Source organism: Blennius ocellaris (assembly GCF_963422515.1).
Source record: "Blennius ocellaris genome assembly, chromosome: 1".
NCBI lineage: Eukaryota > Metazoa > Chordata > Actinopteri > Blenniiformes > Blenniidae > Blennius > Blennius ocellaris.
In genome coordinates, this window is record NC_137650.1 from 25392527 (window position 1) to 25464615 (window position 72089).

General features: G+C 41.6%; 3 protein-coding genes across 3 annotated transcripts; 1 reads left to right on the forward strand and 2 right to left on the reverse strand.

Annotated features, from left to right (window-relative positions):
• Positions 1–7419: 7419 nt before the first annotated feature.
• apba2b (amyloid beta (A4) precursor protein-binding, family A, member 2b) lies at positions 7420–31519 on the forward strand (the record flags this gene model as incomplete). Its single annotated transcript, XM_080501329.1, has 13 exons — positions 7420–7882; positions 8473–9614; positions 13440–13520; positions 15414–15450; positions 15982–16127; positions 19857–19892; positions 22433–22519; positions 25206–25391; positions 26582–26761; positions 28596–28808; positions 28942–29061; positions 29868–30008; positions 31385–31519. 13 exons carry the CDS (start codon positions 7420–7422, stop codon positions 31454–31456), a joined length of 2904 nt encoding a protein of 967 aa, XP_080357455.1. The 3' UTR covers positions 31457–31519.
• Positions 31520–34577: 3058 nt separating this feature from the next.
• Positions 34578–38505, reverse strand: sord (sorbitol dehydrogenase). The gene is made up of 9 exons (XM_080496263.1): positions 38346–38505; positions 38241–38274; positions 37240–37404; positions 36758–36917; positions 36489–36607; positions 36191–36256; positions 35926–36104; positions 35121–35242; positions 34578–35014 (listed from the first exon to the last, which is right to left on the reverse strand). Exons 1-9 carry the CDS (start codon positions 38397–38399, stop codon positions 34849–34851), a joined length of 1065 nt encoding a protein of 354 aa, XP_080352389.1. The 5' UTR covers positions 38400–38505; the 3' UTR covers positions 34578–34848.
• Positions 38506–39238: 733 nt separating this feature from the next.
• terb2 (telomere repeat binding bouquet formation protein 2) lies at positions 39239–40712 on the reverse strand (the record flags this gene model as incomplete). The annotated part of the gene is made up of 5 exons (XM_080497809.1): positions 39239–39354; positions 39776–39854; positions 39921–39982; positions 40353–40492; positions 40591–40712. The coding sequence occupies 5 exons, from the start codon at positions 40710–40712 to the stop codon at positions 39239–39241; spliced, it is 519 nt and encodes a 172-aa protein (XP_080353935.1).
• Positions 40713–72089: the final 31377 nt, after the last annotated feature.

A 72089-nucleotide genomic window follows, 5' to 3' on the forward strand; every position in this document is an offset into this window, starting at 1 on the left:
CAAACGCAAAAATCCCCATCTGGTGGATAATTAATTAATTCATTTGTTGCATTTGTGAGAATTTTCTGAACGCAGTTGACATCAAACTTGCTGTTGTATCTTATGTTTGCTAAACTGCTCTCAAAAACTGCTTTATCAGCACAGCGGAATTGTTGGAGTCGTGTGTACATGTGTGTGTTCATTCTTCACAAGGAGAGATTTGATGATTGGCTGAACCAGTCGTCCTCCGGAGACTAAACTGGAAAACAAAGGGTTGCTATGGAAACAGCCAAGGGTGAAGGAGAAGGGTGTGTCTGTGGTGTTGCGCTTGAAGTGGCAAATTGGACCACTGGCAGGCAGAGTGGCGGGGGAGCGAGCGATGCACTTGGTGGTCCTGTGCCATTCCTGCTGCTCACCAAGTCGCCGCTTTCCTCTACTTCCTGTCTCCCACATATCGTTCTTGTTGTCATCGTGAAGCGTGTGGGAGACTGAGAGGAGAACAAATGCTGCATCTTAATGTGACAGCTGAGGAGAAAGTCTTTGTATCGCTGTGTCTCTCCCTGGTGCTTCTTTATTTACTCGCACCATAATGTGGCATGGTGAAGGGATGACTCAGTTTATCAATATATGTTTAATGATTCAGTTGCCTTTTAAGGGATCTTCAAAGTCACACACTCACGTTTACAAGATCACGCGATCGGAACTGACCCTAATGAAGATAACTGATGAACAACAATAATGACTATTTATTTTCCATGCACTACAGAAATCTTACTTGCTTTGTGTCTCAGAAAATCAGATTCTGCCGTGTTCTCTCTCTCTTTCTCTTGCCTGTGTGTCTCGTAATGTTGCACAGCTGGTTTACTTACGATTAAAAGCTAGACATATTGATTGTACTTGTGCCATGTCCAACAAAAGAGAATGCAAGATGGCTGCTCAGTGGACACACCCCAGTTTGATTCACAGCCTGGAAACGCAACGCAATTGTTTCCCTTTGTAGATGAATCCAGTGACTACTACAAATCTACTACAAATAACTTGACAAAAAATATATAACAAAATGTTTTTTATATTTATATTTGTATGTTGTTACAGTATCAGAATTATGTGTAGTCCTTATTCTGATGATATTTGTTATGTTATCAGAATATAACAGGTTGGCAATCTGTTGAATCGATGGAATTTCTGCGTCATCAATTACAACCAATTGCTTCAATTTAATTTTCATATCCGCATTAAAATTTAATAAACTGTCTTCAGACTAATTACATGATCATTTATTAAGTCAATCAAATGCTCGTCATCAATATTTTACAGAACAGCCTAATTATTCTAAAAACATTTGAGGGCAGGCTCTGGACCTTTCTGTATTCCGTTTGCACAGTTTTCATCAATTTCCTCCCACAGTTTTGCAGACATAAATGTGAGTTTCATCTTGGGAGTTCTGCAAGATTGGTGTTGTCTAATACATATATTCTGCCGTACTTGTATAATGAGAAATCAAGGATATTAACGCTGTTTCTCAATTATGTGACTTGAAAAGAAACTTGCTAAATAGAATCCCAACTCCATCAGATTGTTTTTCTCCCCATTAAATTAGGTCAAAAAGTGAATGTTGAACTTATGCTGACAACTTGAAAAGAGTGATTAAAAAAAAAAAAAAGATTAAAAACATCAGAGAGAGCAGACGCACTGAATGTAAGAATCACCATGGTGCAATTATGATGCAGTGGAACTGCAGATCTTTGTAAAGCATGCAGAAACAAAATGGCAGTTATTGCAGAAAGATCTAAAGAATCAACAGAAACGAAATTAAAGTCTAATCCAAACAGAGAGAGATATTGCTCAGATAGTAAAAGAAAAGAAAAGTCTAGATCATGCGACTTGTGTTTGCTTGTTTACCACTGTGGTGAGTTCTGAAAGACACGTAGGCCTCTTGTGCCTAAAGGATGCGCTAGTATCGACAATCCTATATACTTCAAAACAAAAGCAACCTCAAAGCTCTTCCTTTTCAGTTACTGTTTGTCGCAATTTTTTTTTTTCACTCCACACAGACCACAAACAATACATATTTGCTGTAAAATAATACTTGTAGTGTCTAAAGAGCTTAGCCTGCATCAACTTTTGATTTCCAGTCTGTGTCTGAAATACAAACGCAGTTGTTTTGAAACCAAACTTGTTTGGATCAAGTACTTTGTAGATTATACAGGATTATCTGACTTCAGATGAATACAGAACAACTAACTACAGGGTCACGAGATAATCACATATATGTGCAAAATGCTAAATGTATATAATGTAATATATAGTTCTTGATTTTATTACCCAGATTTATTAGGAACATAGTTCTTATAAATGATCATTTGTAGTCATGTTTTGAACCTGATTGTTGGATTATTCTCAGATCACTGATCTTTAACTTTATCTAATCATTCATATCCTAATAGCATCCGTGGAAATATTTATATTCTGTTTTGCCTCTTCACTGTTGAAGCCTGGCAGTCTAATTCACAGCTGTGATCAGAGGTCAATAACTTAGAATTCAAGGCAGAGTGGCATTAGTATTCCCGAGGCCCATGCTCTTACCGAGCCATCTGCTGCTTTCGGACCGCTTGCTTCTTCTGCCCTCTGTCTGCTCCTCGGCTCTGCCTTTTTGCAAACACACACTCACACATGCGTGCACAGATACACAGTCACACACACACACACACACCCTTGCACTCATTTTTAAGACATGGGTCTACCAAAGAAGGGGAGTGTCGAAGGGTAATTTAAAGCTTTATCTTACAGTAGCTGAAGTGTTTTGTGGTAGACATGAATGGGTCCGTCCACAGAGAAGGCCTTGCATAAGTGGTCCCCAGCTGCAGCTCAAAACAGACAAATGGGATACTGCTAGAGGGCTGGCTGGTATGTTGCTGCTAGCACTGCCAGTGCCTGTGTGCGATGCTGTGTGAGTGTGCACGCATCTCTTTTGCCACTGACAAACAAAAGATGTCCGTCGGGAGTCTGGCCTCGGTGTATTCTGACTATATTTCAGAAGTCTGCTTAACCATGCTTAACCAGGTTTTGCGAACTTTGTGGCACAAATCCATTGTGGGCCAAACCTGTGTATTGATGTGGTTCCATGGTTTTGGTTACACAGTCAGGGTTAGGGACGATTATCCACTTAGGTGAGATAGTTCCACAGGTACTACTAGTTGTGTGTGTGTGTGTGTGTGTGTTTGTGTTTGGGTGTGTGTGTGTGTGTGTGTGTGTGTGTGTGTGTGTGTGTGTGTGTGTGTGTGTGTGTGTGTGTGTCACGGAGCCAGCTGGATGTTGACTTCAGCCAATGAATCATTTTTTTCCCCGCACTGCATCTTTTGTATTTTCCCATGGGGCTAGAGGATCATGGAGGATATTCCTGTATACATAACACAGAACACCTTGTCCAAAAGAGACTCACTATGATTCCCACATGGTCACCTGGTAGTGGGAAGCCTCATTAACAATAAGAACACGACTTTGTTTATGCATTTAAGCAGTGGAAGCGGGCACATTTCAGTGAGCCAAGCTTTAAGATGTTGACCGCATCAGCACAGGCCATGATGAAAGCGTTTGTTTAGCTTGTAGAGACGATTTACTCCAGCTTGAGATGGGACAAACATGTAAAAGAAACCATTCCAAATGAATTGTTGAAAACCTAAAAATATATCTCACCCATGAAAGCAATGTGAGCTACAGGCTTACGTTACTCATTTCAGCTGCCAGGCTGGAATGTTCCTGCTGTTCAATGTCACGCAATCATCGAGCTAAGAGAAGCAAACATCTGTATACTTCATCATCTGAATCTTGCTTCACATACATTATTACTCCAGTGAGACAAAACAAAACATGCCCATCATTTTAAAGTTAATAACAAATCATGCAGTTTTACTACCAATTAAGATTCTATCAGAAAAATGAAAAGAAATTAATGAATAAATTAAAATAATTGAAACGATTCAAAGTTCATTCTTCCCATTTGCTAATTTAGCCACTGCCTCGAGCAGCCTAAAGCAGCCTGTGGCTATAGTTGACTCGCAGCTGCCTGTCTAATCCATCAGGGCCGAACTTTTTCTCAACTTTAACAGCATTTAAATAATATTATGCTGAACTTGACAGTCTGCTTATTGATGAATTAAAAGCTACAAGCAGCTGTCTGAACCTTCCTGTAGCCTGAAACTCGGCACCTGCCGTGAAACAAATGTGATCATGATCTACTCGCCAAATTGGTTATTGATTTCAGCAGGAGGTATCACTTAATAGGAGTAAAGACTCTGTAATGTAGTGCATCTTTAAACCCATTCAAAGACATTTATTATTTCTATTTGTCCAGAGACAAACACCAAGCACAAATATGAATCCAAATATCATCAAAAGATATTTTTTGTCTTTTGGAGAGAATTGTGTTCACACAATTGAGGTGAACGTATTGGTATGAGAAACGATACAAAATATTGAAAGATGAACTGAAAATTACAAATTAGGTTGAGAAATATTTATGAAAATCTTCTCCAAGTGGAAGAAAATAATAATTCCCTCTGAAGTACACTTAATTATATTCAATATTTTAGGCAGTCCTCCTTTGTGTCTTTGCGTACCGTTCATGTGCCAAATAGACACAAACTAAACAACCTCACGTGTCAGACAAAAAAAGAAAACCCTTGCTAAGTTCCTTCCAGTTGCATTTCCACCGATGTAGAGACGACATGACGTTAAATAGAAACATGACAACACTTGGGCCACGCCACGCTGCAGAGAGGCGACCTGTGATTGCAGGAAGCCAACAAAGAGGAGGTCAAAGGCTATGAGTCCCCAGAGGATGCAGTTACCCATAGCTACCAATCCCAAGCCCGAGCCCCCCGGGGAGCTGCACGAGGCGGGGCGGCGCTCTGACAGGGTGATGCTCGGCTGTAATGTGCGGGTGGAGTCACAGAGGTGCAGGCTGTGTAGCAGCTGCTGGGGGATGGGAGGAGCAAGGAGAAACATGAGGGAAGGAGGGAGGAAGGGGCCGTTGTTAAAGCAGATCGCAGTGCTATTGTATTTCACATCCCAGCTCAGGACTCTAGGTAAGACATGCAGTTGATACATGCTTTCTAGATATCGACAAGGTGAGGCTATTGTGAAGTCACAGGCAAATATTCTGAATGAAAAACTTGTACGAGCTGTCTGAAAGGATGATAGTTCATTAGAGCCATGTGTTGCTGTATTTCATCAGGTGTGTCCACACGTCTGAAATGATTCACAATACTCTGCTTAGTAATGTACATTACTCTTTTTCGTGTTTAAAGCCCTTTGCATGTGTTTTTTTTTTTGTATACATTTGGTCTCAGGCCGCTAATTTGAGCACAATATGCATGATGTATGTCCGTGGGCACTCCTATTGATATCCCTGCTTTAGAGGAAGTATTTGTGCACAGCTAATTAAGCAATATAATCACTGGTGATGGAAAATGTAATTATGTAGAAGGAAAACGGGGTGAAAGCTACAGCAACACCCCTCTGAGGGCAGTTGTTCATAGCAACTGGATGGCACAATGAGGAGTGTGGACGATGACAAAATGGATAGCAGGGCGAAGAGGCCTTGCTTGATGGAGAACTATAGAACATGTATTGAACTTTTTGACATTGTTGTACCGCAGCACAGCGAAGAGAGACCCAGGCTAATTAAACACGGTTTGTATTGATAGTGACTTGATTTTACATCAGTCATGATTTACAGGTCTGGTACCTTTTTAGAATCGTCTCTTTGATTTTTAGATATCTTGTGCAATGTAACTAATACTGATATAAAGTACCTGCTCTGTGATGTAATGTTATTACATGTTATGTGATTAAGTACATTCTCGACCCTTTGGCAGCACCATCTGGAACCCTTTATGGCCATATTTGATAGCTCCAATGTGTGTTACTGCATATTCCAAACTAACAATAGCAAATTGATGTGTCAATATGTATGCTTTACACTACTTATAACACAAACTGTTGTATTCCTCCTTCCCATCAGTGGACCTAATTGGTGTTTTTAACAAGAAAATATTGAAAGCAGCCCAGATAAATTACCTTTTAAAGGCAATGCTATTTTGGCCATTATTGTAGGATTGCTGGCCTCCTTGGACTTCACGATGTGAAAACATAATTGTAAAAACTTTTTTTTTTTAACCTCGGGACAAATCAGGAGACATTTTTGTGCTAAAAGGGGTAAAATATGTACAGTTTTGCCCAGTTTTGCTTTTGTGTTGCTTCAACAGAAACTCTATCAGTCAGTCAATCCCCAGTCAGTTTATTTAGCACCTTTCAGACAATGATCAGTTCACAAATATTTGACAATACCATTAAATAAAAAATAATTACAAACAGATATATGCACATAGTTTATAGACCGATAGCGTGTGTATAAATGCATACACATACATACAAACACACACATCCAGGGTACCAAAATTGGAAGAGAAATAGAATACAATTTAAATGTGACGAAGAAAATAACTGCATTTTTGAGTGTTTTTTTAAACAACACAAGACTTTGCATGAAAGTAGCTTCTATCATTTGAACATCTTGAAGGCTGAAAAAACAAGTCACCATGTATTTGAGAGGAACGTTTTCCGGAACGCTGTCAGCTGTTTTCATTTAGTGGAAAAGTCCGTTTTTGACTGCAGAAAGACTGTAGTAACAGCACAAGATAGCTTGTTGATCTCAGAAGATTAAAAAAAAAAACCTCTTTCATCAACAACGGCCGATGTGGCATCAAATGCAGAAGTTATGCATCGATTGTGAAAGCAGGACATTTGCTGTTTGTTTCTCTGCCTGTAATGGCCAGGTCCAAGCACTTTAGGGATGCATAGGAGTACCGATTGATCATGTGCAGAGGTTTCAATGCACATGTGCAACGTCTGGATGGAAATGAATTTGGTTTCACGGTTGGTCCTTTTGTCAGGAAGTGTGTCACTTGGTTTACGAAGTGCAGTTTGCTTTGAAAAGGCTCTGTTCTTTGTGTTCACTGCAAAGCTCTAAAGCTGAGCTGGAGTGACGTATTAATCCTACTGTTGTGAATTTCGAGCTGAAAAACGTGCAAAGCAAACAAACAAATCCTGATCTGAATGTGGATCAAATAAACCAGAAGCAGTCTTGTTTGGTTGTGTTTGCTCGTCAAGCCCTGCGATTACATCTAGAAAGAGAGTGTGTTTCTGTCGGCTTGGAAAACTAACACTGAATGCTGCCATCTTTTTATTCAGCCTAACACTTCAGTTGTACTTGTCCTATAATGTCGAAAGCTTACCAGATTTGGCCTTTAACATTTAGCTTCATTGTGTAAGGTTCATCATGTGAGGCTCACGCTGCTTACCGGTCGTTTTGATATAATTCTAAAGCTGTACCCCTCTGTGTTTCTCTGTCTCATAGGATAAAGCCAATAACAATGCATGGCTTGTAAGCCTCCAATCATGGCTCAAAGGAAGAGGCCAGGGACTAGTGGAGGAAACAGTATGGCTGCTCCAGGCCCCGCCTCCTGTCCTACAGAGTCATGTGATCTGAAAGCCCTCCCTGCACGGCAACGCCCACTGCGCTACCCCAAAGCTTCCCATGATTCAAAGCCCCTCCCCCATTCATGCAAGGCACAATATTCTTCTCCCAAGTCTCAAGACGTGGCGCACAATCACCTTGAACCGGATGCAGATGCAAAAGTGGAGGTGACGCGGTACAGCAAGCAAGAAGATGCGGAACTTGAAGATCAGCGGCCCGCGACCCCATCCACGCCAAAACACACCCGTGATCCAGACGGCCAAAACCAGGGGGACTTCCACGGTGGAGCCGACAGCTTGGATGATGACTCCAGCTCTGATTATATCAACAATACCTCCGATGATGAGGAAGACTATGATGACGGTGAGTGTAATGATGGTTTTCATATTGTGAACCATGCAAGAAAGTTTTTTTTTTTACCTTAAATTGTGTTCAGAAGTAGAATACAAAGAAAACATTAGAATAAATATTGTCAGGTTTGGCCAGAAGACACGGCTTTTAGGTGAAAAGGTGTTCAGCTGTGAGATAAAAGATCTGCACTTAATGCTTAAGAAATACATATGTTGTTTTTCTTCTTAAACTACTTGAAAACTGAAGTGGCTCTCAACAGTTCAAGCAGTGGCCTCCAGCTCAGTTGAGTTTGAAACTCTTAATTCATGACAAAAGTTGTCAACTAACAGAAAACATGCTGACATTGACATCCTCAGAGCAACACCACCGTTGCTTTGCAGTGAGCATGTCACACATATTCCTTTCCTATTTTACTTTGCAGTTTGACTGGAAATCTACAAGAAATTTAGTGTCGATAAGCCAACAGTGATAACCTGTCAGTAGCTTAGAACTGGCATCGCATAGCTCTTCCAATGACATCTATAGCTCAGTCTCGAGATAGATATGGTGTTAATCAACTCAATATACAGTCTAACAAACACATCTGCCTTAAACCTATCCAGGCTTGGCAGAAGAGGACGAAGGTGTGACTTACTACATTCGCTACTGCCCAGAGGATGACAGTTATCTGGAAGGAATGGATTGTAGCAGCCAGGGCGAGTGCACCCACAGCCACAACCACAGCCATAATCACAGCCACAACCACGAGCACGAGCACGAGCACAGCCAGGATGAGTGCACCGCCACCGTGCAGGGGGGCGGGCCCCACACCGATGAATGCCAGGAGGCTGTGGAGGGCTGGCCAGAGGAAGTGGAGGGTGAGGGGGAGGTGAGAGAGGAAGAATGGGTGGAGGATGAGGAACGGGAGGGGGCAGCGAGGGAAGAATGGAGAGAGGAGGAGGAGGAAGAGGTGAGAGAAGAGTGGGTGGAGGGAGAGGAGGAGGAGGAGGAGGAGGAGGAGGGAGCCCAGGAGGAGTGGAGAGAGGAGAGCCAGGTCAGGCAGGAGCAGTGGACAGGGCGAGAGAGGCACAGAGCGGAGGAGTGGGGCGATGGAGAGGGGGAGGTTCGCTGCGAAGTGGTGGAACAAGACCCCGATGAACAGATATACAATGGTCGACCAGAACCCATCCTGGACCACCATCACCACCACCACCACCAACACCATCACCACACACCTCCTCTGCATGACTCCTTGCATACCCGACGGGCTGAAAGGAGGGAACACGAGGAAGCGGAGAGCGAGGAGTACTGCCCAAATGAGGAAGAAGATGAGGAAGGTGATGACGTGGAGAGACATGGAAGGGTCTATACTGGAGACTACTATGCCCCTGAAGACAATGGGAACTCGGTACGGGCCTCCCCGTACCGTAGCCGTAAAGTGCTGGTGGTTGAGGGGGAGACGGGGGAGGAGGCCGAGGAGGATATTGACCAAATCGTGGCCGAGATCAAGATGAGCATGAGCATGGGCAGTCTCAGCAGCAGCACTGACCAGAGCCCCGAGGAGCTCGCGCAGGATCCACCACCGAGTGACTACGCTCACTCCAAGCATGACGCAGCTCCGTACCCGCCAGCTCACCACCGTCACGACAGCAGGCCCAAGTCTCTGAACCTTCCCTCCATGCATCACAACAACTCCGACCTGCAGAGGGGCATCAAGGTGCACCCACGCTCCCCCGAAGACAGGCAGAGATGGCAACAGGAGCAGGTGGGGTGTTTTTGGTGTTGATCTGCCACTTGCATGCTAAAAGCATTCCACCAGTTTTGAATAGGAACCACCCAAGGGATTTACAAACCATACACAATTTATCCACTGCATGCAGTGATTATTCTGTTTTGTTGAGGTTTTTTTTGTTTTTTTTTTATCTTTCTATGTGATGCACAAGATGAAATCCCCCATATTATCAATAATCTAAATGTACAAGCTCTCGGACATTTATCAGTCAACCATTCACAAATTTTAATTTATAAAAACTCAGGGATGCACTTTTATACCCACAACATGTTACGTTGCTCATGTTGCTTTTGCAGCTCAGTTACTGTGTCTTGCCAATGAGTCTAAGAACTGGAGCTGTGAGATGTTTCACCACATTTATTTTAGCACAACACAGATTTTCTCGGCCCTCTCCCAACATTTTTGAAATTCTTTTCCAATCAATATGTTAAAAACAAACTGCATTTTTCAACTGCTACATATTTCAGATTAATCACTTGACATGTTGTCTTTGTACTATTTCAAATCAGTCGGAGGTTTAAATGTAATTCATCTTTTCATGTAATTTCACATGCTTTTCTGGAGTGAAGGTTGTGCATTCATTTTCTTAGTTGCATAGCCATTTCCATAAACAGTCCTCCGATATTAAAAGTTGGCAGCATATGAGCCAATCTAAATAAAGGTGTTATAATTAGTTATTCATAATGTGTCCTTTCAATTTGTTAGAAGAGTTTTTTCAGGTAAATTTTGAATGCGAAATTATAATTACTGTTTGTTCACATTTCTTTATTGGCTTTTTAGAGTTGTTCTTCAATGTTCACAGACATCAAGAACAAGTAATAAGACTTTTTTTTGGTCTTCTGAATGTGAAGTTTTGCTGGTATGAATGGAACAAAAACACATTACTGAAAACTGATTTTTAATAGTTGTTTCATTTATTTCATCTCCAAATATTTTTTTTCTCCATTTTACCACTACACTTAAAGTGGATGTGGATGGTTCTTAATGACAAATGTAGAATTGATGTGAATTACTTGCATCATTCATTCCGCTCCAAAAAAGACACACCAAAACAAGAATCTGAGAGTAATAACAGTAAACACGGTTATGTGGTTGGCGTCTTTACAGAAGGGACACTATATATTCAGTCTGGCTTAAGTCTGGCTCCTGACACCTGATGGGATTGAAAGAGTTTTGCAGTGTGAAGCTGGAGATGAGTTACAGGTGACATGTTTCTCATTGCCACCCCAAGATTAGCTGGAGCCTTGCTCCTCCCCCTGTGTTACCTTGAGATGTCATCTTCCTCTCTCTAACTGTCCTGGATGAATGCACACAGACACACACACACACACACACACACACACACACACACACACACACACACACACACACACACACACACACACACACACACACACACACGCACACGCACACGCACACGCACACGCACATGCACACCGTGTCCAGGCAACCCGATAGACTGAAACACATGCAGAGATCCCCCATCTTCTAACAGTCAGATGGTAAGAGGAGAACAGGGAGAGTCTCCTGTGGGCAGCATGCTGATCCACACCTGCTCCACAGTGTGCACATGTGCTTGTGTATTCACTGTGTGTTTCTCATCCGTAGCACAGAACTGGGTCAGAGACAGAAGCTGGATTAAATTGGGAAAATGTACCACACACCGCAGATTCACATGACTCCCAGATTGGTTGAAATTACTTGGTCGATTTGTCCTCTGCTATCAAATGAAAAATGTTTTGTTTGGTTTTTTTTCTTCTTCTGCACGCCACTGCAGTATGACCTTTGACTAAACCAGGGCAGCATTAATTCAATAAGTTTTACTGCAGTGCGATGCCAAAAAGATGTGATAAGAGAAGAGCCACAAAACCCGTGTTGAGTGTGGTCAACTTCATACAAATCCATATACCACTCTGTGTTGTACTGCTTTCAAAATTAGAAATGTTTTAACCATCGGAGAGGCATTGTTAAAGTATATGTGAGACAATCATCAAGAACCATTGCGTTGAAAAAAAACGAAAAAAAAAAACGATCCAAGCCTCTCTTTTATCATACATTTAGTTTTGATTAATTATTTACCTGTTATTATTCAAAGTAGTTAAAGTCATACTCACTAATACAAAATAGGAGTCCAACAGGGCCCCCTCATTGTTATTTCTTGATAACTTTATAATAATTCATCCAGTTTCTTTTTTTTTTCAAGGCATTCGTTTCAAATTCTCCATAAAGTCTTGCTTCTCTAGTCTAATGCCTTTTTTTTACTTGCTTTAAATCTGATTGATTAAAAACCACTAAGCACATAATTAATTTTGGTTGGATTGTGTTAGGAGTTGCTTGAAAAGTCAAACTTGCTCTTAATGTATTATCGATCTGTAAAATCTGAATAGTGTTTTAATATAGCTTTACTCCGAACTGTTTAAACAGCACTCGTTCAAATATTTGATAGTTGTACATTTCCATTACACAGCTGACTAAAAAGTTACCTCGAACCAAATTTCCAGAAAGTCAACATTTAATAAATCATGATTTTATGCTCAGGCTCATTCGATTAGTCGTTGAATATAGTTGCAAAATCTGGCATTCAGTTGCAAAACTCCAGTTTAATCTGTCGTGCACAGAAACCGTCACCCCTCTCTGTGGTGGTCCCGTGAGTGTTGATTGCAACGATGGATTAAAATTGATCCGCTGCTGATTTATTGATGCTAAAGTTTCACACTGAGTTTAAATGGATCCACTTGGGATTCTAGAGATGCGTGTAGTTTTGTCAAACATCACACTTTATCATTCCATCCTCCCAAACAACAACATGAACCTCATTAATTTAATGGCTGTTTGCACAACTGAGCTGGGCAGCATGATGCATACTGATCAGGACTTTATGTCTAGTTTGGTGAAGGAAGCTACAGGGAGGCACCAAACGAACAAGCTGGTCCTCCTCCCGACTTTCACAGTTTGGCACAAAGTAAATTAGGTAGAACTCGGGTTTAATGGCTGGCGCACTTAATTTCAGCCTCTAATACAACTAATTGAGAATAAGCTTTTTTGGACTGTCACATTAGTTTCCTGTGGAATTAAATAAAAGTGCTTCTCCATTTTGCTCACTCGCAAAACCTTCTGTTCTCTGATTTCACCTAAAAATCTGAATGACACTGACCCTTAAAGACAATCAATTGCATCGCTACTTACATCTCAGAAGAGTCCAATCGAGAGGAGAAACAAAGTCCAGATGACAAAATAATTGCTTGAAACTATTGGTGAAATAATTTTTTTTTTAAAAAGGTGTATGTGGAAAATTCTGAATCATGAATGAATCACGGTTGATTCAGCAACAGCTGCACATGCCAAATGCGAAGCAATCTGGCGTATTCCTCCATCTGGGTCAGTACACGTCTGGCTTCATTGTATATCTAATTATACGGTATATGCAAAGGAAACTGTCAATATGTAAAGTGCAGGAAGTGCAGTGTTGAGTGGAAAGATGTACGCATTTACTAGCTTTTGTCCGTTTACTTCAAATACATTTGATGACGTCTCGCAGCACTCTCAAGAAGCATTTCTTTTTTTCAGTCCAGACTGTCTTGACACTACTGGAACATCTCACACACCTGACAACATCATGTAGCAGGCCTACCTATAATTTCAAACCCCTCCTACATGTGAGTCAGCTTCATTTGTAGCCTAACCAGCAGAACAAACAGAAAAGAAAATGTCTTCCAAGTGTTTGCCTTGGATTGCACGTCATTATTCCATTTCTAATTCTTATTTGCTTGCACCTGTTTCTCTGTGTTGACCTGCCAGGTGAGCAATGGTGTGGAGCAACCCAGAAAGCAGCAGCGCTCCGACCTCAACGTCCCCCTGGAGAACAACAATGTACCAGAGGTAAGATGTCGCTGGATATTCTGTTGCAGTGTTTCTTTCACTGTCCTTGATCTGCTGTAGGTCATTTGCACTTCAGGCAGATTTTTATTGTGTTTATGTGTGCCCGTGTGTGTGTGTGCGTGTACACGCGTGTAGCAATCTGAATAAATGAGTAATTGTGTAATTACAACCTCGGCTCGTGTCCTGGGCTTACGGCGCGATAGCGTCCTGGTAATTGAGCCGCATGTCTGCTTCGTGGTTTTATGAGAGCCGTTTTTCACTGAGATGTCTGTGGCAAATGCCTTCTTTACAAGCTCCGCCCACACCTCCTTCTCCTTGAGCCGTGTAAACTTTCTCAATATGTAGAGGACTCCACAGACCTCAGTGGGAAGAGTGTTTGAATTTGCTGAATCACCTCGCAATCCTCTCCAGAACCAACGCTTGTCTATAGCTTACTTTTCTCTCTCGTCTAACTCCCACAGAGCTGCCAGTGTGAGAAGTCGATAAGATAACAGTTTACTCTCTTCTCTTGAGCAAGGTGGACATATGGAGCTTCTACAGCAATGGAAGTTTCACAGCATAAATACATGTAAATGGTTGAATGATAGATTAAAAAAAAGCATTGAACAAATTGAATATTTATGATAGCTATTTTAAACATCAAAAGGATTTTTTTTTTTCCCCCGTTTGTGATCAAGAGTATAGTTTATGATTATTCATGTATGGTGCTTTGATTCTTGTGCTCATGCATGACAATTTTATAAATGTTGCCTATTTTATGTCATTGATGTTTTAAATGTGGCAAGGGGATTCAGTTTAATTCCCAGCTAGCATCCATGTAGGATCACAATCTACCTGCTGAGGAAAACAATGTGGTGCAAAGTGACAGGAAAGTTATGAAAACACAACGCATTGTCATTGCAGTAATGTTTCATGACACGTCCTGTCAAACATGACACTTGTGCTTTTGATGCACTACATGCCCAACATGTGTCTAAATTTTAGAAATCCAGAAGTAAAAGTATTGTGGATATTTTTTGCGAGTGATTTACTGAGAATAACACCATGAGCGACACCCTGCACAAACAAAGGTTTCACGTGCTACGTTGAACCTGTTTCCCCCCCCCCCCCCGAGAATGATCCGTGAGAAACCATCACTTCCATAAAGTTTTGCTTGCGTTCATGAAGCCTGGATTGATTGGATGTCCAGTGGATCGTAGTCAAAGTAGTTGTTTGTGGAGGAAGTTATTAACCACATAGCAGCGTTGCAACAGTTGCATCTCGGAAACGCAATATGAGAAATGACCGATCACAGTCAGAGTTTGAGGTACAACACAGAAAATATCTTATATATCTTAAATAAAGTCTGTTCTGGTGAGCCAGTTGAGAAAACAGCCTCGCACCACAATAACAGCAACATCTCTGCTGAAGGCTGATTTGTTTTGTACCACCTTAATTAACAGCACAGACATTTTCAGAAACAATAAATCACATTAATCTATTAGTGTAAACTCCTTGTGTTATAAACCAAACTGTCCATATTCATGTAGGTAAACACGCTATAAAGTGTGTTATTTCGCATGCCTGTGAGACAGTCCCCGGTGGGTCCTTTTAGTAGCTTACCTTTCACATTTAAGTGCAATATGACAGTTGCACGTGTTTTTATATACACAAATCTTTCTACATGAAGCCCGGATTGTTTGAAATGTTTAAATTTCCTGCTGCTGTAATGTCGATCATGTCCTGCTTGAATCTGGTATTTTCACTGTAAAGCGGTAGATTACAGTCAAGTTCTCAAACAGCACAAACAAAGATGATGAAACCTCAATTTACTTTAATTTATAGATAAATATTTGGTTTGTTGCGAGCCTATTTCCAAACAATTATCTCGATGCTGTTTCTGTCTTCCAGCCAACAAAGAAGGTTGCCTCATTCCCCAGCTTTGTCGATGGTAAGTTAATCTGTCTGCACACCTGTTTGGTGATGAAATCAAAATATTGTAATTACATGGAACACTTCCAAGTATCACTTTGCCTTCAGTCTGTTCCTCACACGCCTGATATAACTCTTCCTGTGCTATTTCCCTGCCCCATGGCAACCGCTCGGTCTAATAACGTGCGAGGGCCTCAGTTGCCCGTTAGCTCCTTCACATCATGACGGCGTATTGTGCTCCGAAGTGGGTGTCTGAGAGTCCGCATCTCCATATCAGAGGCACAGATTAATCTCAGCTCCCACCAGCTTTGCACTTCCATCAGCTCACAGTCTGCAGCCATCCCATTGCTCAGACATGTCGAGGCTATTATCACCATCGCTTTATCTCCAGAGCCACAGTGTTTGGCTCGATTTCTTTGCACAGCACATTGACTCCGATGAACACAGCCACACACTCAACCCCTCCAGCCCGTAGCCACTCTTTCTTTCCTTGGGTCTCCCCGCTAATCTCTCTCTCTCTCTCTCTCTCCTCTGCCTCTCTATGGCCCAGTACCAGGACCCTGCGAGCCAGAAGACCTGATTGATGGAATTATCTTTGCTGCTAACTACCTGGGCTCCACTCAGCTGCTGTCTGAGAGGAACCCCTCCAAGAACATACGCATGATGCAGGCTCAAGAAGCAGTCAGCAGGGTCAAGGTATTGACATGCGCGCACACACACACACACACACACACACACACACACACACACACACACACACACACACACACACACACACACACAAGTCTTCACATCCCGAACCGCATTGTCCTACCAAAGAATAAAGAGCCAGTTTAATTCATTCAGATAAATTGCACTAGAAAGCATTTCTTGTTCCTGAGTGTTTTCCTTTTGATTCCATAATTCCTGCAGTCTTTTGGTCTTTATAGTTTTCTTGAACAAGAACAAAAATAGAACAAAACAAAGAAGAGCAAGCTCTTGCAATTTGTGTCGTTGCTTTGCTTAGTGAGTACTGGTCATTTGATCATGTTTATTGTACAGTATCTCGAAATACCTTTTTCCACATTATAGTACATATCTAGAAGGAAAGATTAATTTCTATAAACTCAAGCAAATACATGCTCTGCTTTTTCAGTATATCCTTTGAATATTTTATCTGTTGTACAGAATAGTTATCACAGGAGTTATTTTTAATTCATGTCCAGTTCGCTCCTAATAAAATTTGCATGGGCATTAGTGTTGTTTGTGTCTACAACAAAGCATTGTAGTAATATATTAGGCATGAGTGGTCTTTTAGGGCAGCTAAAGAAATTGCCCAGATTGGACTGCAGGGCATGAGCTTGACACAGCCGGCCGGATAATGGGGCTGCTGGCGTATGAACCTTATATTCCCCTTGTTGACACTCACTCCCTGCTGTTTGCTAATATTGTTGTGATGATAATGTTCCAGCACAGCTTCAGAAAAAATGCTGTGGATAGTACAAGGGCTATATTAGGGCTCTCATCATGGTGTTTTGTTTTTGGGTTTTTTTAGCAAGTTGATTGCCTCATTTATCACTGCTTTTGTATTTATGTTTGGCTCAAAAAAGTTTCCCTTCTAGAAAATGTAAACATTGTGTGTCAGGGGCTTGATTCCGTCTACCCGATGATGAGCATAATCAAAGAAGGCTCTGTTGTGATGTGATGACCAGACGTTTTGGTGCGTAGTTGTTAACTAGCATCATTCTCTTTTATCTTAAAATCATCTTAAAACAACCTGAAAGCACTGAATGAAGCCACGTATACGTAACAGTCTACTTGGTGTTGATATTACTGAGGTGCAATAGGTATTGATGCATCCCAAATTCAAGGGTTGGTAGACTATGTGACTCTTCAAAATGGCTCTTCAACAGTTGGAAATGGTAGCTGACGAGCATTGCTGATGTAATTGTTAGGACCCTTGTGAAAATATTGCACATATAAACTGGAATGTGGCACTTTAATGCTAAATGGACTTCCTTTATATGTGTGCATTTTATTGCCTCCACTGCCTCAAAGCACTTTACATGGTCAGTGATATTCACGCGTTGACACACACCCACACACCAATAGTAACAGCTGCCATGCCAAACGGACGCACGTTGCTGGGAGCAACTTGGGTTTCAGTGGGTTTCGACATGCGGTCGGGGTGGGATGTAAAGTTGAACCGCAAATCTTCGGCCTGTTTCACAAAAGCGAGCCATACACAGCCACCCACAGGTTTGCGTTCGTGTCGGCGATTGCAACTCTCTAAGGACTTAAACCTTGAATCCTTTTCCACAACCTGCACAAAATGTTGAGTTTTCGCTCCTCATTAAAAGCATTGCCTGCATTGTATATTGGGTTGAAAGGCTGCCGAAGGTTTTAGTAAACTACAACTAGAGCTGCATGACACACCGCAATATCAACATGCACAATGTCCATATAGCAAAAGCTTGCACCGTGATGAACCTTGTTTCTGTCCATTGAATATTTAGGCATATCAACATATTTGGCCAAACAGATGAACCGTAATGGTCATAGATGCCCACCCACTAAGTATTATTTGAACAAATCTCAAAGCTCAAGGATGATTACATCATCTACATAAATGTTAAATGCTTGTATTTATCGAAATTACATCATTAACGGAATACTCACTCACTCACTGCACAGTTGCTTCGCCTGCAAACAAAGCTGTTCAGGATGAAACCATGACAACAGTTCGCTGTCATCTTTTAATGGTCTCCCCTCACTGGTCCAGGTTCACTGAGCAAAAAGTCATCCATTATCTCCTTGATTTGTCCCTCGTGTGCAGATTATTAGCCGTACAGCAGTCGGCATTTAAACTTTGACATTCAACATGGCACAGTTGGCTTCACATAAGCCCGATTACACATGCGGCGTAGTGCAGTCGTACTTGTAAGTCTGGATCAGCCCAAGGAGACACACATGTAGTACAGGAAGAAGCCCTGTACTGCTGAACTGAGCAGAAAGTGGTGCGCGAGGTAAATTGTAGCCGAGCTGTGCAGGTTGTTTATGCAGATCTTTTTGGCATGATGTTCCCCCTGTTTGATGTAATATTTATAAAGCCCCCCCCCCCCCACCTCTCGTCACTGTTCCCTGACGTCTATCCCCTCCCTGCTCAGCTTCTCTTCAGCAGGGCAGTAGATGTTGCTGAACGCCTCAGATGTCTGTCTTGCATGTTAGAGAGGTGATTATGGAGGAGGAAACTTTACAAAATGAAAACTTCTGGCTGTTATTAATGCCGTCTTAGCGTGTACGTCTTCACACACGGCAAGATCAGGCAAACATCCAGTTTTAAAATGTAATGTCGGCACAATTTCCTCCTCTCAAATCTTGATGAAGACAAAGCCAGCAACTCAGCTTGAACACTGTCCACAAGGGTTGGTTCTGAACAGAATTTTTTTATTTTTATTTTTTTAAAGAAAAGAAAAGAATTAAAAAGGGCTCTCGTAAAGATTCAATTCTCAAGATGACTTCACAATCTGCACCAATGAACTAATAATTACAAACATCAGCTCAGTGAAACTGGCCTCCATGTTGACATGAGCTGGATTTGCATTCAAACATGGTGACTTGACCTTGTTTTTTTTTGTTTTTTTTCTTCTTCTTCTTCTTCTTCTTTTCTTTGATGCAGCCCAGAGAACGAACCCCAAGCACACAGTTTAAATCCTTGCCCAGGGCTTAATCTGCTCCCCTTCCACTCTGTGTGTTGTTGATTGTTTTTCATGACTTCCCCCCTAATAACATTGAGAGTGACATGAGCATGGGAGTTGGCGAGAGCAGCCACCTTGCACTCAGACCTAATACAGACTTCATAGTGGTTGGTAGCAATAACACTTTAAGAAAATGATCTGTACCATCTGTTTTTATGTTGGTGATCACGTTGGCTGCAAAGCCGACTGTTGAAATGTAAAACTGATAAGAAAGAGTAAACATCCACATTAAAAAAGAAAACACAAAAAAGCCAACATTTTCGACCTTCCCAGCAGAGCCTGTGTACACAATACAAAAACAATGTCAATACATGTCTGCACGCTTTTTGGTTTGCTGTGTTTAAAAGATAAAAAGCAATTATTACCCTCTGTAATTGCTGTTTTGGTTTGTATCTGATAACCAACACGGCTGTGCGAAATGCTATCTCCACAAACACACACGAATGCAGATACAATTATACACAGACAGCCCCCACCCGCCCCCGTCACGCTCCGTGTTTGTGAGAGCAGCGACAGCACATCAGCCGTTTGGTTTGAGGCTTTACTGTCTTACCTTCTTTTATTTACCTTCTTTATTCCCTCCTCCTCTTCCTCCTGTTTTTCGTGCTCCTGTATCTGCTGACCTTGTCCTGTCCCAACGCCTGCCTGCCTGCCTGCCTTCCTGCCTGCCTGCCTGCCTGCCTGCCAGAGGGTACAGAAGGCTGCCAAAATCAAGAAAAAGGCGGTGTGTAATAAAACAAAGCAAAAGAAAGAACCTTCAGCTCCCCCCCCCCTCTACTTTCACCTTTTCGTTTTCATTTGGTTTTTGCCTGTCTGTGTCTCCTCTCCCATTTGTGTCTCACACTTTTCGCAGCTCACACACTGAATTCTTCCTAAATAAGAAAATATCCCCTTGAAATCCCCTTTATTTGATTTTTTTTTTTTACCTTGAAGCCTAAAAGAGTTTGAATGTTGCAAATTGTACAAATTTTATTTAAGCTCTTTTGACACATTCATACACCTGAAAAATCATGATGTTTTAGAGAATCAATGTTGTATACTGGTTGTTAAGGTGTTGTAATACACCATGCTGGGAAACGTGTTAAAACAACTGTAATGACCCTCTATTCTCTTGACTCTGAATGCAGCCAGAGGGCAACAGAAGACATGACAGCAATACACCCATTAATTAGCTCCAGACTGTATCACAGCTTCAGATCCTATATATAGCTCCTTATAGTTAATATTTTTGACAAAAAAGTACAATTACATCATCATATCATGTTTAAGATGAAGTATTGATGAAAATACTATTTTGACTAATTCCCTTTATTTACAACATAACTGATGTGTACATTCTTCACTCTTGTTTATTTGATTTGAGTGAACCTTTATAATAGAATTTCCAAATCCAATCACATTTCATCTGTGAAACTGAAGAACCACCAGGTTCACAGTTTAGAAATGTGATGTAGGATTTTCAGCAATTAATTTAACGCATTAATTCAACATGCCGGCACAGTTTCCTTAAATGAACGCAACAAGATGACAGGAAATGATGAAAAAAAAAATACAAACGACATCCTATATGCTGAACAAATTGGCTCGAAATAGATAGGTTTGTTTATGATCAGAGAACGGCAACGAAAAGAAATGCAAAATCTGTGCCAGTTGAAATTTCCATTTTGTATTAATACATCTCTTTACACTGCTGTTGCCCCCCAAGTGAGCCAATTTGTGCTTATTCAAGAGATGTTATTCCTATATTTCCCCATTACTACCATGAATTTCCACTTGCTGAAAGGTCAGATAATTGTCTGTATGTTTCTTTGCACTGTGGTGACACAGTGGAAAAGATAAACAAAGAAACTAAACACAAAAAGTAAGACATTTTTGTTGGGTTAGATATTTTTTCCAATTCTTCTGAGCACTAACTTTTACAGCCAGTCTATTTCCCCGTTGAAATAGTGCCTTGTTTGGAAGGAAGCTGTATTCATGGGATGAGCAGCAGAGTTGAGTGTGTGGGTTGAACCCAGGAAATAAAAAACAATTGCCAAATTCTCTCTGCTGGTGCCAAACAGATTTTTTTTTTTTTTTTTTTTTTTTTTTACTACTGACTCTTGTCCTGAGCTCCTGGTACCAATGGGTCAGGGATGGACAACTTTGATCACTGTAAGAGTTTCATCCTCACGACCAAGGGGCCAAATCTTGATTGAGTACATCTCCCACAACAAATATTGAAATTATGCCAACTAATGTAATCAAAAGGACTTGTGTTTGAAATTTTGAAATCCATTTACCTTTAAATGTACTCTAATGCAGTAATTAGTAGACATTTCAATTGTTACAGAATACAAATCTGCTTTTAACAGCCATCATCTTACAAATACCTGAGAAACCAATAATATATAAATATTTATTAAATGGTGTTGCAGGCTGTGCTGTATGGGGGGATGTTTTTTCCCCCCTATTTTTTCTGTATTAACAAACACTGTTGACCATTATGCATTAAATTCATGAGACATATTGGGCATAAAATTGGTCCGATAAGACTGAATGTGAATGCTTCATCTCACAAATTATTTGGTAAAGGCGTCACAAACTCTGGAATGAAGCGAGGGAGAAACACCTAAAACATGAATTAATCCCTTTTTTGGTTCAAATCTTTCCTCATTTTTATGTGTTTTAATTTACTCCGAGGGAATCAAAATTAATTGATGATTCAGTTCAGCAGTCATTATGCGAAATATTCAAAAACAACAGTATGTGTTTTATTTCCGCATCCACATTGCCTTATTTTAAATGCATTAGGCGGATTCAATTAAACTAAAACAAACATAATTTTATTAGTCTGCATCACTCGGTGATTAGAGGGAAATGTGCGCCGGGCTTGTTCTGTGCTGAAGCCGCATCGCTCTCGCTGGTGTAACGGCCAGCTGGTCAAGATTTAGCGTTAAGCTGTTTGCTTGTGTCGGTGCCAGCTCGCTGTCCTGGCGCCCGGACAGTCGATGTAAACCAACATCCCCACCAGACACTTTCTTTTTCTGCCTTTCTCACCTCACCTTCAGGCCCAACAACCCCTCCATCTAACTCTCCGCACACTAAACTACACCTGCATGCACACGTTCATTCTGAATATCGGACATTTTCCAATGTTTGACGGAGACGCCATTCAGCACGGCTGTGTTCCCAGTGAGCAGTTGACTTTGCAACATGGAATTTTCAACAGTCAATGTCAGGAGATGTATTAACCAGTTTCTCTTGGCTCTATGGTTGTTGTTTTAGAGTGCAGATGGAGACGCTCAAACCCTCACTGAAGTTGATCTATTCATCTCCACCCAGAGGATCAAAGTCCTCAATGCAGACTCGCAGGTATGTACTTCATGTTTCTGTCCAAAGTGCTGTTTCTTCACCTGCGAGAATAGAAGACGTTCGCTCCGAAACGACTCTTCTCCACATCAGGGGGGTGTTGTTGTGTCATAGCTGTCATAACCGCAGCTTAGCTGTCAACACCAGCTGCATCTTCTGAAATCCCAGCTGTGATTGTTTTCTATTTAATCTCGTGACGTCACTGTCGGAATTCTCCGCGACTGTGCGCAGGAATAAAATCTGCGAAGCTTTAAAACTGCCTCTCAAACATCTGTGCAACGTTGTCGTGTCCCTTTTGTTTTCAGTATAATTTTCCTACTAATGACGACATCTGTCCGCACATAAACTGTTCGAAAGCCTGTTGAAGGGACAAGTGCAATTACCTTTACACAGAGCAGATTGTATGCAGTTACAAGTAAAAGTACCCTACTCAAATACTTTAAAAATGCTATCAGTGTCATGGTTGAACCACATTTATTTCCATTGTTAATAACGTATGACAAAATATGTATGTCCAAAGCACGTTTCTGAACGAATTAATACAATATACAAATATTGCACCGTGGTGACTTTTTTCATATTGAAGTAGGAATTCTCTCTGTTGAATAATTACATCAGAAACAAATTCTTTAGATGAATTGTGAGAGAATTCAGCAGGAACTTGTCGTCTTGAAAGTGGCGAATAAGGCTACAATTGAATTGCATTAAATACATGTTGAGATTCCATACAGTACATCAACTGACTTCAAAATACCCCAACCTACCACACAATCACAGCAATGCGAGTATTCGTTTTACATTACTTCCACGCCGAGTCAAATTAATTTAAGTCCAAATTCAGATTGAGACAGACTTTATGAAGATACTTCTTGTTTTCGCCTTTTGACCTTGAAGAAATCCTCTCTGGGAAGCAACGAGAGTTTGCGACGGAAGCAGAAACACTTCAGAGAGCTTTACAGTTTCCAAGATCACGAATTTTTGTGCTGGCGGCACCATTTCAATGTATATGTGACGGATGATTCATGTGCAGTATTTCAGTCCTCGCTGCTGTCTGGCCATCTGAGCAGAGTTGTCAGAATGTGTGCGTGTGGGCAAGCGCCTGGCAGAAAATAACGTTCTGCAATGCAGCGTCTATCTTCCTGCCTTTCCATCTGGCTGAGAAAGATTCCGAAATAAAACGCCTTCATTTTAGCAATTAAATAGCTCACTACTGCTTTGGCGGGGGTTAACAACTCTGGAGGTGGGCTGGAACAACAACGCTGATTAGGCTCACGTAATAAAACCGGCTCACGGCTTAATGAAGTGAGGGCAACTCGGCTAAATCGAAATTTCACGTTATCGTAAAACATGTGAAGAGACACAATTTCCTTCCTGGGAAAAAAAACGTACAGATTTGTATTTGAAGTGTGAATCCTATCACAATTGTTGCCACATAAAATCTTCATTGTAACATGAGATCATTATTAGGCTGAGTGCACAAGCATGATTGCACAGTTCAAATCCCTTTGTCTCATCAGCACAAACACTGATATCCCTTCTAATTGTTTTTTTTTTTTTTTTGCACACGTATTTTCAAAGACACGTGGCCTCATGACTGTGGTTCCTTGTGGTGGTGTCATTGGGCTATAATCAGATTCAACAGCAGTTTTGAAATTCAAAAGGGAAGGTTTGTTTTCTGTCAACAATGCCTTCAGCTCACTCCCTGCCCTGAATCAATGATGCAGCAGAAAGAGAAGAAAATGTGCTGCACTCTCCTTTTGTTTTCAAATATCAGCAATATAACGACGCTAACTGTTGTAAGACCAAGAATTGGCACGAGAGACACTCTGTTTTTTGTGTTTTATCTCAAACTACATGAGGAAAATGTGGACTTTCTAATAATTGGTGCCTCATGTGGCAGACAGAGGACTGGAGCCTATCTGACTGGGTAAATGTCACGTTTATGTAGAATATGGTTCAGTACACCATCATTGCCTTGATTGTTCATTTTAATTGATTCTTTATTCTCTCTCTGTGTTAAATAATCTAAAACTTGACATTTGAGCCCCTCCAATTGCTTGATCTGTTCATATTCTTTCTCTGGTTCTATCCAAATGCTAAAAATACCCCCAGCACATTTTGTTTTCCATGCTGAAGTAGTCGCACAATGTAGCAGAAAAAGTACATTAATGATGCATCATTTAAAAGTAGGGCTCTTAATGTATCATATCATCATAGCAGTCCAATAGGTATCGACTGTGATGAAGGTAATCACTTGCATTGGAAATCATTGAGCTGCTTTATATGAAATTGGAAGATACAGAAATGATATCCATATTTCAAATGTATTGATTGTTGAGAAAATTTATTTTTCGCTTAGCTGTCATTTGTTTGTTTTCCTTATTTGCTTCATATTTGTGTTCAGTTCAGTTTTATGGCTCCTTTATATTATTTTTTTCTATTATTTGTTTTATTTCTGGGTTATTGTTTTTTCCAGATATTTCAATCTATTCTCCTTTCCCTCTTGTTGTCATATTAATTATTTTACTGTCCTCTGTTTTGTCTCATCACCACACTGTCATTCCTCTGTGAAGGCGTCCGAATCAAACAAGCTTGTTGGAAGTTTCATTGATTGATTTAGAGTTATTGAAAATGGAAAAACAGCGCAGTACCACTCAGGGCCCGTGTTTCTGCCCCGTTTCATTCGTAGGAGACCATGATGGACAACGCACTCCGCACTATATCCTACATCGCCGACATTGGGAACATCGTGGTCCTGATGGCGAGACGCCGAATGCCACGCACAGCCTCACAGGACTGCATCGAAACCACGCCCGGTGCTCCGGAGGCAAAGAAGCAGTACAAGATGATATGCCACGTCTTTGAGTCTGAGGACGTAAGCGATCGCACGATTTCAAAACTTACAAACCTGCAGTGTCTGTTTATCTGAGAAGCTTTAAAAGTTAGGGGGTCACCTCGATGACGGGTTTGAATGTCAGCTTGCCATTTTTTCTATCTCCATGTTAAGAGCTCTCATTAGAATGATGTCAGTGCAATTTGTCTCTTCAACTTAAATTTGTTTCTCTTGAATTTTGTTTTGACATTTGACGTGGCAAGCATCACATTACTCCAGACACTGACATAGAAATTCTCAAATTGTTGCTGTGCACCATGTTGTAACCGAGAGCAATCCACTGACATGCAGTAACATAAATTGGCAGGGCACATCAGATTTTGGATTTTATTCCTCCACATGGAGTTGCTGCTTGCCTCGTTGAAGCAAATTCAGGAAGACTTGGCATGGGGAACAATGTTGCACTAAGGAGCCAGCAACTCCATTTCCGTGCCAGTTTGTATAAAAGGCTGGACTCCAATCTGTCCCCTCTTCATCTAATTTTGTTGCCAGGTTTTAAAGGCCGGCCAGAGTTATAATAGAAGCATTCAGCAGCTCATCCAACAACTTATAAACTGTTTCCGTTATTGTGATGAAACTGGCTTTATGCGCTCCTTTTTCACTTTTGTTATTGACGCGCAAAATTCCTTTTCTAACCCCAACCCAGAGAGGAAGAATAAATAAACATGCATGTGTTGATTTTATTGTATCCCTACAAACATGATTTTCTTCCTTAATTTTTTTCCCCTTTAGGATATTAACTGTTTCACCACCCTGGATCTGTGTAGGCATGAGTACTTAAGTACTAAAATACTAAAAATAATGGCTGACACTTGATCGCCTGATAATGTACATCTTCTCTTCATGGTATTCAAGACAATTGACTTCGCCTATATCACATTATTCTGTGCATTATATCTTTATTAACCTTCACTCTTCCTGACTGAAAGCAGGAAATTGTCTGCATACCCCATGTTTCCTGGTCTACTTATTCCCTCCCTATCACCCTGGGAATTAAAGAGCTTCTGGCAGTGCAAATTGATTTACATAACTCTTCAGCCTCGTCTTTCTCCACTCATTGCCTCTGCAAAACTCTTTTTTTTTTTTTTTCTTTCATCGTATGGTTGTTTCTGAACATGTGAGCTCACAAACACACTCGACATCATGACTCCTGCTTTGTTTTGTGTCTACAGGCACAGCTCATCGCTCAGTCCATCGGCCAGGCGTTCAGCGTGGCTTACCAGGAGTTCCTCAGAGCCAACGGCATTAACCCCGAGGACCTGAGTCAGAAAGAGTACAGTGACATCATCAACACCCAGGAAATGTACAATGATGACCTTATTCACTTCTCCAACTCGGAAAACTGTAAAGAGGTACGTCTGTATCCAAAGTGCAAAAGGTAAAGATGTGCATCCCTGCAGATGTTTATTTGTCGGTGCAGGAACCAAATGCGAGGAAAATTGCACTCATGCTGCAGGGCCATTGGAGAAACACACAACTACATTCGCTGTTAACTAATTAGACAGATTAAGAGGCAGATGGTACAGTAAAATGTACTCAGAGCATGTCAACCCCTGCTTTTTATGTTGTAGCATTTCCTCTTTTACTAATACTCTGCCCTCACAACATTACTGCAGGTTCTCTGAGAATTACAGACCGTGAAACACTTTCTGCTCTATGAGCAGCTGCCATATTAGAGGCACATCAGTAATTTGTGGTGATGGGAAACCTGGGCTTTCTTAGAGCACTAAAGCTTCCTAACCTTCCTAGCAGGGCTGAAAATAGATGCAATTCTTCAGGCTGTGTGCGTGTTTGCGTGTGTTTGTAGCATCTGCTGACCAAAAGAATTAGGACATGAAAACATACTCTGCATTTGCACACTCAGTGTGCTAATGTACTCGCGTCTGTGATGTGGAATATTTATTTATTTACTACAAATAGTTCAAAGACATTGACCGTCACCAGGATTTGGGTGTGACGAAGAACAGTTTCCTACGACTTGCAGTACTGGCTGTCTTTATGTCGGTAACACTGTCCCATGTTTTATTCAATTCGCACAGGTGGAACCCATCCAAGTACACACATCTTTCAAATGGGTTTGCCAATACAAAGCTTCAGGAGAAACGACACTGACACTCACTGAAGCTCCTTGCATGAGACACAACTCAAGTTATTGGCATGCATTACACCCCTTTACAACAAGTAAAGGAGTATAATATAAAGTGAATATAAATCAGCTGTTCCCACCCAACACTGAACAATAATACAACTTGGACAGATCATAAGTCTCACAAAACACGCCTGCAGCCAAATCTCAGTCAAATCCATTAACGTGTAGGTCTTTGAGTCGGTTAAAAGCCGTGCAGTCACAGGGAGAACCTCCTTTCTGTCACACTCGGGCACAATTGGCTCTGAAATTATTTTAGTACTTTGCTTGAATGTTTTTTTTTTTTAAAGGTAATATAATTGCGGATTACTATAGACCTTTTTAAAGACTTCAAAAAGATCCTTGCAATCATTTCTTGAGCTGTGACATGATGCAAAGTACGGATGATGTTTCTGGTCATTTCTTTAAATTAAACCTGCTCCAGATGTTAGAGGTGTGCATTCATTTCTAACATCTGCAGTAGTTTATATTACATTTACTATAAACAAAACCCACCAGTCCAGCACATGTTTTAATACTTGTAATCGATGTAACCGTGTTTTTGCTGATTGAAACATGCATCCTGTGATATTATTCTACTTCTGTATAAAGAAAGTGGTTGAATCTTGACTGCTGACAAACTGTCTTGTCTCACTGTTGTGATTTTTCCCATTTCTACCCTCTGAGCCCCCAGGCTGCTGTTATACCTTAGATTCGGTGTCTGATGTATGAAAGGGAGCCAGGAAAAGGATTTTTATTTTTTTTCTGACAAGTGTCATAAATGAGAACTTTTCTTCATGGGTTCTCTCACTACACTTTTGAGGCGAGAAAACTGGAGCAAACAGACAAACTATTTTGACACTATTGTGTTTTCAGGGTTGAGATGTTTATGTTTTTGTGCTGTTATACTCTCAACCAGTTGTCACTAGGCTCCACTCATGGTTTTATAGCTAAAAAAAAAATAAGTGTTTTGGTTTTCTTTTTCTTTTTCTTTTTCTTTTTAATGAAGCATGAAAATGAGCTACACTCTCTGCCCTCTCCGTCTCCCGATCACTCCACAGCTGCAGCTGGAGAAGAGTAAGGGGGAGATCCTGGGTGTGGTGATCGTGGAGTCCGGCTGGGGCTCCATCCTGCCCACAGTCATCTTAGCCAACATGATGAACGGTGGGCCCGCAGCTCGCTCTGGCAAGCTCAGCATCGGGGACCAGATCATGTCCATCAACAACACGAGCCTCGTGGGGCTGCCGCTCGCCACCTGCCAGGGAATCATTAAGGTACAGACGCTCTGAAGATGTATGGAGGCTGCTGAAATAGAGAAACAGATCATGTTTTACCGATTTCAACTATATTATATCAAATATATGTTGAATGTTTATGTGGTTTTGTTTGTCTGTGTGCGTATTAAAGGGCTTAAAGAACCAGGTGCAGGTGAAAATGAACATTGTTAGCTGTCCACCAGTTACCACTGTCCTCATCAAGAGACCCGATCTGAAGTACCAGCTGGGCTTCAGTGTCCAGAATGGCATCGTAAGTCCGCTTATTTCTGATCTGTAGGTTGGATACTTTGACATTTTGACAAAACTGTGTCGCTACATATGACTGAGGCTAAACCACATTTCACTCTGCTCATGCTTTTTGTCACATAAAATGATCAGTGTTGTTTTAATGGCAGATTTCCTGATGTATTTCACATGAGGAAATATTATTGTTAACAGCTGTGAGCATCAATACACATGTTCTATAGCGCTTTATCGAATTCAGGGTCGCAGTGTGTTGAAGACAATCCCAGCTGTGGGTGACGGCAGGTTGTCAGTCCATCACATGCAAACACAGAGAAACAGACACTCAATTTAAGAATCACCAATTAAATTAACAGGGAGAACATGCAAAGTCCATACAGAACTAAAGATCTCTTTGCTGTGAGGCCTCTGCAGCCTTCTTTAATAAATAAATAAATTAATAAAAAGCATAATTCATGTTGTAAAAGTAAAATTTTAAATATCTGCTCAATGGAATATTGTTATTTTAGGCAAACTGTTATACATTATTTTAGAGTCATTTGCATTGTATTTTACACAATGTAGATGTCTCACAGTCATGTCACAGCTGGGAAATAGTCTGCTCATTATTCTAACTTCCTTGATATTAGATAGTCCAAGGAAACTCTCAATCACTGTCGTGATGAATTGCATAAAGAATTATCCACCTCATATAATGCTTGCAGAAGCCATCTGGTTCTCTTCGGTAAGGCATTAATGTGCGATCAGTCATCATTGTCTTATCAGTGGCATAATTTCTTCTTCTTCTTCTTCTTCTGCTCCTCCTCCCTGCAGATTTGCAGTCTGATGCGAGGAGGCATCGCAGAGCGGGGCGGCGTCCGCGTGGGTCACCGGATCATAGAGATCAACGGGCAGAGCGTGGTCGCCACGGCACATGAGAAGATCGTCCAGGCCCTGTCCAACTCTGTTGGCGAGGTAAAACCCACAAACACATTCCGAGATGTGGGAGGTAAAATCACCACATGGTTATACTGTCTTGATTAGTGGATTGTGCTATGTCAATAAAAGGCAAGCATGATTCTACATAGAAAATAACTTAACTGGATTACAAAGTAGAACTAAAACATGAAAATATTTTTGTTTAATGGCAGTTTCAGGCTTATTTTGCTCTTCCACCACTCTTGTTATAATTAACATCTTAATAAATTAAGTTTCAAATTATTCACAGTAATTGCATTCTTCTTGTTTCCAATGCTTCACTGTTTAAAACGGTAGTGTGAAGGTTAAGTGTGCCAGAACTAAAGTACAGTAAAAATAATGTATTTTTAATGAAAAAGTGAGTATATCTATGCCCGTGCTTCTTCAAATAAAAGGCGAGATGGTTGGTGAAGTGAGAGGCAAATAAAACACACTGCTCTAAACCTGGAACAACAATTACAAAGTGTCATTCGTCTTCGATTCACGCAACTTCTGACAATAGAAGATCATTTGTGGTTGAAATTTGCATAGCGCCAAGGCTGCGCTGACTTTAAGCATTCAGTTCACATCGTGCTCGCAGTAACGCAGCAAGATCATTTCTATCTGCGATGGCAAAATGAAATGAAAGAAACACTGTTCAAGTCATTTGCTTTTGGCACAAATCCTCTAAAATTGGTTATTTTTAAACATCTCCTTACTTCATATGATATATTTTATTCAGTGTCAAATAATTTTACAATTATTGCTGCATTGATATCCGGTCCTGGTCCTGGAGATCATTTGTTCTGCAGGTTTTAAGCTGCGTTCACCCTGCAGGCAACTTCGACCCAATTCTGATTTTCTGCTCGCGAGTGACCCACATCTGTTTTGTGACATCTCCTTCTTTCCCTCGTCTTTCTGTCGAGATTTTGTCGGCTCCGATTGCACAACCACTTAAAAAAGCGATATATGCGCGCTGACGTGTGTAGCGTCGACATTTACTTCTGTAAACGGCGTGCTCAGCGTGACGCCTCACCTCGTTCGGCACACGCGGGCCGCTTCGGGGTGAAATACCGTTCACACTACAGTCTGATGGAGGTCGCATTTGAAATGTAATCTGAATTGCAGCGTGAGGCCTGAAGTCGCTCCCTGCTTCAACACTCTTAACTCATCAAGTGTCCATAGAAAGGGCGAGTGCAGGCACCTCGTTGCAATCGGGTTTGTTGCAGCAGGGAGAAACTTAAAACAAGGCCGATTATCTCCAGGAGGACTCTGGTTTAGAGGAATATGCTAGGTAATTTCTGCCGAAATACATCAAATCCCAAATTATACATAAACGCCACAGAGGAAAAGCCAAAGACGTGATGGAACCCTCTGCTGTGTTTCACTTTCAGATTCACATGAAGACGATGCCAGCAGCCATGTTCAGGCTCCTCACTGGGCAGGAGACACCCATGTACATATAGAGGCGGCCGGGGACCGCTCACCAGGACAGGCTGTCAGCTGTGATTGGTTACCGCACAGTGCAGACTCAGCTGACTAGCTTGGGAGTGGGGGGGGGGGTCCTCCTCTCTCCTCTCCCAGTTCATTCATTCACTCACTTGTCTTTTTTTTTCTGATGACTTCAACTGTTCGTCATCTCTTCGCTGTCTTAACATGCAAACAGCCATTTTTAACGACACAAGATGCTTAATCCATCGGACCAGCTGAGGAGGCTGTGTGTGTGTGTGTGTGTGTGTGTGTGTGTGTGTGTGTGTGTGTGTGTGTGTGTGTGTGTGTGTGTGTGTGTGTGTGTGTGTGTGTGTGTGTGTGTGTGTGTGTGTGTGTGTGTGTGTGTGTGTGTGTGTGTGTGTGTGTGTGTGTGTGCGCGTGCGCTATTTATTTGTCCTGTCTGTGCTCTTATGTCAGGTGTGGATGGATTTGTTGTCTGAATGCGTCACAGTTTATTTTTTTATATTCATGTAATGCAATATGATACTTCTACTATACTTGTATAGTTTCATTTCCCTTTCTGTTAATTTATTTCTCATGTAAATACATATTTTGCTAATATTGTGACTGGAGGCAGTGGGAAGGGGCACAGCTGCTTTGTAAATAACTCTTGCTTGTTGAATTTAAAGTAGACCGCCATGATGGCAAAGACACAAGACAATGCCGGATGTCTCAGCAGTTGCCATTGAAAAGGGGAAACTTCTTTGAAATGTTGAGTTTAACTACGATAAGTTGATTTAATGTACATGTGAATCAAACCCAGGCTTGCACCAAGGGTTTATGGGAGAAACGCCATATCCTTTTGATTTAACAACATTTCAAGGCAATACACGACTTCACCGTCCGAACGGCAAGAAAAGTCTTTTCTAATTCTCATGTACAAACAATCACACATATAAATAACAAGCAACTCTTAACATGCATTAATTATGCTTTTGATATCAAGTCATGTACATGTTCAACATGTACGGAAACGGTTGTTTTCTTTTTGTGTGCTGCTCTCCTGTATGTTCATCTTAAGTGTTTTGACTGAAACTCATGAGTACAATGAGTGGATTGTGAATGTAACTGTGTTGTGCGAGCTGTCTCATTGCCATAAGCGGTATTAGAATGTCTGTACATAAAGAGAATCTTGTCTAGTATTGTGCTCACGTTAGAGAGAAGAAAAAAAGAAAAACGAAGCAAACAAAAACACACACACACACAGGTTTAGTCACTGCAAAACATCTTCCCAACTGTAACGTTGGCCTTCGGTCCTGAGTGGGAAAAGAGAGAACTGTGAATGACACACTGTGACAGCAAAAAAGCCTTACCGCCGAGTATCGCTTTTACAACGCATTGTAGTGGATTTTAATTGTATGAACATTATCTGTGTGCATGCCTCGTGAAGTAGTATCATGTCATTGTGTCAAGATAATAAAATCTGAGCAAAACATGGCTGGAAATGTTTTTAGGCAACTTTATCAAATTGTGACTTGGGTTTTGAAAGTTTTTTTTTTGTTGTTTTTTTTTAAAGAGGGCTCCTTGGCAGTAATTCGATAGCAGCTTGTTCATATGGAAGTTGATTGCTGCCAAGAAAAGATAAATGAAAAAGAAATACACACACACAATTTGACATTTTGATGATTTTTGGCCACAATAGATAAAAGAAAGTCATATCAACCACATTTAAATTTACATCCTCATCGTCATTCTTCAGTCCTCACTAAATGCATTTTAAAAACTGATCCATAGCTAATGAACGAACTAACTTTAACAGGTTTCCTCTGACAAATCTCCTCAACATCAGTATTTCATGCACTGTTCTGTGAGTTCCTTCTTCCCATGCCTGGTTCGACTCGTCTCCAGTGGTAAACCGCCGGAACCTGCTGCACTAAGAATAGAGTTCATGATCTCATCTGAGGGATTCAGTCCTTTTGGTGCTGATGCTCGAAATAAGACTTTGCATCAGCAGTGCTAAAGCTTCAGGGATCGATCAACACCGCCGATAGATGTGCAAGCAATTGTGTTCGTCCGCAGTGTGTCCTGCTGCGAAGAAATCACTAAAGCACACGCACAAATTCGCATACTGCAGCCGATCGATGGGAGTCATTCGACACGATCAAGAAATCAAGGTGAGAGAGATCCAGGTTTAAGTTGTAGTATTGTTTTTCTCTCATTGAGATACTGAGAACAGAGAATCTCTATAAGGCTGTGCATCGTTACCACGGGGGGGGGGGGGGGGCAGTAGAAAGGCCCAGACATCCCCCGTCTCCCACAACCCGCCCCAGCTTATCCCGGGGGCACCTTGAGCTCCTTTCAGACCAAGTCAGAAATATAATTAAATATGATTTTATAGTTACACGCAAAGAGAAATCTCGTGTTACTGCAGCAGTAATCTGAACTGCACCACACCGATCAACAGAACAGTTTTACATTAAAATGAGAGCTGGAGAGGCACAGCTGGTGGCTGAATGGAGGCTGATGGAGGAAAAAGTAAGGTGGGCGGCGGCTACCATATGGCTTCTTATAGAATGTGTCAAGCTACCTGAAAATGTCTTAAAGATTTATTTCTGCCAACCGTGGAAACAAGAAAGCTCCGGGCAGAAGAGCTTTTTAGTCATTTTTGTTTTTCCCACTTTTACTGGCAGACGTTACGGTTTCCCAGAAATGCTTTTTTTCCCCTTCCATCATGAAAAAGATACTCGTTACAGCTGGTATTGCGATGTTACCTGTGAATGTAAAAACAGTAGTGGGATCATTCAGTCAGAGGCTGGAATGCATGTTGTCAGTGGCAAAGCTCAAAACCAGTAAATTGTAGATCTTCCATAGAGAATAACAAATTTTTTTTGGGAAAGGAGACTCGTCTGTCATATAATGTAAATTATCTGTAACAAGATGATTTTTTATTTTTTTGGGTATATTTTGAGGTTCAATCTTTTTTCAAAGTATCAGTATAGAAGAGATGAACGTTATTCCAAATCTCACACTGGTACAGTTGTCTGTCATTAATTGGAGTTTAATCCAGTAATGCCCCCTAATGCCTAAATATGGGTATTGCAGCTTCATGCACAACAACAGTTCAACAGACGTGTTTTTTGATTTCAGTCTTTTAATTTAAGTCTTCTTACTTTGTTGCAATGCTAAAAAAAAATGTTTTAAAATACATTGAATTAAGAAGTGTTAAGTGTTGCATATAGAACAATCCTGAGCATCATCAAATTATTTCTCACACGTGTTGCAGAGTTCCCGTTTGACCTGCTCCAGCAGTTAGAGCCGGGATTCAAGTGACTGTTTGAACTCGCCGTTATCATCCTTCAGGTCAACGTCCAGTTTGTGGCCCGTCACGCCTCGGCTGGTTTGTTTGGCTTCATCTCGGCGGGTCACATTAGGGGTTCTGATCGTTCTGGTCACACTTTAACATGACCTTTATCCCCAGGCCCTGACGCGTGGTCTCAAAGGCCTGGACCGCCTGCTCCAGGGGGAAACGGTGGGTCACCAGCGGCTTGACGTTCACTTTACCTGACGCCAGCATGGAGATCGCCATCGGCCAGCTGCAACACAAGGTAGCCGACGAATCCAGCAACAGTTGATGCTCCAAAACACACAAATTGTTACTGCCTCTGCGTCCTCCTTCATAAACAGCAAATATTTACTTACGTGTTACAGTAGCGGAAGACCCCTCGGATATCCACCTCTCTTATAGCAGCATTCATGAGAGGCACATTGACCATCGGCGCGCCGAGTCCCACAACCACCACCACTCCTCCTGAACGAGTCGACTTGTGAGGGAGACAAAAAAATAATTTTTAAATCACAATGTGGACTGAATCACAAGACTGAAGAAACAGTTTGGACTCTCTTCTTCATAATGAACCAAGTACAGTCACTGGAAAACCTGTTCACAAACCAAAATAAATGGTTAACGTAAAAGTTTATCTTGACCATACTGTTAATCATATTCTCTACAATATCCATTGTTTATGGCCAAGTTTAAATATATAAATGTATTTTGAACATGAATCATGGTTGTGAATGAAGACTAATTACTTGTAACACATGAATAACGTGTGAATGAAGCAATGCTTAACCTGCGCTGACAGAAAGTTATCTCAAACAAAACATTATGATCACTGGCAGGTAAAGTGAATAATACTGGGTACGTATTTTCTCATGTGCAGCGGTCAGTTTTATGAAAAGTGCAGAACTGCTCATCAGGTTAATGATTGGCTCTGAGCTTATTCATGCACGCGGTTGCAGTGTTGCCCCATCGTGCAACTTGGAGGATCATGGCTACACTGCAGTGGAGTCCGTGCCTCAGTGGGTTGAAAGGAGACGCATGCAATATGAGGCAGGTGGTTATAATATAATGGCTGACTGGAGTAGCGAGCCAATGCCACATGGTACCAACTGGAAACTATTTCTCAGTCTCTGAACTTTGAGGTGCCAGTGGAGGTTCTCATACATAGATGGCAGTCTGGAGGCAGCTCTCGGCGCCGGTGCATTCGATGCTACAGTCGGGCTGAGCTCCCATCATGTCCTCCACGCTCCCGGCCACCCGCTGGGGTTCGTCTGCTTTCGTCACTCTCAGGTGAAAGTCGGCGCCGAGCTCCTTGGCCTTGGCCAGACGCTCTGCGGACAGATCTGAGCACGGCAGAGGAGGATGAACATTGTAAAGACACTGCCGCTGTGCCAGTCGACACTGACGGGGTCGGTGGAGTGAAAGTTACCAGTGACGACGACCTTGGATGCTCCCATGGCCTTGGCCACGAGCAAAGACACCAACCCGATAGGTCCTGCAAAGAAACAGGCTGAAGTTACGCAACTTAACTCTCCTGTTCCAAGTGTTTCGCAAATGGCGTTCTCAACTGGACGTTCGTTAAGTTGTTGTCGCAGCATGGCAGCGAGTTGAATATTAATCATCTCGTCATGTCGTTTAAGGTTCACTGGCTGCAGAATCAGCGTGATCACATCTCTATCACACTATTCCAGCGCAGCACGGTTGTGAGTCGCGTTTGGCGTTTCTACCTGCGCCGCAGATGAGGACTGTGCTGCCGAGCGTCACGCCGGCCCTGCGGCAGGCGTGGATCCCCACAGAGAGCGGTTCGATCAGAGCGCCCTCCTCAAACGACACGTTGTCGGGCAGCCTGCAGCACCACGTTAAACAACACAGTTGAGATGTGCGTGTGTGTGTGTGTGAGGATTAGGCAAGAGGGCGGTGAAGCAGCGAGGCAGAGATGAGACAACCGTGAGGCAACTTCTGCTGCAAAGATATTGCAATATTCGACGGCGGTTACTTGTAACAGAAGCTGGCGCTGTGCCTGTAGTAACGGCACAGGTTCCCGTCGTCGGGGGGCGTGGCGCAGAAGAAAATAGTCGGTGACAAGTTGTAGCGTCCGTTTTTGAAGAACTCGTCAGTCTCACGGGGAACGCCAGGCTCAACGGCCACTCGGTCACCTGTAAAAAAAAACCAACAACAAACATTTACACTAATTGTGACGACAGCCTTCACTCCAGATGGGCACCAATGAGCGTTGACAATCCGTGACCCCGTCATCAATTTACTGCGTGTCCTTCGTCGGACCACTGTCCTTGAAAACTGACCGCCTCTCACTCAGTTGTTTCGCCGCCGTGATTTCTCCAAAGCTCACTGCACTCATTGCGCTTTGCTTATTTTTCCTGCTTGTAACTACATCGACTTTGAGGACAAAAATGTTCACTCGCCGTAAGAGATGCTTCCTTTTGCATTCCACAGCTTCAATGAGTTCCCCCTACTTGCCTATCTCCAGGTGTTTGACCGCTGAGCCGACCTTCACCACCCGCCCAGATGCCTCGTGCCCCAACACCATCGGCTTGGTGACCACGAAGTCTCCGATCCGGCCGTGCTGCCAGTAGTGCACGTCTGACCCGCAGATCCCGACAGAGTGCATCTGGAGAACAACATCTGAGCGCAAAACACAGCGAAGAAGACGGGTTAGAGGAGGCACACACCAGGCGGGGGGGGGGGGGGGGGGGGGGGGGGGGGCGCTGGAGGAATTTTATAACTGTGTTACAAAACAAGACAAGGAAGTCAACAGGTTTGACTTCTTCCTGTGCAGTTTGCCTGTGTGTCCATGTGTGTTGTTTAGGAACTATGTTTTCCTCCAACATGCTTTTACACTTTTTGGAAGGATATAAAATTGCTTCAGTCAACCTGCACTGGATAAAGTAGTACTGAATCAAACACCAAGCAAGTCAAATAATTAATCTTATAACTGGGTCACAAAAGGTTTATTAGAATAAATGGAAAGAAAAAAAAAAAGGAACATCTGCCCCCGTGTAATAGATTCCAAGTCACAAATGTCTTGTCTATATGTAACAATATATGTCTTGAAGTAAAAACAGCTTACAAACTACCTGGAAAAATGAAAAACAGTCTATTCAACAATAACAGGACGGATGGTCATAACTGCTTTAGATTTATACTCTTATTGTAAATCTGGGACAATTTGGGTGTTTGATTTTTAGTGTAACCTTTATTTAGTGTATTGATAAGAGTGAAGCCTTTTTGAGAAGAGCATTTTGCTATTTAAGTTTTGTTTTGTTATTTAAAAATGGTACATTTACTTTTAATCAAGGCAATATAATAAATATACTCGATAGATAGAGGAGTTGCAGTAAAGTGCATTTGATTTGCACATCAAAATTGGTTCCTCATATTTGGATACTGAAATACAAATGTGGTTTAAATTATTTCCAGGGATCATACAATTTAGCAACTAAAATTCAGAATGTATTTACCATTGGGTCCTGGCTCTGGGACTGGACGGTTCTCCTGCGGACAGACAAGAGACAGCAGTCAGCTTCATTCCCTCGGGGAAAACAGAGCTGAACATGCGGCCGTACCAGCCGGAGGTCTCCCGGAGTGTGAAGCACCAGCGACAGATTCTCCTGCGCCATGACCGAGGAGACGCGGTCGACGTCTGCAGACAAAAGCAAAAGCCCACCGAGCCGTGCGGGACTGTTTTTAAAAGCTGCTGTCAGAGCAAAGTCCGGGCAGCAGCCGAGAGCAAGCCGCAGGTGACGTCAGGCTGCGACTTCCGGTGCACGCAGCGGAGGCCGGAGCACAAACGCAGCCGCTGATTGGTCCAAACAGCGGCGGAGCAGCCCACCGCTTGGCAGGGGGTGCAACACACACACACACACACACACACACACACACACACACACACACACACACACACACACACACACACACACACACACACACACACACACACACACACACAAAACAGGCACTTTAGTTAACAATTAATCTCACACACTTTATTGGACATGCAACATGACAACTGCAGAGAAAGGGCCAGCCTGGACTTAAACCCTCAACCTTCTGAAGAGAGAGCTCACCACTGTATACAATGTTCCATTTGCGGAGAGAATCGACATGTGCACAAAGGAGAACATGCAAACTTGCAGACTTGGATTTGGAACATTCCTGCTTTGAGACGATTGACTGATTTTGAATACAATATTGGAATAGACTTGGAAGACAAAAATACGGGCGCCCCCGCATACAAAATTACACCGTTTCTAATACAGTGAATCAAAATTTTATGCATTTATTAAATACATACAACATTTATTTTAAGGAAATTAGTCAATAATGAACTCAATATTAAGGGTCAGGTGACAGTACAAACAAATTGAACAAATTACAAACTAAACTTTTAACTTTTTGTACCTTATTTAAATCTTCAACGTGTATATATGTGTGTGTGTGTGCGTGCGTGTGTGTGTGTTTATGTGCGGCCCGAACAGTTGCAGCGGACTTGACATCGAGAACAGCAGAAACACCCAAAATGGAAATCACACAGATGACCTGAATATTTCTGCAGGTTGTCCATGTTGACATTGACTGCAGGGAGGGAAGTGACAAAAAAAAAAAAAGACTGTTAATTTCATCCATCATCCTGCTTCCAAACATTCAAGCTCTCTGAACAACAGTAATCTTGTAATAACAGCAAAAACTTAATTTTAACAGTGTAAGGATGTTTATATTTATTGAATGCCACTCAAGTTTGTCTGCATCAACAGATTGCCCGACGCTATATGGCAGTACGAGCAAAATCAAAGTTTGTTTGAGGTAGAGGCAGAAAATGGTTTCATTGAGGACATTACATGTAGGAGCGCTGCCATCTGGATGATTTTGTGAACAGTCACAAAGAGCGACGTCTTCCTCCGGCGAGAGTTCCGACCTGCCTCAGAATGATCGGCGCTGAATTACTTTAATGGACATTTACATTTCATTGAGGTCAAATTAAATAATTCAAGAGTACGGCGAACGTACTCGATCCTGCTGATGTCCTCTTCGCCGCACTCGTCTTCCGCCGAGACACTGCAGCTGTTCTCAGAGTCCTGTTAAGTCACAGGAGGTGGTTAGATGGAGACGATGTCCTTCCTCTCGACACTCTCTGTCCTCACCTCGGCCTCGGACTCTTCATCACCACACTCCCAAATCAGCCTCCCGACCACATTTCTCACCTCTACAGTGACAATCAGAGGAAAGATGAGTGAGTAGAAGAGGCGGTTAGAATAAATGCTGCAGGTTATGGTCATAACCCTAACCCTATAGACCAAAAATCCAAATGCCCCACACATGGCAACTACACAATTCTCCACACACAGTGATGTGTATGCCTTGCTCAGCAAAATCCTCATGGGTTGGGCTTTTAATAACTCTGCGTAAATGCAAATATGTTTCGACTATGATGTGTCCATGCATGTAGAGATAAAAGTCAGTGTGAAAGCAGCTGCACTAAACTACTCTTTTAATTAAAATTTGGTAAAAATGTAAACTCTGATCAGAGCGAGAGAGAGAGAGAGAGAGAGAGAGAGAGAGAGAGAGATCCCTACCATCCTGTACAGAAGCTGGAGGCAGCACATAGTGGCTGATACACACAGACTTCACACTCCGCCGCTTCTCACAGGTGGAGAGAAACAGGCTGTGAAACACCGTCACCTCGTTCCAGAGGAAATCTTCGCTCCCAAATATCCTGGAAAAACACAACCCAGCAGTGCACAATAATACCCGGCTTGTAAATAATAAAAATGAAATATTTCAAAAGAAATGGCGTGAGGTCACCGTGCTCACCTCTGAGTATCTGGACATGTCGCATCTTCACTGAAAAGGTAGTCTGCTTTCCTCCAATCAGCAACACCTCCACCCTCCAATACTATGAGTTCAGATACCAAAGTTAGATTCCTGCCTTTCATTTCATAGATTATATTTAGATGAATTCAGTGGAAAACCTCAGGGGGGGAAAAAAAAGTCAATCCTGAGCTAATTTGCCTCCATAATAAGCATCATCCAGACCAGAGCTGAAGTCAATACACTTCAGGGGCCTCATGCAGCGTAATTTGATCTAAATGGGATGGACAGATAAAATCATGGCATAATAATCTCTGAATACCGACTACAGCAACGTTTTCACATCCTAAAAAATGTTTACTTTTTCTGGGTTTTTAACAAAATATAAACAAATTGAAATGGCTTCAGAAAAAGTGTACAATCTGACTTCCACACAGCCACAGTGCCTCTCTTAACTGGGATTTCTGTAATTCTACTTAACTGGCAGGGAGCTATTCAGTTTTCACTGATGCATTAATAATTGACACCACGAGTTCCAGAAAGTACCTGGATGAAGACAAGTTATTACAATGACATATTGGGTAGTATGAATGCTAAACACAATAGTGGTGTAATGGGGTTGCCCAACCAGGGTCCTCGAGGGCCCCCTTCCTGCAAGTTTCAGCTCTCTCCCTGCTTCGGCATACCTGAATCTAATGATGACGTCATCACCAATGTTGTGAAAAAGCCCATTAACGAGCCCTTCATTGCAATCAGGTGTGCTGCAACTGGGAGGAGCTAAAACATGCTGGACAGGGGCCCTCAAGGTTGGACACTCCTGATCTGCAGTGAGTCCGAACTTGGAGGCTTCTATGAGTTAAGTATGAAACATTTCCCCTGTGAGTATGTGGGTTTTCTCTGGAAACTCATCTTCCTTCTTTCACTGTCCAGCTTAGTATATCAGTGTTGTGTTATGCCTCTAACCCTGAAGCATTGAAACCTTTATTGGGGGAAAAAAAATGCTCTTATTGTCTAGTTTTGGTATTTTTAACTTTTGAAAGTTCATCCAGATTGAACCCTCTTGTGGGCCATATGTTTAAAACCTCTGTTCAAGACTAATGCAGAGAAAACAAATCCTGGTTAAGTGAGAAAACACAGATTCCTGAAACCTTCCCACAGCTTCTCATATATTGATTTACTTCAGGTTTGATTTGAGACTATTAGATGGGTTATATGATATGGGCTGAAGCAGCAAGGAAAATCAATACTTCCTTGCTCAGTAATCCATGTTTTTTTTCATGTCATTTTCAATTTCCATTAATTTACTGGCAAAGTGGAACATTTACTAAAGGGTGTTTAGCGAGCTAGCTAAATGCTATCTGAGCATTGTGATTATTAAACAATAAAAACGGAAAATCTAATTAGCTGAATGCTGGTTCACTTACTCCAAAAGTCCACATGTTCTTGCTTCACACTGCTTGAAAACCACGCAATCTCACCCCGAAACATGGTCACTCTTTTCAGGAGAAAATTGATCTGGATCTTTCAAGGTGTGAAACAAATTATTGGCACCCAAAGGCCTCTGTTGCGTTCACGGACCGTTAGAAGACACGTTCACGTGTAGGATACTACAGTACTCTAGAAAAACAGGAGGTTAAAAGATAAATTGATTCCACCAGATATACATGGAGGGATGGATGTATTGACCATGACCACACAGCATGAAACTCATTTTGACCACCCACAACAACAAAAGTTGACATGCAGCTGTCCCATTATATTTTCTGCCTTTTCTTTCTCCTCTAATTCAGTGTTTGTGAGATTTACCTTCAGGTGTGGCAATAAGTGCACACCCTTGACAAGTTTTGTCTTGTCAGTTTAAAATAAAGTGTGGTTTGTCTCATGAATACCTCACACTTGGGCCTTTCCCCGTCAGGTTTTGTATAAAACAATTTGCAGTTTTATACAACGTCACTTGTTCTTTTGTGGTGTGAGAGCTTTTAATGTCTTGGATTGCGAAAGATACGGATCTTTCTCTGACGTGGTCTCTTTTAACACTGTTGTAACTTGAACCTAAAGTAAATCACCATAAACATGTTAGTGAAGCTCTGGTGGAGAAATATTTTCGAGTGTTTTTGGAAGATGATCATAATTGTGTTTTTGTATGAACAAAAAGCTGCACACAATTACCATTTGTTCAGATTGATTAGTTTTGATGATGTATTAATGTCAGGGATAAGTAATTATGCTCCCATTGACTGTCATTTACTATTCTTCATGATAGTTCAATAGATTTTGTCATTTTGTTGCTTGTGTGTTTGAAGTTTTGCTTTTGAGTTTGGTGTTCATGTTGCTGTTTCTGCATTTTTGCGTTTGGCCACTAGATGACAGTGTTTGCAACACATTTTTTCATTTACACATTAAAGTCCAAGTCAGTTGAGTGACGCTTTCGTCAATTCAGCCTGGTGACAGATTTAAATTTAAACTCATGTATTGATCAGGCAGTTTTGACTTGTAGTGTTTTATTATGCATCTGCATACAGCTGAATACCTCCGAGTGACAGGGAAGCGAGTATAGTAATCTACTAAATGCAACATTTTCAGGGTGATATTGAACCTGTGAATGTCTCAGTGTAAATTGTTTTATTTGGTGGAAATGTGGATTAAAGTTTCATCTGGATAAATATCAGTGAATCAAAGGTATTCTCTATTCTGGTTCAGTTTTTATTTGACAGAAATGAGTGTTGGGAGAAAAGTATTTTATCAATGTCTTTTTTGTTTTCACTCGTTTATTATGTAATATGTGGTGTGCGCCACAGTATTAAACAGTATTTTTGGCTGTAAAGACACCAGCTCCTCTGCATGTTCTGTAACATCCTCTGTGGGGTTGTCTGCAGGTCAGCTTCTCTCTACTGTCACATGATCACACAAAGAACCCAATGACTCCTTGCACAAAGCCCAATAATGCCATGTAGCCTTGTGTTTTATAACTGCAGCAGCCTATTAAGGAAGAGATTGCTGTGCAGCATTATTGCTACATTGATGCAGGTATAAGTGATTGGTGATGCGTGTTTGAACTCTGTGGCGCCGGGATGGCCATCAGTCTGTCACATTGGAATAGGTTTTGTATCCCAGACTGTTATGGTGTCTTCACATCACGATTGTGTGGGAAGCCCTCTGAGCACCTGCTTGCCCATGCATAACCTCTTAGCACTTCTCTTTGTGTGCTGGCATATCAGGTCAGGTGGGTTCTGCTTACAAAGAGGGGGAAAAACTGTCTTCTGCCTGCACATCATTCCTGATATTTTCACAAAATATAGCAAAAATGCTTGCCGTTTGCACACATGCCGTTACGGGCACCCCTGACTTCCTCCACACACATCGCTGAGTGGTGGAGGTGGTTCAAAGCAGTGATAAGTCTGTTGCCATGACAACAGTGAAACCACACCCAGTTTCTTTTTTCCCCCCAACCCCCAGCGTGCTCGGTTTCTCGATATAACACTGGAAGGATGGTCTGGTTGGTGGTACATGCAGTGAGGTTTAACATGAGTGGACAGGACGGGAGATGAATTACATGCTTTCTATCGATGTAATCAGCAGGAGTCATCTTTAATGATTTGCAGAATGACAGTAATTAGGATTGTCTGTCTCTTACACTATACTACAACAAATTACCTAAATATGGATGTGATTGTCTGTGGGAATCATTTAGTGGCTGTTGAGAAAGCGAAGGAATTCATTCAATCATTTAGTCTTGAGATTAATCCGGGAAGAAATTAATTGTTGCCGTCTTAATTAAATGGGCTCCTGAAAGAGCAAGTCGATCCATTGATTAGTGGACTGACAGAAAAGTATTGTGCAAATGTCGATTTGCTCTGGTCTTTGTCTTTTGAGACAATGAATTCAATATGTTTGCAGTATTTGGAATGGTGGTTCAGACAAAACATATAAACTGAAGATGGCAATTTGCCATCAGGCGCATTGCAATGCACGCAGAAAATAGTGACATAAAACTGAAGGAGCTCATCAGATTTTGATTAGAAAAACAATTATCGCAGCTCAAATGAAATGTTCCCGTTGCTGCTGAGGCTGTATTGTCATGATGCGTTCATACCTCAGCTGTTACATTTTGCATGTCTCTTGCTCTTTTATTTCACTCTCTTGTGTGTTTGTGCATCCTCTGATGTCCAGGAGTTATTCACATCATTTAATTTATGTGAAATTCACAGGATCTGTCCTCTTCCTTCCCATTGTCGTGCTGATGTTGTCCTTTCAGCTTCAGTCCTGCTGGACACAGAAAATGGCCTGCAGTGGCAGAGCTGGCTGCCTCGGGCTCTTCCGTGTCTCGTCTGTCCCTTATGATATTGCTCTATTGTGTGGTTGCCTAAATTATTGTATTGTATTACCATTGCTTGTACAATCTTTGTTGTAATGCTTGAGGGTTGCAAGTGTTTAATATTTTGATCGGTGAATTAACTACTAAGTCTTCTGGTCTGCACAAAGAGAAATGCTTTCTGATGACCTAAATCAGCAACTTCACACAAAGCACAAATGATACTGTAAAATGCCTGTTGTTGGTGATAAAATGGGACAAAGCTATGGGGCAGTATGATTTTTAATTTTTTTTTCCCCCTGGCCTCCTGGTTTGATACATGATACCATTGTTGTGTCAAGGAGCGGAAAAGAGGTCTCAATTGGCCAGACGCCGCCGTTGATGAGATTGGAGTTTGATTTATTTAAAGCACTGGGGAAAGGGGAAGTGGAGCAAGCTGCTAACAAAGACATAACTATCGAGTGAAGAAACCAAAAATCCAAACTGAGAGAGAGAACCTGGAGCACAAGGAATGCAGAGATGAAAGGGACGCAACCCAAGCTGAAACACAGGATGAATCGACACCCAATAGAAGCCCCAATATATGCCGCTGTCACTGGGTGAAATCGCTCCCTCTGGTGCAGGTGAAACACGCATCACCAGGGAACAGCAATCGGAGACAAGGAGGAGAAGTCAAGGAGCCTGGAACCAGAGACGACATGAGAAGAACTTCAAAATAGCACAGGAAACAGAGAACATGTACTATGACATGATGATTGTCATGTTTATCAAAGGTGTGATGTACTGGAGAGGATTGCAGTGACAGCCCCCCCCCCCCCACTGGTGTATGTATCCCTCCTTCACCTTCAATATTTTCATTGCAAGGGATGATAAAACGTTTCCCCCTCATATGGTGATTAAATCTCCATCATCAAAAAGATGTGTTATTAAAATGTAAATCCAGCAGAGCTGTCAACTCTCAAGCTTTGAACTCTCACTCACATCATAAAACCCAATAGAACATTTTGGTTGAGATCTGGGTAGCCTATATTCTGAAAATAGTATGAATCGTTGGGAAAGGCCAATCCAAAGTCAGTAAATTACATTTGTTGAAGGTTTGCGAGGTGGCAAGGGTTTATGACAACTGTCTAGTTTTATTCCAAAGAATGCTGTATTTGTCAGAGAGGAGGGATCATAAGGCAAAGAGAAAAAAAGTTCAGCACTGCTTCCAGTCTATAAGACCCACTTCGTCCTGGAAAAGTTACTCTCTTATTTCTCAGGAACAACTTTTCTCTCTTTGAGTTTCTATCATTTGTTTTGGTTGGAGATGTAGCTTTATTAAGAAAAGAAAAAACCCTCTTTGTTGTCAACTCCAAATAGAATGTAACTTCTTTCTATTGTCCAAATATTTCTTTATATTTCCATACTGAGTCTTATTTCATGGCATGTATCAATGGCTATTTCTATTCCTTTCATAATCCCCCTGACTGCATGTCAGTGTTGTCAGTTTTATAAATTTTTCGTGACATCACTCATCTCCACATCACCCTGCTCGTTCTGTCCAAACAGCACTTCATGTCTCAATGAATTATTGTATTTCAAGGCATAACAAGCAGACATGCAAATAATTAAACTTGAGAGGCGGAAACTATTAAAGTGTTGATAATGTTTGTGCAAAATTGACTGATTGGATAGCCAGTACATTCATGATTTTTCATTCTGGCATGCTTCTGTTTTTAAAGAAAAGAAACCTGAGATGAAAACCATGTATTATGATTCCTGAAGACTTGTGGACTACCTGTAAGTCTTCAACCCGGCTTCGCGTCACTTTAGCTTTACGCGCCTGCAGTGCTTCAGAAGATGTTGTATACAAGCCGTGACTTTGTGTTTTAATTGGACGTTTTTGGTTGAGCATGGACTGCATTCATGGGGGAATCGCAGAGGGGTACACTCGCTCATCTTTAATGAAGCAGGTTCACTGGAAAACATGAATAATGGAGAGCATAATGAAACATCACAGAGAAATAATAGCATAAGAGCAAAAAGCATGAATCTTAATGACTTCCCAGCCAGTCGGGGGCTGTAGAGGCATGTGTTGTGAGGAGGGACCGTAAGCCACACGCAGTCATGGATCAGGGAAGGATGCGTATCAAATAATGTCCAGATCTCCCACACAAGCTCGGTGCCTGTATAAATTGTTGCTGGCTTTGAATTTTATGTATTTACTGCTTCCAGACATGCTGGGATCTCCAGTCAGCACTTTATCAGTGAGGAGGAGCAGTAAACCATACCAGAGGTAGATCATTGAAGACTGATGGAGGGCTTCATTTGCTATCCACACCTATCTGTCACCTGAACTCGCATTCAGTTAAGCCCCATATTAAATGAGCAGCCCATTATCAACCCATCTCTCTCTCTCTCTCACTGGTGCTCTCTCTCTCTCTCTCTCCCTCATTCTATCAAGTCTCTTTCTCTCCAGCTGAACCAACAACATCAAAGGAGTGTGCTTCAAATCGCAGGTGTTGAAGGATTAAGGCCACCGCAGGACGGGCTTTTTCCTCGCAGCTCCATCTTTGATGTAGTGTCTCTCTGACTCACTTGTGCCTCTGACCTGCACCATGGATTAACAGGCGAGTGTCCACAGCCGAACTGGAAGTATGGAGCGTCTTCATTCTCATACTAACATGAAGCGTCTGCACTCAGGCGCTTGTAAATACTGTATGTCCCAAAGATGATTCATGCAAGGAGTGGCACAAATGACGACAGGCTACTAAATATGATTTGGGACTTAGGAGTAATGAAAAGATACAAATACCAGCCACTTCATTAGATACAAACCGATGTCAACCAGTGCAACAGCTCTGCCATGAATCCAGCCTTTGCAACCATAACCATGTTAGGTTTGCTTCAGACGATCAGAGAGGTAATAAATTAACAACATGTTTGTTTTGAAGGTCAGAATGTGCTCTCATTAACCAGGAGTCCAGCATAATGAGTGATATTTATAGCTTTTTGTTCCCCTCAGTAACATACGTGAGGAGTGATTTGAGAAACAACTATCGATACAAGGTGGTTCAGTTCAACACCACCCACCATGTCCTCCGTATTGTAATAAAGTAGAATTATTACCGTCCAGGCAGTGTCAACACACCCTGAAAAATTATTAGCTTCATAAAAGCAGAAATTACGGCAGCGCTGTTGTGTTGGATTGTATCACATGGTGCAGGTGTTGTTAATAAAGAGGCCGGACGGTGCACGCTGTCACATGATATAAATTTGAGTCGGATAAAGATTTCACTATTAATACCACAGTGACCGTTCCTTCAGCGTTTCCGGGTGTATTGTTTCACTCTGCGCAATATCATACAAGAGTGCTTCACGTGAATGCTCTGTGGTTTAGTAGCTGCCACTTTATTTCACCCTGAAATATCTCGATAATTGTGGGATGCGAGCCATGAAATTGCCAACAAACACTTATGAGACCCAGATGATGATTCTCAGAGATCCTCTTAGGTTTCCTCTTGTGTCATTACAGTTGAATGTGTGTGTGTATCAGAGAATGTCTCCGCTGCCATTGCAGGAATTACAATAATGTTTGGGATGGACAAAGTGGCCTCCCTGATGATGACTTTTGCGTTAAAGAATTTCTAACTTTACTTCAAACACCATCTGCAGATCAAAATGTTATTTTTATCTTTTATTTCGAGCAAAAACTTTTGAATATCATAGTCAAAGAAAAACAATCTGTTAGCTTGGCAATGTTGTTTTTTTTTTAATGAAGTGTTATTCAGATACAGTATTATCACACTAACTGGTTGGATGCAGCCCTACACATAATACAAGCTTCACATACAGCATGTCAGCATTGTCCTTGTCAACATGCTGTCATTAGCATATCAAAGCTTTATGGTGTGTCCGCGCAGAGCCACTAGCATGGCTGTCGACTCTTGTTTATGATTTCTGAACCAACATGGAGAGATGTCACTGGTATTGCATAATTGCCCAATTTTCATTATTTGTGGCAATGGCAATTCTTTTGCACCATCATTCAAATTATCATATAAAATCAAATGGAAAGATTTCATCACATTTTCCATATCAGCGCATCATAGACTGGGAATGAGCCTTTTTTATGATATTAATTTGTATTAAATGAAGGTGCACTTTTTTTTTTTTTTACCCACTTAGGTCAACTTGGACATTAATTCTCCACCTTTTTAACACATAAGGTGTGGCGGGTGTACATTCATTTCATCTAAATGAGCATCAGTTGAAAATAACATGACAGATCTGAACTTGGCAAAGAAATGACATTTGAGTTTGGTGCATTACTTCTTTGTTGTAAAAACCTTTCTTGACATCACAGCCTTTATTATAGTGAACCTTTTTTTTTTTATTGATGGTGCTGCATTTGTAAGAAACATGCATTTGTGGAATGAACAGCTCAGCTTCTCTCTGCTACTGCAGCTGACTCTTGTTGTGAGCTTCAGACACCTGACTGTCAGTATATGAGCGTGCGCCCTGTTGGTTTCTGCTCCAAAAGGCGGAGTGTGACGTTTGACTGATGTGGATCAGGGCCATGTGATAGTGCAACTTCGTGCTGGGCTGATGAATCGACCTTTGTCCTGACACTGAAGCCTGAACATGGGAAGTTCAGTGATGAGTTCAATTTCTCCCTACGACACTGGGATGTTGGGATCAAAGTGTGGTGACACCATTGTGCTGATTGCTGCACTGATAGTAATCTCGTTTGGAGGTGTCCTCCTCGCTGGAATAACAAAGTGGGTCATCGCTGGTTGCAATTTCAATGCAAACGGATATCAAGGTGAAATTCTGCAATTAGCGGCGGCTCCATATCTGTACGGTTTGAAACCAAAGCCCGCCCTTCAAGCTGACAAAGCTCACAAAAGCACAGAGTGGAATTATCAGAGTTTTGACCATCTAAAGTGGGTGTTGTACCAGAGGATGTCCTCACACAGGAGTGTGTGAGCAGGCTGGTGGCCACTATGAGGAGGGGGTGCCAGGCTGTTGTGGCTGTATGAGGTTTATCTTGGAAATTATCAACATATCATGTTTCTTCGGTCTTCAAATGATTGCATTCACTAAACAAAAAGAACAGCAAGAAAAAAACAGTTTGATACTGACTGAGAACATTTGGTCAATTCATAAATGGGCACATTCTACAGCTGTGCTGCTCATCCTACAGATGCATGTTCCTCACAAACAGGCACAATTTGAACAGAGAAACAGATTTGCTCGCCAATGGGATAGGGTGAATTTCCAAAAAAAAAAGGGTATAAGTTAGAAGCAAAGAAATAGTGCAAATAAAACCAAAAGCTGTTTGTTGTTTAATTTAATTGTGACTCTTAATGGCAAAAACATTGATTGGGAAAAAAGTAGATTTTGATGAAATTACAAAAATGCTTGATAACATTTGTAACAACTAAGAATGTAATAGTGTCACAAAACAAATAAACTGGAAGAAATCATATTTTTTGCTCATAGTAATTGACTGTACATTTGCTGTAATGGCAATATTTAATGTGAAATAACAGTGTTTATACATATTTAGGAGAATGGCTAATTGCAACCTCATCCAGATCTTTAATAAGTGTCATAAGTGCATTTCATTTGTTTTCTTTTAATGAAACCAAAATATATCTTTTCATTTACTGCTTATCTTCACTCATCCATGTTGCTGTTGCCGCCAGGTTCGGCTTTGTAAAAGCCATCAAGATGGCAGATATACAATAGCGTAGTTACATTTCTGTCGCCCTCCTGATATGCAGCTGCAGTAGTCTTGGCTGTCCTGTGTTTTCTCCACTTGTCAGACCGCCAGAAGAAAAGTGACACAAAATTAGGTCAAAGCTCTTACAACAGTTTAATGTACTATTTCAGCACTGAACACGTATTCACACCAAGCTTGACTGCTTTGAAACTGAAACTCATTTTGACTTTGTTGAATAACATCAAAGTCTTGCGGTTTACAGCCGAGAATATTTTTACTCTGCAAAGCTGAAACTCACTGAGCTGCAATTATAAAAAGATTCACTTTCAGGGGCATGAAAAGCTGCAGTGGTCTTTATAAATGATGCACTGATGGAAACAAAATTATTAAACACGAGAATATAATAAAAGTGCTTATCGCATAAAGAGAAAGTATTTTGAAAAGAAAGACACAGACGGATTTACTTGAAAGTCAAAGTGAAGAGTCTGCAGGGAAACTTTTCTTTTTTTTTTTTTCTTTCTCCGGAGTGACCGTTGTGGCGCTCGCTGTAGGCTCTGAGATGACCTCAGAGTCCCGGCCGGGTCACCGGGCTGTGCTGGTGTTGTGAGGAGGGACAGGAGGGTACATTGCTCCGCAGACCGTTATGAAGCGGCGGAGACAAACAGCTGAGCAGTGTCTGACAGCGGGATGACGGAGAAATCCAGACTCCGCAGGCCTTCCTTCAGGGCGCCCGCCCCACTCTCCGGCAGAGAACATACTGTAGACTCACACACGCCTCACACTCACGTGTGCGCACACATGCACGTGTTTACACGTCTGCAACGCTGCACAGAGGTACCGGTCCGGCAACACGCAGCGTGAAAGATGCTTTTGAACAGAGGACACCTGCGAGACAAAACCTGCCAACGGGATCCAGGTTTTGAGTGACTGTAGCCAACTTTGTGTCTCACCAAGGACTGTCGCGCTGCTCTGCCAGACCATGTGTGAATGTTATTTGCCCTTTTAGTTACTTGAGTCTGCAGTGACTCATCGTTGGGACTTTGGAGGATGGCATTGCTAAGAAATGGCCGCTCCCTGGGGTCAACGCCATGCTGCGCACCAGCCGTCTGATTAACGACTCGACTTCCTTTTTTCTTGACTGTTTTCCTCCGACTGTGCCCTTGACTTTACGAACTCACATTTGGTCAGACTTTGTTTTCCACACGAACAGATTTGGTAGCATATACTGTTATTTCAAGATGAAGTGAATTTAAAATGGGGTGTTCCAATATCTCAACGGGGAGAGAAGACCCAGCTTGCTTCCAGAACTGGTCTTTTTCTCTGTTTTGAGTTCCTGTGTGAGCGTTGGCTTCTTCTTTTTCCTCCCACAGTTCAAAAGACAGTTGAGCTGTGAATTCTTTTGCAATAGCATATGTGACTGTCTGTTCTCTCAGCATTTGCTCTATGATGGATAGATTTACTCAGTTATTTTTATCTCCCAAATTTAATTAGGTAGGTAAGGTGGGTATAACACAGGAATGTCAAACTTCTTCATATTTATCATCTTCATATATAGAATATGTGCAATCTGTCCATTTTAACACAGAGATTCCACTGGCGTTGGTAAAAGCCTGTTGCTTCCTTGCTCACACAAACTCACCATTCATGCTAATACCATTTTAATAGTTGTTGCCCTCTGTTGTCCAGTTCCAGGTTTTACCCTCAGTGGACAAATTAAGACGCAGCCAATCGCTGCTTTTAAATTCTAATTCCAGGCAAGGTCTTTCAGATTGGACCGTCTTTCAGGATCGTTTCTGCCCGCTGGCCTAACTTTCATTTTTGATCAATAAACCAAACAACGAATGTTTTTAATATTCATTTAATGACATATGTCCGAGTCATTTCAAGCGATAGTATTTAATAGAATCAAAAAGTGGCAGAAAAGAATACATGAGTAAATAAGATATGCTTACACTTTTTTTTATTATATAAACAAATATGTACCACACTGATAGCATTATTAGTGTACAGAAAGACAAACAAATGTACTTCAGAAAAGTCTATATTTGTGCTGCCTGGACAACAAGTTTGATATTTCTTCTTTATCATTTGTGAGACAGACTCTTGAAATGATCATCACTTATTCTGTGGCATGAGAACTCCTGAGTGTTACGAACAGCCACTTAAATCTCTGACATCTTTTCTTTTCTTATACTAACATACGATCACTGAAAGAGAAACTAAACTCAAGTGTCACCTTTTTTCATTTATCATTTGAAAAACTATGTAAATAAGTTGTGAATGAGCTCAAGAATATTAATGGTCGCCTGGCTTCTTGTGCTCTGATGCTGAGAACTGCTTCAATTCGTCAGTGCAGGATGCCCCTGTGTAAACACAGGCCACATCCTCATCTCACTATGCATACACACAACTTGTGTTTTGGCAGGGTCTCTGAAACTTGCATGTCTGTTTTATGTCATACGAGGGGGAACAAAAAAGAACAAATCGAAAGTGTAGCTCTTCAGTAATAAGCTTTGACAGCATCATACCTTGAATAACAGTAATAATGTTTAAAAAAAAAAAAGCTTCAATGAAAAGTTAATAATTAGAAGAGTTTGAAATCATCCTCTGCTTTCTGTACGCTTGCATGTTTTATATTTTTGTCCTGCTTGCCAAAGTTGAGTAGCATGGAGGTTGAGGCAATCATTATTGTGGCAAATTCTAAACTGTTGAGACTTATCTGCCAGTTTGTGTTACTGTTGTACATCCCCTTAAGAGGCAGCGAACACAGGGGACAAGCTGACCGTAGTTTTGTACAGACGAGCGCTGTTTGGTTAAAGCGTTTCTGACTGTTGCTCCGCATACCTCCGTAGGGCAGGAAACTGCAACGTGAGTCACTGCGTAGTCGAAAAATTGCTGAGTGAAATGGCTCGCTACTTTACCTGCGGTCATTCATGATTTCATCAGTGTCCTCTCACTCCAAAACTTTTTTGTTCACTGTTTGATGAATGCACTAAAAGAAACACCAGGCTCAGTGGTCATAGAACCAGCTTTTGATCCGGCACAGAAACATTTAGTTTGAACGTGAACCAAAATAACCTAAAAAAAAAAAAAAATCCTTTCCTTAATGAACAATTGAACATTTGATCTTCTAGGTTAACACAGCAGGGGGTTCAGGTGCGCTCGACTTCCACATAACTATTGTAAGGTGAGAAGGGGAAAATAACTACTTACTTGGGTCGACACCATTCTGAGACTGTAATCTGAGCCATGTATTTTCATTGAGCCATGGCATACCTGCAGTATAAATTCATCACCATTCATTCATCAATGAGGCGCCCTGAGAGGGGCTTTCCATCAAAGTCAATCCACCATGCATCCTGCAAGTGCGCTGCTGGCATCCACTCGCACATCTTTTTCCATCTTATTTTAGCTTCTCCTGGTGCTTGTTGGTGATGTGCTCATTCTGTCTGAGCACGTGACGTCAGTACAGTAATAAAGGAGGACGTAAAACCATAGACATTTAAAATATCTTCCTCCAAATCAACCTTCTGGGTTTGATGGTCGTTAGTGTCTGAATCTGATTTATGTCACAAACCTTCAATGAGTTTCTGTAGCTCCAGGCTCTCTGCATTTAAATCCTTGGATTCTAGTTGAAAAAGATTTCCCTCTCCCTCCAAATCTTCTCTGATATTTAGATGATTTAACAGCTCGCTCAGCCCATCATATCAAGAGAGTGGATTAAGTATAATTAATGAAATCCAGACTCTCATTGCCTGTTGGACAAGTTATAATTTAGAAAACAGTTCAAGCTGAGCTGATTTCAGCATTGCACATTTGATCTGTTTTACACAGATTTTCTCCCTCCTGTCACCTCCCTTAAGCTCACTTGCACTACTTCACTGAAAGGGAATATTTATTAGAGAGAAACCAACCACAAAAAAAAAAAATCTTTCATGCTTCTGCCCTATTTCTTCTGAATAGTAATGCTGAATTTGTGATTGGAATAAAATCGGATTGGATCCATCTCTCTTGGAATGATGATTACTAAATGTTTTGCATAATAATTTTCATTGATGTGACAATGACTTTAAAGTAAGATGGATTAATAGTTTCATTGTTGACTGACTCAATAAATGAGACCAGTTCCAACTTTGTACTTTGCAGGATTTTTCAAAACATGCCTAACACTTTTGCACTGTCGGTCCAAATAATCCAATGTTTTGTTCAGAATGACTCCAAGTGAAAATGGCTTTATATTTCTACATCTTATTGGTTAAAAAAAAAAAAAATATGTGCACACGCATTCATTGGATCTCTGTTCACACCAGCATGAGTGTGAGCATTTTTTATTTCACACCCAGGCTGGAGATTGTGAGTGCTCGCCCGTGTTGCAGTTGTTGGTTCAGGTTACCTCTCCCTCTGGCGGGAAGTACGCCTGCTGTGACCTTGACCTTGGCCCTGCAGATCTGCTCAGTGCAGCAGAATCTCTCCCCCCTCTCCCTTACACACACATGTACTCACAGCCTCCAAACCCGTATACACCTGATCACGTTAGCATCACATCCCTGCTCAAGTTTTGTGCATGTACTTTATGTCCTTTATCATCAGAGCAAGAGCCCAGAAGCTGGACACGGAGTCCAAGAGAAGATTATGAAATCAAAGTTGAAAAAAAAAAAAAAGATTTAAAGGTGTCATTGCAAATACAGCCAATTGGACAGTAACTCGCATAAAAGCAAAACCTACAACAATTCCTGAAGCAAAACACTGATATCGTATCAATGTGTGCTTTGATATGATGAGGGTCTTACATCTAATATTAAAAAAAAAACACTTTGGCCATGAATTTTCTAATTTGAAAATCCATCACTAAGTAAAATCTAGGTGCAAATACCTGAGCAGTATCATCTATTAACATGATAATGAGGGCACCATGACCTCTCAACACTCACTAAGAGACTGACAGCTTAAGGCATTCTGTTTTGGGTCCTCTATTGGCAAAAGCACCCACCTTTCTATACAATACACTGGTGAGCCACATCATTAAAACCATATGTTTAATATAGCTTTAGTTCCCCTCAGGCTCCCACCACAACCATTAAGGCTTTGACTCCAGGAGACCTCCTGAATCTTCAGAAAGAAACCACAGTCATCAGGGAACACATTAGATGCTGCACATGGTAGGTGGCACATGTCAGAGAAACATCCATGCCAGGATCAATAGTTTTCCACACAGGTTTTGCCAAAATATCACATTCCCCATTTCCTTCTCACGTTACATACTACTGGTAAAACACACACAATGGCCATCAATATGATCAGGATGAGCGTGATTCGTGAGACCTGGGGAAGTTATATTACTTTGTGGTACAGGTCCTCCACCCAACAAACCAAACTCTGGATATTTTGTGGTTGGACAAGAGTCAGCATGTACATGGCAGCAACACATCCCCTTACACAGCAACCTGCCAATCATTGTCTAGAGACACATTTCTATGGAAGACAGCCAACTGTTTTAAGCAGTCTGTGCTTCAGTGTCTATTTTGTGACATCTGTTCGCTCAAGCACACCACTATAGCTTGGCGACATTCAGGATAGTCTCTGTAGAAACTCCAAATGAGCAAGCAATATACGTATGAACCAGTCGTGTTGCCGTCAATGTGGGGGCCTCGCAGTAACGTTTCACCTGCTGCTAATATACTGATCGTTATCACATCCATCTTAATAATACAAAATGGCACTGACCTGCCGTGAAGTACCAGAATTAACTTCTGCATCACTGAGCAACAGCAGCTTAGCTGTGGATTCAAACCACAGCAGCCACCGAGCAACATTTGAGATAAACGTGGCAAACAAGGCCAGACTGTCTTCGTCAAGATATGTGGGGTCCGTTGCTAAAAATATTTGTGGTAATTTTTTTTTGGTCTCTACTTAATGTACTGGAATTAGTCTTTGTCACAACAGCAGAAAAACATATGTTTCCGATGGCTTTCGGATTGTGATGGACTTAATTTCTCATAATATTTTCCTCATAACATCTCAGGAAAAGACAGCCACGGCATTATTGCTATTTGCGTCATGCTGGCATTGAGAGTCCCCCCTCGTTGCATGAGGTTTCCCCAAGACATCTCCTAGAGGAGTGTTTTTCTATCAAAAGTGCAGCAGTGATGTGTATTAGGAGGTAAACTTAAAAGTTTGTGTTATGTAAGAAATGCATCACGCAGGGTGGCCACGAAAATAAAAATGGGATGACGGTTCCGCTGAGTGCACATTAAATGGAAACTTCCACGATCATGTCACCAAACTCTCCCGTCTATTGCTTTGTGTTTGACCTGCGAGCTGACCGGCCCTGCTGTGGGTTGCTTTGCCCCATTTTGTAAATTGGTCAGAAAATACTTCAGTGTATCGAACAAAACTTAAGTCCTTTCTGTTGTGAAATGGCTGCCAAATAAATTGTTTTGTTTTTTTTAAATGATAAAGCGTTACAATTCATATTTGTGTTGTCTTTTCCAGTTTGCTTTTTTGTGGCTATTTATAAACATTACACCTTGTGAAGAAATGCAGCCCTTTGTGTGCATTGTAGGAAAACTAATAGAAATGTAATTTATGCGTATCATTCAGAATTGCAAAAGCAGAAATAACATAAAACCCTAATATCAACTGTAATTAAGATTCACTGTTGAAACTGTGTGATGTTGCTGGGAAGAAAAGCCTGCCAACAACATGGAAATAATTATGGTGACATGGAGTTAATAATTAGCTCTTTGTGTACCAATTATTAAAAATTATTGCAGTCAGCTCAAATAATTGCATCCAGACAATGCTGCAGTAATAGCAGTGGGCCTACAGCAGGATTTTTTTGAGGTTTTAATCTTTTTTTATGTATTTTTTTGCTCACCCAAGGGGGTAGTTATGGCTCATGTGAAAAACTGGGTCATTCTTCAATCTCAATGTTGGTTCAATCCCCATCTCAGCATGATGAAGTGCTAAAGTGTCCTCAGGCATGACACTGAACCTGCAGTTTCTTCCTTGTGAAGCGGGAGCACCTTGCATATCAGCGCAGTCAATATCGGTGTGTGTATGTAAACAGATGAATATGAATAACATAGCTAAATGCTTTAAGGCTGCGTAATGGGTTAGTTTATTGCAATTAATTACCAAGTTTGTTTTACACTCATCTTGTAGAGTTTCAGATAGAGAGTGTGCAGTGAAAATAATGACTCTTGCAAAGTTTGAGTTGATTAAGTTGCCCTAAAGCAAGCAAATGATATAATCATAGTGCCACATGATCACATCATAAACCTATTACCCCAATATAAGTCTATGGTATGCAAAGATTACAGTAAAGCTGCTCACTAATGTGAATAAAAGATCAAGAAAAAAAAGGTCAAATTACAACACAAAACAGAATCAGCATGTTGCTTTTTACTCGGCGACCCCCGAGCTAAAAACACATTTGTGATCATTGAAGCCAAAGCCTGAAAGATCACACAAGTTCCTTGGAGTGCTTGAACCTAACGAATGATTCAAAGTATGGAGGTCTTGAACAGTGGGAGGCGGAGTGGAGCGAACAGCGGGAGGCGAAAATCCTTCAGATAACACTGCATGAAAAAAATCAAGTGGAGTTAATTCAGGTGAACGAGCTCGGCGTCAGATACAGTTATTTTCATGATTCAGCAATCAGGTTGGCCATTTCTGTGTCTAACTGATAAAAACTGGAATGCAAAATAGTTTTTGGATGGCCTGATTTATTTATTTATGAGAAATGTCTAAGATTTAATTCACATATCTTGCACATTGCAAGCATTAAAAAAAAAAAAATCTTATCACGAGCCCCTTTAAAGGGAGGAGAACCTACAGTGGCCATTAAAAAAAAAAAGTTTTTTTGTTGTTGTTTTTTTAGAACCAGGGTTTGGACCACCACTATGGCAGTACAAAACAGTGAGCCCAACTCACAATGTTGAAATGAGTAATTAATTCCAAAATTATAAATACATTGTCAATATTTACTTCTGAATATTAACTAACTGTTGAAAACATAGTTGTTGATGCTATATCACTTTTGTTTCTGCAGTGTGCATCTAACTTAAAGCTTGACAATTGCCGTCTTTTCAACCATTATCAAATATACAACAATATCCATATGTATTCCATTTATTCTCTGCAGCGATTCCACCCAACAAAGGCGCTTTACTGAGCAGCAATGTGAAGAGGTACAACACTTTTGCTGTAACAGATTGCCCTGCTATATAGCCTGCTTATGTAAATGTAAGCATACGCAGATGGTGAATACTCCATTTTCACTCCTCACTGAGATTGCTGTGATAAGATGCACAGCGACAGCCCACACAGCACACACATGACTCCGCATGGCAGCACCTACAGCACTGTACTGTATACAAACACTCGGCCCACCACATGCATGATGAGCGCAGAAAAAAAATAGAAAAGATCCCCTATGAATAATTGAAGGAAGTAAAACTCTTATCCTAACCTAAAGAGAAAACTAACGACAAAGCGAACAAAATAATGATAACGAGGAGTGCTCGGCTGTGAACGCGATATTTCATAATATAAAACCCCGCTAAATACAGCGTGTTCATCAAAGGTTGTAGCAGAGCACAGATAAATAGTACACACCTGTGAGACTTCACTTCCAAAAACAAATATGCCCCCCTAACCTTCACAAAGTAGTTCAAATCAATGCAGATGGTAACGACTCTTTTGTCAGTTATTCAGCAGCATTTAACAGTCTCACGAGTGTCAAAGGTTGAGCCAACAGGGTTTTAACTAAAGACCACAGAGCTTGACGCTAAACCCCTATTACTTTTTCGTCTTTTTCTCACACTGCCTAGATCTCGTGCTCCAAGGGCGGCCCATTGATTTGAGATTAACGAGTCCTCGTGACTTTATACTGTGACTTTAGATATACTGCGACTCCCCAAAGCCTCTCAGGGGTTAGTAGCTGAATGCAGTTACATTTAAGGTGCAGCATAAAGAACTTCACATCTCAACGTGATTTTACCTTCTATTTTATCAATCGTATACAATGAGAAGTGTCTGAACTGTATACAGAACTTTAAAAATGTAATGGATCTCGTCCTGCTGATATAACTTTTATCTCTGGAGTTGGAATTTAATCTATTCCCTGTCATTATAATCATGCTCCTTCACCAGCAGATCACACAAAACAAGTTAAAGCAATGTCTTTTTAAATGCAAGTCAAGTGCTGAACTTGGAAACAGTCTATTTGTGAAACAACAGTAAAGTCAAAAACGAATTTTCAGTCCCTGCAATGGAGCTCATGTAAGCAGATATAATGGAGATTCTGGTTTCGCTGGCCTGGATTGATGCATAATTTCTTAAAAAGGCATCAAACACAACAGCAGAGGTCATATAAAACCGGTGTACAGAGCATACAACACTGAAGTGGCAGGATTACCGTCTACTTTTTACATGATGCCAAGTCCTTAAAATGTGGACATCAAGTGAGTCAAACACAAGTAATGGTTACGTGTCCTCTGTTGTCACATTGATTTTATATGTTCAATGTCAGCCATCATCTTGGGATGTATTGTCTCCAACTGGAGATAATGTGAATATTATCAGTCATCGGTCTGTTTTTATCAACAGCCGCATCCCTGATCAAGAGGCTTAACATTGACTGTATCGAGACGCAGCTAGTTTGAAACTGAGCCATCTTTATGTCACTGTTGTTTCTAAAATGCTATTCAAATACAGTCAAATTGTGCAGGGGAACAATGAACCAACAAATGTTTTATATTGACTGGAATTTCGTTGTTTAGTGTTTAAACAGTGCAAAAATAAATGAATGGGAAGCTGTTCCTGTTTGTTTTTCTGCAACAGTACCAACAACACTGTGTGCTCTACTTTTTAAGCATCCTGAGAGCCTGACTCGATAAAAACCCTTGAAACCCCTCTGCTCTCTTCCATCCCGAGGTTTGGGTTGATTTCGCTGAACAACCTCCAAGGTAGACATTTGCGTTCATATATTGTTGCTGGTATTAAAGCCTTTTTCCTTTGTAACATGTAAATACAATGTATGAGTAAAACGAGTATTGACAGCTGTCACGGCTGTTCTGAACATCGAGTAAATACATATCGCTTCATGCATGACATGATACATATTACAACGTACGTACAAATAGTGAAACCAAAATAATAAAAAAATCAGCACATCATTAAAAAGTAATTTCTTTGTATTTTCTAGCTTTTGAATGAAAAATATTGAGATTTTTTAAAATAAAAATCTGTTTAATGTGATAAAGTGTACTTTGCAGAAATTATAGTTTTGATTTTCATTTTTCATGAGCGACAATTATGAAGACAAAAAAAAAATACTTGATGCATTTCAGTTGATTTATGATGAATTCAAAATGTATGGAAGCTTCAAGTTGCAGATGTATACAACTATTCACAATGCTGAATTCAAGACAAAACATTTGTATGCAAGATTAGATGGCAGCTCTGTTGTGTCCATGTCAATACAGAAATGAGCAACAGAGCAGAGCTGGCTAAACAGTACTTACGTCTTTGTATTGTGGAGTGGTAAACAGTGTATTTCTTGATGCTCTCTGTTACCTGTAAAGAGGAGTGTGATCCCCCCCCCCCCCCCCCCCCCCACCCTTTGCAGGCTCTCTGTGCCTCTGTTCATCACTTACCTCAGCAAAGCCGAGGCTACGGCGGAACACTTAGGAGAGACGGTCTCCACCTGACAGACTGTTAATAAAGGTGACGGTGGGAGGGCAGAAGGAAGGAAAGCTCCTGGTGTCAAACCCTGCTGACTGGAGGCGCAGGAGAACAAAGCTTCGCCTTACAGTCAAGTAATACCGTCTCTGCCGTTGGCCTCCGCACACACACACACGCGAGATGCAACTGTCGGGCAGAGTATCTGTGTACGTGTGGATCCCCCTTCATGTGGAACCACCCTTGTTTTTCCTTCCCCGCGTCCCCTACACCCCTGAAACGGCACCATAAATCACTGTCCAGGCGGCAGCAACAGCAGTCATTTAGTATCCAGGAATCCTGGCTTTCAGTCTCAGTCCCTCCCTCCGCTTGTCTTCCGTTCAACCTCGAACTCCGCCGACCTCTGTGTTGGATCCTAAAACCGGGTGATGCTGAGCTTCTTCAATAAATAAACAAATCAGCTGTTTTCTGCTTGTTACTTAGCAACAGATAGAGCGACTGTGGAGCCAACATGGCTGCAACCACAACATGTTTTCTTCTCTCATTTCTGTCATTTCTTTTTTTCTTTTTTTTTTCACCACTGCAACTTTTAACTGGCATAAAATGAGAGAGAGAGAGACACGCCGGATAACGTGCACGGCCGTGTCCCGTGCATTTCACATGCACTTTTGTAGAATCAACAGCAGGCGCATTCACTTCAACAACTGTTTCATTTACATATTGCATTACCCTTGGTTGGTTTCATATACTTTATGCACCCTCTGCAGCTTCCATATCTGGCGGTCCGTGTGTGCCTTCTTATCACATCAGTGCTCCCCGGCAAGTCTCAGGCACGTCACTGGCATGCTTTTATCATGCAGATACTGCTCTTTCTTTATTGCTCCGTCTTTCTGCACATTTCAGTGCAAATCTGTTCTTCATTTGGAACATTTCAGCATCAGGAATTTGTCTTCACCCATTTTTTTTTTTTAATTTTTAAACATGTAAGCAGTTGACAGTCTTCAACAAAACGGCCAACATCCATTGCGTCACAGTCTTTTCTTCACATTACTCTTTTTATCATAATGTCACTTTAAAAATAGGTTTAATTAAATTCAATATAACAAGCTCTGTATTACCATGCGATGATATACCAATGTTAGAGGGTCTTGCATCGCAAATGAGTTTGGAAACGACCCAGTGAGATCTCAGGTCTAATTTTAGCACCACATTTACAATCCAGATTTTAAAAGGATGTTCTCCATAGTGCCGCTCTGCCGCTCACTGCTTATGTCGTTTCATTTGGTAACACATTTCTCATGTACATGTCAAAAGTCTGATAGTATAACTTATCGTGCAAAAACACCTTACCTATATTTTAACAATTTTTTTTTCTTATGTGTTGATCATTGATTTTTACTCTAACAAGGCAAGTGGCAAGCAGTTTGTCTTACATTTCAAATTACATTAATACTGCATTTCACTGAATTTCAACATCTATCGAGCCAAGTTTCAAGCGATGCTTGTGCAAAACCTTATTGGTTTTGCACAAGCATTGCACAAGTCAAACTGTAAAGTAAAAAAATACAATAGTTCAACTCGCTGTGATACGAGATCAGAAAAGTTCAGTCATGAGAATATTTTGGTTGTTTTTTTGGGGAGGAAATTATGAATCCAACCATTGTCTGTACGGTTCAGTTAACATGCAATATGCATTAAAGTTGTGAACTATTGCATCCTCGAAATCACTTCAGCATATGATGGCCATGCATTTTTTTTGCTTTGGAATTTGTACTCCCAATTAACAGTAGTTTTTCCTTATCTTCTAGTTATGTAATGTTGACCATGATTACATAGTGCTTGGACACCCATAATCTATTGCAGTATAGGCCATATTTTGCAATATGTGTATTGCTAATGCTGCGATGATGATACATTTGCATTCTACCTTGCATCCCCACTCTCATTTACATCTACATTTCGTACAATCTACATCTCCGTCGCCTGAGGGAGGAAAACTGTAGTACCGAGAAAACTGCATGCATTGAGACAACATAAACACTCCATAGCGAATGGCCTCCAGACCCTGAAGTGAACCATGATGTACACAAGATGGCAAATGATGAAAATATTTGATTTCCATGTTAAAACAAATTAAAATGTAAAATAGTTGCTGTAAACTTAAGTAAGGAGCTGTTTTCACAGTACCTGTCCCAACTTACATATATTGTGGTTTTGAATATGAGAGCGTATCATGTATCAGGGCCACCTCAGCCAAGTCCAGAGCCAGTGTTGCTGTGGAGATGCAGGTCTGGCAGTGAGAAATTGAAGCTCTGCAGTGAAGTGTTAAGTTACAGGATGCATGCAGCATTCATGTTGCACTGACTGAATGTATTTGCACGGACACCGTGTTTATGTGGCTTCATCACAGTTTTGAACCTATTTACAAAGCTTTACAAGAAATACACACATTGGATGTGATTATACAATTCCCAGTCAGGTTGTACATGTTGTACCTGTGTGGTGTTTGTGTTGGTGGACGCAGTGACAGACGCATTAAATAGCAACTTTTAAGAAATACAAATTTATTTTCATAGATTTATCGCAGTAATTTGGCTGTCAACTTGTTGGAAATGGTGAAATAATGACGAGGTAACACGTTTTGATTGAGTAACTGTGAGATATGCTGAGGTCATGTAGCTGGGAACTGGAATGGATAATTGGTAAGATCTCAATTCGCAGTTTTACAACATTAATATCACAATAAGTAGCATGAAACATGCTGCCATGTCGGATGACCCGACCTGCTCATCAGAGTTCTCTGAAACCGCCACTTCCCACAGATTTTGACAGAGTTCTAAAAACTATTTTCTGAGACTTTTGACCTTTACCACCTGGCACTCACTCATGACTGCTCCAATAGCCACTACTGGAGGATCAGCTGTTCTCGACAGGTTTGAGCAATCAGAAGATCCCCTGAAGTCAGTGGGGCTCCCTCCTGTGAAGTGTCTTGCTGCGATTTGTGCACCGTATGTTAATGAAGCAGCATCACACGAGACAAGATAACCTGCATGTCGTCACGTGATGAATGATGGGAGGCTTGATTAGCCATGAGTGCTACTGTGTTGTCGAATGTATTTGAAGAGACACGTCCACATGCTGACACACTAAGGTGTGAAAAGGCATTCTGGTCGGTCACATTTCCAATGCAATGATTATTATTGCAGCGAGGCTCAGTCAGTCCCAAGACTTGTCGTTTGATCCCTTTTCATGCGTAACAGTCAGAAGGCATAAGCCGTCCTAATGATGCACCTGTCGTGGTTAGTTAAAGCGTGTATGAAGGGGTGGATGTGACTGACTATGTAAATGTGCTCCGCGAGTAATTTCTGTTAACGATTCACTTAATACGTGAAGACAACATTCAGTTTCTTCATCGCTCCAAAAAGTGAAACAATTCATTTTGGTGCCAACTCTTTCCGTTACTTGGCCGAAGCTCAGTCAGTGCAGCAGCCTCCAGAAAGATGGTGACGACCATGATGCAAACATGCAACAGCAACCTCGTTTCATATCTGTGTCTCATCCATAGCCATACGTGCTGAAACACATGTCGGGGGGCTTGCGGGTGCATAAAATATCAAAGTGAAATATTCAAAATCCCGACGACACATGTATCCACTCAGTATCCATCCTTATTAAGAGCTGTAACCTTCAGACATCGTTTCGGTGCACCGTCGGCAACAGATAACAGGTGGGTGGTGACACACGTCGGCCACTCAGACTGATTTCTGTTACTGACATAATAATCTTTGCGTTGCATGCTTCTCACTTCTATGTGCTCGACTCGTGTCGTCCATTTGCCTGCTCCTGCTGTGTGCTTGATGATATTGGTATGCCCCGTGCATGAAAGAGAGGCAGAGCAAGAGTGAGACAGGAGAACAGTCCAAGGCTACAGATTTAATCTGGCTGCTGTGGTCATGTGATTAATCGTGGCCAGGGGCCAGGGGATAGTGTAATTTATGGTGGGGTGGGGGGGGGGGGGGGGGGGATCAACACATTTGGATGGTTGCTGCTCCTGAGGGAAATCTCACTCTTAAACCAATCCAACATACTTCTCCATCTCTCTTTAACCCACCGTCATATCACAGGGATGACAGCTGGCTTTTGGGGGCCAGTTAGCCATTTTAACTGTTACTATTAAAATGATGAAATGGACTCCTGATGCAGTTGTATAAAGCAAGCTTTAAGACACTTTCTGGAAACATATGTGGTTATTAGAGAAACATCTGAATGACAAACAACTGTGACCACGGAGCAGTTTTCAATTTCAGGCCACAAATTGAGCACAGGAGTAGAGAGAGAGAGCGAGAGAGACCCAGAGAATCTATTTTAAATATTTAGGCTAATGAAGCCAGTGAATTTTGTTTATTAGTGGAGATTAGAGAGAATATTGACGGTCTGCGGAGGACTATGAGTCATTCACAGTCTTCACTGTCCTTCTGGCTTAAAACCATATCGCTGCTGCGGTGACCTCACGCTCCCCGGTCTCCTTCAGGCCACCGGTGTGTTGGTTTTTGAATGCGTGTTTACTTAATCCTCTCCCCAACTCCAAGAACTGTAAATAAACATCCCAGGAGTTGGAGGAAAGGCGAGGTTTGGTTGTGTTGAGAGTTTTCTTTTTTTGGTTGGGCCCTGAATTTTTCTGTTGTTTTCATCACTGCCAATATCAAGCCGTGCTGATAACAGCAGTTTCCCCCTGACCTTCCCCACCAGCTGCTCAGCAGCTCGCCCAATCCAAGAGGAGCTACCTGACTTTGCACTGGCTGTCTCATGTTTCTCCTTGGTCATTTTATTGTAGTGTTATTCATTCCTGGTGGAGTTTATATCCAGATTTACTTTTTTCCGGTGCATGGGCCAACTCAGGGGGACTGTGGTTTATACACTGTCCTTCCCCCTTCCTTCATTCTATTTATTAGTCCGAACAAATATGTAAACACTCTTGACAGTGACGAGCTGTCTCGTGTCGCGCTGCAGTTTCGTTGTAAAAAAAAAAAAAAGTGGGATACTCTCCAGCCTCACCGCTGTGTTGTTTGATGGCTACGGTCCTGCCCAGAGGGTTTTTTTTTTTTTTTGCAGCCAGTCCTGCGAACTGTCTTCATGGTTACATCATTTTCCACTTTACCATCATAGTCCTAAAGGAAACACGCTTGTTTGACAGATGCCATGCTTTGCTTACATAAACATACCAACACACCAGGGAGATGCTTGAAGTCGGATCCTGTGCCCATAGTCTCCCATGTGTCCCCCATGTCCTTGGAGACCCACTAAAGGCTCATGTTTACTGGGCATTTAAATCTGACACTGAATCAATTTCTGGATTGATTAGCATTTGTATAAACTTCATGAAGTATCAGCCCCTAAAGGGTGAGTAGAAGTAACCTGAACCTCATATTTACCCGGGGATGGGAGTAAGAGATAGCATGCATGTAGTGACGAAACCACAAGTCATCATTGACAAATAATACAATATTAACAAGGAGCTGCACTGAGTGATCAAGAGAAATCTGCACATCACTACATTTCTACAATTTGACCTCATCACTACAACAGAAAATCTGAATGTGTTTTTATATTGCTGGTAATTATGAGAGATGGTATCATATAAAGACTGGATTCATTTAGCTGCACAAACCTGCAGAGGTCCCAGATGAACTGATGAATTGAAATATAGACAACAAGGTCAATAATTGTGTCACAGTCCACTTTAATCAAGTGTTCAACATGTTACACAATGTGGAATAAATATTGCATTTCAAGAGTTTACTCATTACAACAAACTAGCGATGTTTAGAATCAATCAAAATTCATTTTGATAAACCCCAGAATAAATAATTTTTATTACACAACCAATCTTTAAAATAAGTCCTGACCTTCTGATGTACTGCAGGAAAATGGGCAGCAGTCTCCGGTGAAAATGTAACGACGCTGTTTCTGAATAACCTCAGACACATCTGTCAAGTGAACTCAGTACCCCACTTCTAGAGTCCGATGCGAATATACTCCAGCATATGTTCATTGAGTATGCATGTCATAAAATAATCATACATGCTTATTTTTAGTTTCAATATATATGTCAGACGTGACAAAACAGAAGGTGTGAAGTGTAGGCAATGATATTTAGGAAAATAAAATGTAAAAAAGAAATTATTTATCACTAGAAAACATTATTGTGCTACATATGATTTTATTGTTCTGATATTCACTATTTTCAACCATGTAGGTCAGACGTGTCCAATCCTGGTCCAGCACACTGAGGGCATTGGTGGCTGAGAGGTTGGGGAAGCGGCAGTTTGCAGGTTCAAATCCCACGACTGACAGGTCACCCTGTCCAATACTCTTGAATCCCATTGGCTAACATCGTATTGTGGCAGCATCCTAGACATATGAGTCATTGTGGAAAACTGATGTTTCTCCAAGAGGATTAATAAAGACTAATTAGTTAAAATGAGATGTTCACTCCTATCAGATTAGTTGAAGCAGGAATACGTCAACCACCAGATTAGGTCCCTCCAGGACCAGGGATGCTCATCATGCTCTGCCAATAAGACGTCTTTTGCGAGTTAGAAGTGTCTCATCATCTTGAAAAATGGAATGCTGAACACATGCTTGACAGGAAGATGAACTGCCCTACGAAACATTTCCACAAATTTTGACGTTTAGATGCATTTTTAAAACTGAGACCTTTTTTTCAACTCCAAGATTCTCATGAACCCTTGTTAAGTGTGATCAAATGGTTTCAAGTAGCAATGAGCCAGCCCTCACTGCTGCTTCTACAGCCCTCCTCTCAAGTACACTGCTATGAACTGTACACCTTACGAACTGTGTGAATGAAGAATCACCACAAAAGACATATTGAGTCATATCAGTCCCAGACTGATATGACTCAATATGTCTTTCCCACTTCCCAGACAAACTACAATGTGTTCTCATCAATGTTTGATTCACATTTAAATCTGGTGGAGCAGGGAGATGTTAAAAACATGGACCATTGTGGGTTTCTCAGAACTGGATTGGACACCGATGATTCAAAACACGTTGACTTTTCCACTTAAGACCAGCAACAGACTGCAATTTTAACAATCTCATTAGAAATTAGCGAAGCCTTCAACCTTGTGGCATTTATGCGTTTATTGCGTCTTTGGTCTTAAGACCACGGCCATGAACTAGTCTCTCAGGACAAACGATTTAGTCAATCTTATATCCTCTCGCGATTACTGTCTTTCGTCTTCGGCTTGCAGGAACATCGCACGGTGTGTAACGGCCATAAGACACGTTCCTCAACCCATAACAGCAGTTTTTCCTCCAAGCTTTTTGAACTCGTGAACTGCACTTTATTCCAAGTCCTGCTTTAGTTCATCCCAATGAGTGAAACCAACACTCAGAAAGTAACAAAATCAGATGCTTTTTGCCAGAGTTTTACAATTCAGAGATTTCACTCAGCCTCCCCCCCCCCCCCCCCCCCCCCCCTTAAGCCATTACACAGCTTCCTCTCTCCCCTCCCCTCCTCCTCCTCCTCCTCCTCCTCCTCCTCCTCTGTCACTCCCCTGCGCTCTCTCGTTGAACACAGGCGCGCCGTCCTTCCTGCCTTGCAGACGCTCGGGTACCGTCGCTGCTGCATCCCATCTCTGTTCATCTCCCATTTCTACTTTTTCTCCACGGAAACAAACAAAGAGAGACAGGGAAGGAAGAAAAAAGAAAAAGGAAAGAAAGAGAGTGACACACAAAGTGGTCGCTGCCAAAGCGAACCACAACAATGATCCACTCCTGACTGAAATTGAATGGATTAGTCAATCTATTCTGAGCTCTAATGAGATTAGAGAGTCAGCGCAGACATGGGTCGCGGCGGCGTGGTACCTTTCGTTGAGCTCTTCGGGGAACGTTTCCCCCGTCGGCAGCTGCCCTCCCGGCGTGGAAATGGCGTTTTTGACACCGAGGATGCCGCGGATGCCAGGGGACAATAACAGAGATTTGAATGCGCGCTCACCTGTGCCGCTTCTGTGGCGCACGGATTCCTAGAAGTAGTAGTAGAAGAAGAAGAAGAAGAAGAAGAAGGGGAAGAAGTCGGAGAAGCGCGATCGGCGGCAGGAGCGGTGGAGGCGGACACCATGAAGTACCAGAAATATATAACGGTGATGCAGATGGCCATGGGAGTGACAGCCTCCAACAAAGACTGCCTCCCCGCTAAGAGACAGCTGTGGTGAGTACCGAGAGAAGAGGAAGAAGAAGACGAGGAGGAGGAGGAGGTGCGCGTGTGGATGGGAGCGCGTGTGTTTGGTGGGAAGAGTGTCAAAGGCGCCGTGTGTCTTTTCATGTGGAGACAGCAGCTTTAAAATTAGCCTCTTAGCCTCCGCTGTCATGAAAACAGCTTTTCTCCGCGCGACCCAGCTTTCGCAGCCTTTTTTTTTTTTTTCTTCCCTCGTGTGAAGTTAAAGCTTTGAACAGCTGTTGTCGGAAGTGGCTTCCTCCATCGCTTTTACGCACACGTACACACACTAGATGTGCAGCGCGTGCGCGTTCATACCCCCTCTCTTTTTAAATTCCCACCCCGTGCGCGTTTTTTTTTTTCCTCCTCGCTCGGAGGGCTCTTGTTTGTTGTGACCTGCCGGTGAGTTTCACACGCAGGAGCGAACAATAACCGAGCAGGTGTATTCACAACAACAGCAACAGTGGAAAACAATGCTGAGCTCTCCGAAACGATCCCACCTGCACCTGCGCGTCTCGTTCCTATAAAAACCTTCACCTGTGCTGGGTACGTTCTGATGTGGCAAAGAAAAAGAAAAAAAAGAAGATCGGACTGATTTCTCCTCTCATCACTTATTCAGCGGCTTCTTGCCACCTGCATTCAGATCATAACGTGGAGGAGTGACGCGAAGTGGTTGACTCCTAATTGGCTGCGCGTGTCGGGGTCTATTTGTTCAAGTGTTTCTTACTTCCGAGGTCTGCTGCGCTCCGTGTTTTATGATGCATTCGGATGCAACCGCACAACTTACAGGTGCATCTTCTCACTTTCTGCTGTGTTTTCACTTTCACGCGCTGCCACCTTTATTTCACCTTTCGGCTTTTGGAAAAGTCCCCAGTCAGAGTCTGGCCTTTGCTGCATGACGCTCCTCTCTCTCTCTCTCTCTCTCTCTGTCTCTCTGTCTCTCTCTGTCTCTCTCTGTCTCTCTCTCTCTGTCTCTCTGTCTCTCTCTCTCTGTCTCTCTGTCTCTCTCTCTCTCTCTCTCTCTCTGTCTCTCTGTCTCTCTGTCTCTCTGTCTCTCTGTCTCTCTCTCTCTCTCTCTCTCTCTCTCTCTCTCTCTCTCTCTCTCTCTCTCTCTCTCTCTCTCTCTCTCTCTCTCTCTCTCTCTCTCTCTCTTGCACCTTGTTTAACCTACAGTCCACAGACCTTTCAACATTATTCCTGAAAATGTTTTGGGATTGTTTGCTGGTTGATTATTTATTTTGGGTTTTTTTGTTTTTTACCGCAAAAAGTCAATGTCAGTGTTGGATAATTAACGTCAAGACTATTTTCTATACTCCATGGTTTTTTGTGATGAACTAAATTCTTCTGAGGAAATAATAGGATCACAATGAACATTTTGTCTTTCCTGACATGTTGTGAATTACTCAGCTTGCTACTTTAATGAGAGCTACTATGAAGCAAAGAAAAGCAACAAAATATGACCTTTCTATCTGAAGAACATGTTTGATATTACTACATTTTAATCTAACATGTTGACTTGATTGGTATTAGTTATCGTGCCTCGTTTGACTTCCCCACAAGATGCCCCGTGTTATGAGCACAGCACAAATCACAGTAAGGTGAACATGTATGTCTCTTCAAATAGATATTTGAGGTCAAATTTATAAGAAAAAAATACAATGTAAATAAAATACCTTATGTTAAACAAAAACACAACACAGTGGAGTGGCATTCAGTCTGACTATGGTATCTTATAAAATGAGTACTTTCGCATGTTTGTTTTTTTTCTGTGATCCACATATATAAGTTAAAGTACACAGCACAGTCCTTGTAGACCTCACAGCGGGAGGGCAGACTCTGACAAACACTCGTCTGTTCCAAGGATGTCCAAAGTGATTTCCAGGGAGTCCACTTGACGAGAAGGAGCAACTGGCTTTTTAACTTTGAATCGGAAATCATCTCACAGGGGGGAAGAAGATAGTTTTCCTCCTCTTAGCTCGTGTGACTGCCATCAAATGGATTACAAAGGACATAGTGGGGACTTGGTTTTGACACTTCTCCCTTAAGAGAGGCGCGGTGGTTTGTCTGGGGCCATCACATCATGGTGGGGGAAGGGACACGGCCATTAAAACAGGATTACTGTATCTCCTCCGACAGCCACTTTAACGGAGGGAGGCTGAGCCTGCGTGCATCGGCAGTGTGTGTTTCATGGAGTCACCCCATGCATTCACTTGCATGCCATCTCCGGGTTTATTTAGAGTGAAGTCAGAGCCCAGAATCTGTGGGCTTGCATGCACACCAGTAGCTCCCTCACTATGGACGCTGAGGTAATACTCAGTGATGTAAGGCGCTGGCAATATTCAAGTTTGGACCGCTCAACAAAAAGTTTACACGAGTTGTTTAAGAGCTAAAGTTCGATAGTTCAGCTGATGTTTAATATGTACCTTATTAAAAATGGTTTATCCGGATGTGCTTTAGTGGTTTTAACCGTAGTCCACCTGTAAAAGATTCGATTTATTCTGTATTGCAGGGCTTTGTCTCGTTGATGACTTGAAGAAATTAAATTAAATAAACACGAG

What these genes read in the sequence shown, in the direction of transcription:
- sord (XM_080496263.1), bottom strand. Translation starts at nt 38,399, where the DNA reads ATGGCGCAGGAGAATCTGTCGCTGGTGCTTCACACTCCGGGAGACCTC. An exon ending in CTCCGGGAGACCTCCGGCTG is followed by an intron (nt 38,275 to 38,345) that starts GTACGGCCGCAT and finishes GTCTGTCCGCAG; the next exon opens with GAGAACCGTCCAGTCCCAGA. An exon ending in GCCTCCAGACTGCCATCTAT is followed by an intron (nt 35,243 to 35,925) that starts GTATGAGAACCT and finishes CTCCCTCACAAG; the next exon opens with TCGACTCGTTCAGGAGGAGT.